General features: G+C 31.5%; 2 protein-coding genes across 2 annotated transcripts; both read right to left on the bottom strand.

Annotated features, from left to right (window-relative positions):
- Positions 1–3,296: 3,296 nt before the first annotated feature.
- Positions 3,297–38,129, bottom strand: LOC131849230 (BTB/POZ domain-containing protein Tiwaz-like). Its single transcript, XM_059199257.1, has 5 exons — positions 38,047–38,129; positions 9,147–9,318; positions 5,019–5,224; positions 3,974–4,125; positions 3,297–3,400 (listed from the first exon to the last, which is right to left on the bottom strand). The coding sequence occupies exons 2-4, from the start codon at positions 9,302–9,304 to the stop codon at positions 3,983–3,985; spliced, it is 507 nt and encodes a 168-aa protein (XP_059055240.1). The 5' UTR covers positions 9,305–9,318; positions 38,047–38,129; the 3' UTR covers positions 3,297–3,400; positions 3,974–3,982.
- Positions 38,130–49,551: 11,422 nt separating this feature from the next.
- Positions 49,552–56,014, bottom strand: LOC131849340 (uncharacterized). Its single transcript, XM_059199390.1, has 3 exons — positions 55,871–56,014; positions 51,217–51,383; positions 49,552–49,669 (listed from the first exon to the last, which is right to left on the bottom strand). Exons 1-3 carry the CDS (start codon positions 55,956–55,958, stop codon positions 49,664–49,666), a joined length of 261 nt encoding a protein of 86 aa, XP_059055373.1. The 5' UTR covers positions 55,959–56,014; the 3' UTR covers positions 49,552–49,663.
- Between the last annotated feature and the right edge of the window lie 16,075 nt (positions 56,015–72,089).

A 72,089-nucleotide genomic window follows, 5' to 3' on the forward strand; every position in this document is an offset into this window, starting at 1 on the left:
AATTAAATATTACGTTCGGTATAAATTAACCTGAATAATAAATAATTTAAATAAAAACACATTATTCAAGATAACTATTGCAAAATTTTAAATTGTGTTGACCTAATTTGTATGATGTATTTTAAAACTAAATAATATGTTCGGTATAAATTAAGGTGATTAATAAATAATTTAAATGAAAATACATTATTCAAGTTAACTATTGCAAAATTTTAAATTGTATTGACCTAATTCATATGATGTATTTGAAATTAAATATTATGTTCGGTATAAATTAACCCTGAATAATAAATAATTTAAATGAAAACACATTATTCAAGATATCTATTGCAAAATTTAAATTGTATTGATCTAATTTGTATGATGTATTTTAAATTAAATAATATGTTCGGTATAAATTAAGGTGATTAATAAATAATTTAAATGAAAATACATTATTCAAGATAACTATTGCAAAATTTTAAATTGTATTGACCTAATTCATATGATGTATTTGAAATTAAATATTATGTTCGGTATAAATTAACCCTGAATAGTAAATAATTTAAATGAAAATACATTATTCAAGATATCTATTGCAAAATTTAAATTGTATTGATCTAATTTGTATGATGTAGTTTAAATTAAATATGATGTTCGGTATAAATTAAGGTGAATAATAGATAATTTAAATGAAAATACATTATTCAAGATAACTATTGCAAAATATTAAATTGTATTGACCTAATTTATACGATGTATTTGAAATTAAATATTATGTTCGGTATAAATTAACGTGAATAATAAATAATTTAAATGAAAACACATTATTCAAGATATCTATTGCAAAATTTAAATTGTATTGATCTAATTTGTATGATGTATTTTAAATTAAATAATATGTTCGGTATAAATTAAGGTGAATAATAAATAATTTAAATTAAAACACCTTATTTAAGATAACTATTGCAAAATTTTAAATTGTATTGACCTAATTCATATGATGTATTTGAAATTAAGTATTATGTTCGGTATAAATTAATCCTGAATAATAAATAATTTAAATGAAAATACATTATTCAAGATATCTATTGCAAAATTTAAATTGTATTGATCTAATTTGTATGATGTAGTTTAAATTAAATATGATGTTCGGTATAAATTAAGGTGAATAATAGATAATTTAAATGAAAATACATTATTCAAGATAACTATTGCAAAATTTTAAATTGTATTGACCTAATTTATTATATGTATTTGAAATTAAATATTATGTTCGGTATAAATTAAAACGAATAATAAATAATTTAAATGAAAATACATTATTCAAGATAACTATTGCAAAATTTTAAATTGTATTGATCTAATTTGTATGATGTATTTTAAATTAAATAATATGTTCCGTATAAATTAAGGTGAATAATAAACAATTTAAATGAAAATACTTTGTTCAAGATAACTATTGCAAAATTTTAAATTGTATTGACCTAATTCATAGGATATATTTGAAATTAAATATTATGTTCGGTATAAATTAACCTGAATAATAAATAATTTAAATGAAAACAAGATATCTATTGCAAAATTTAAATTGTTTTGACCTAATTTATATGATGTATTTTAAATTAAATAATATGTTCGGTATAAATTAACGTGAATAATAAATAATTTAAAAGAAAACACATTATTTAAGATAACTATTGCAAAATTTTATATTGTATTGACCTAATTCATATGATGTATTTGAAATTAAATATTATGTTCGGTATAAATTAACCCTGAATAATAAATAATTTAAATGAAAACACATTATTCAAGATATCTATTGCAAAATTTAAATTGTATTGATCTAATTTGTATGATGTAGTTTAAATTAAATATGATGTTCGGTATAAATTAAGGTGAATAATAGATAATTTAAATGAAAATACATTATTCAAGATAACTATTGCAAAATTTTAAACTGTATTGACCTAATTTATATGATGTATTTTAAATTAAATAATAGGTTCCGTATAAGTTAACGTGATAATAAATAATTTAAATGAAAACACATTATTCAAGATATCTATTGCAAAATTTATATTGTATTGATCTAATTTGTATGATGTATTTTAAATTAAATAATATGTTCGGTATAAATTAAGGTGAATAATAAATAATTTAAATGAAATCACATTATTCAAGATAACTATTGCAAAATTTGAAATTGTTTTGACCTAATTTATGTGATGTATTATAAATAAAGTATGTAATATGTTCGGTATAATTTAATGTAAATAATAAATAGTTTAAATTAAAACACATTATTTAAGAAGACTATTGCAAAATTTTTAATTGTATTGATCTAATATATGTGCTGTATTATAAATGAAATATGTAATATGTTCGGTATAAATTAAGATGAATAATAAATAATTTAAATTAAAACACATTATTTAAGATAACTATTGCAAAATTTTTAATTGTATTGATCTAATATATGTGCTGTATTATAAATGAAATATGTAATATGTTCGGTATAAATTAAGATGAATAATAAATAATTTAAATTAAAACACATTATTCAAGATAACTGTTGCAAAATTTTAAATTGTAGTGATCTAATTTGTATGATGTATTTTAAATTAAATATTACGTTCGGTATAAATTAACCTGAATAATAAATAATTTAAATGAAAACACATTATTCAAGATATCTATTGCAAAATTTATATTGTTTTGATCTAATTTGTATGATGTATTTTAAATTAAATAAAATGGTACGTATAAATTAACGTGATAATAAATAATTTAAATGAAAACACATTATTCAAGATATCTATTGCAAAATTTATATTGTTTTGATCTAATTTGTATGATGTATTTTAAATTAAATAAAATGGTACGTATAAATTAACGTGATAATAAATCATTTAAATGGAAACACATTATTTAAGATAACTATTGCAAAATTTTAAATTGTGTTGATCTAATTTATATGGTGTATTTTAAATTAAATATGTAATATGTTCGGTATAAAATAAGGTGAGTAATAAATAATTTACATTCAAGGTAACTATTGCAAAATTTTAAATTGTATTGATCTAATTTATGTGATGTATTTTAAATTAAATAATAGTGGCATTTTATGTATAGTAAATTTATAATAATATGTTTAAATAAAATAAAGACAAATAATAACAGTGACAATAATAGTTTGCAAAAATAATGTTTGGATTAACACGTAGGCTGCTATTACATGCTAAAACACCGATTAATCTATATGATGTGAGCCAAAGATGTGTTGTTGTAGAGATATTAAGAAATATGTTAAGAAAAACGTGCAAGTGCAATGGTTGACGGGCGTTTACAGGTGACGCCTTTTCGCACCACTACACGACGGTCCGCCATCATCAGAACTGGAATCTGATGAATGGCCCTGAAAGTGAATGGAGTCATTAGCATTGATTGCTTGCCTATTTAGAATGTAGACATATGTGTCAGATACTGTATGTTCGAGTCTAACGTAACAGGGGTTAAAGTTAAACTTCTCGAAAACTCTGTTCTTTTTTTCAATATCGTACGTTTAAATACAATACTACCAATTAGGATCACTAAATCCTTCTTCCCCAGTAGGAATTAATAACCGCATTTGCTATCAATGTACTTTTAAGATGACATCCACAACATCCTAGTTCATTCTTACTGAATGAACTATCATTCAGTAAGAATTAACCAGGATCAAGGTCAAGATGTGACTTCATGGTCGTTCTATCCTCCACTGGCGCCCAGCCAGCATATACCGTTAGCGCAGGCAGGTGTAACAATGTAACATTTCATATTCATCTATAAAAATAATCAATACAGTTGTATTGTAATGTCTGTATGCATATTTTCCAAAAAATGAAACAAAACTTTAGAATTACAACTTTAGAGTCTATTTCCAAAAATTTGCTGGTATTCAATATATTATTAAGGGTGTAATATAATAATAACAATTTGTATATTTTACCTGTCCCATTCAGGACCACCGTTGCTCCAGCCTGTCTCTCTCCTGCAGAAGCAGCTCCGCCTCCTCCTTCAGCCTCTCGTTGTTCTGGTCGAACCATTCCTGCTTGATGCCATCACGTTCTGTCTTCAGCTTGTTCACAGCGAACGCCATATCTGAAATTATATATTACTAAATGACCCACGCAACATTAACTGCAACAAAAGCTCAAAAGCAATAAATTTTCAACGATTTTGCAACATTTTTCATTGATAGGTACACCACTTCTATTTGTCAATCTTAAAATAAAATAAATATGCAAACAAATAAGTAATGTCATACTTGTTTGTTTGCATATTTATTTTATTTTTATTTTATTAATATGCATCCATCATAGACATAGCAGGTAATCAAACAAAAACAACAAAAGTTTTTTTTTTATTCTCTATACTGAGCTTGTGCCATTTTATATTGCTGTCACCCATTTGCAGATATTCTACTCATATTCTATTGTATGTATTTGTCTAAATATACTTGTAATTAAACCTATAAGTATTTACTAGGGACATATATTTTTTATATTCGATTTAGATCTACCTACCTTAATAAACGAACCAACCAACATTAAACAAATTTCTTAATTCAAACTAGTAGTTCCTGAAAATAACGCGTTCAATAATATATACAGTCTTTATAATATTATAGTATAGACACTAATAATTATTTGGCAAACTTATTTTCTTTCTTATTCTTTTTCTGACGAGTCTGCGTTACGAATGACTAATAGAATAAAAAAATATTTGTTACATATATTGTAGTTGAATATATATCATTAAAAATATAGTAGATATAATATTTATTTCTATTTCTAATATAATATCCCATCAAACTACAACCACCGCTACATGCCATCAAAAAACCGATTTCAACCGCATTCAAAAACAAATGGTCATGTTGAAATTAACAACTAATTCTGTTCATGTACAAAAAGTTTTAAGATAAACAAAATAGAGTCGAATTTAGAAGGTTTTCTTTTTTATGGTTGATAAAAAGAAACCTAAATACTCACGCTCCAATTCAAAGAAAATTGCCTCATGAAGCAACAAGTCCAGGTTAGTAAAATCAGTCGGCAAGAGCAATTTCTTGTTGCGCAGGTAGTTCAAAATGTGGCGGAACATTTCGCCATCACGATCGATGAAGTAGTGTTGCTTCAGGGTGTCCAGGACTATGGGAATAGTCCCATTGAACATCCTACCGAGTCTTGACTCAGGAAAACTGGAAATATAATATGTTATTAATATTTATTTAAATATTGACGCCAGATTAATTATAGAGTAGGCATGGAAAATTGCGTATACTTGGATTCTCTCCTTACATTATTTAAGGAGTAAAAAACCCATAGAAAAGCATGTTAAGGTATACGACATTAGTGTATAGAAAAAATTGTGTTGCGTTATTTGCGCCCAACCTAAGAGCTAGCTCTTAGGTTTACAGGGCGTTACATTAAACAAAAAACTAATAAATATATCTTATTAAAAACAAGATTTTGAGATAAACACTATACAAGAGATAAGAAAATATTCAAAAATGATAGATACTTCTAATTTATGAGAGATAGTGAATGTGTTTGTGTGTGTGTGCACTTGTGTACATCCATGTTGATGTGTAGGTATGGTAACGTACATCTCCCTCATTTACATATGTCTTTTTATGTAATTGGAGTAGCAATTAAATTAACAGCCTACCTGATGGTCAGTTACAACTGTCACCTAAAGACATGTATACAGAGTACTTCTTCACGTTATCAGGTGATGCCCGTACTACTAATTTATTGTTTACTAATGTATTATTAACTGTTTGAAAGTAAATTATTCACTCTGGAGTAGCTTATGTTACTATGAATATTTAGCTATGAGTCTTGTCTTAATAGAGTGTATAATAATGTACCTTATTTATACAAGACTTATAGTTAGCTCTAGTTCTGAATACAACAATGGTATTCAAAACTAACTAACGCCAACGCAAGTATCTAACAAACAAGCTCACTTGCACAGTTGCAAAGTAGCAAGTAAGGCTTAAACGTGAGTGCTTTAACTAAAACTGACTTGACGTAACAGAATCTGTTCATGATAGTGATGATAGCAAACTTTCTGCTGCAGTACATTAACCAGAAATAATTTGACATATCCACGAAACTGCTACTTGACATAAATCAAACTAAAATACCTCCTTTATTCATGTACTAGCTCAGACAGCAACTTTCCTTCAGCAAAGTTGCGGGCTGAGCTAGTACATGAAGTAGATACTAGTATGAAGATATAGGAGCTAGGTTTCAAACTATGCGCAGTGGTTTTCAGTAAAATATATATAAATTTATAACTTTTTTCTGTTTGCAAACCGATTGGAATAAAATAAACACTTAAAATTAAGTGACTCCTACTGCAATGCAGTGGAAACTGCATTCGAATCGGTCATAACATTTCTGAGTTTAGAACGCACAAACGTAAAAACAAAAAATCTAAATAATAACATATTTTTATAGCCACCTGTTTTGATTTAAAAACCAAGCTTTCGATGAAATTTATATTGTTTAAGAATTTTCTAAATCTGTTAAGAATGTAGTTCGGGTATACATGACAAACATGTGGCATATATGTATGTACATTGTTATTAATGTTTTATATTCACCGTCAATATAATAAAGAATTAGTGTCATAATGTGTCTTTTTAGAATAAACATCCTAATTACCAGTTATGGAATATAATTTAATATATACAAATACGAATGAAGAACCTCCACTTTTTTTAAGTTGAGTAAAAATTGAAGCCTTCAGAATTATTATACAGTAACGGTTACGTCAGTCTTTCGGCGAGGTGTGCAATTGGCAAGATATTTACTTTCGTGCCCGCGAGTGAGTTGATTAAAAGAGCGGGATCCGGGGGTGGACCGAGTGGGTATAGGGTTGACAATTGCGTGAATACTATTGAATTATTAAATTTGTTTTTCTTCCATACTAGTGTTGACCATCACTTCGTGCGCTTGTACATATTTTATACTATATTTATAAAGGATTACAAAGACAACAATATATAAAGCATCTAATATTTCATTATAAAAAACAATCATAATAAAATTTGAGTATTGAAAATTTACATAAAATTAATTCTTGCCCTATATTGTATTTGTTGTATTTTTGTTATTGAAAAATACATCGTAATTCTTAAAACTATTTCTACATTAATACAAAAATTAAAATTTTTATAAATACATAAATAAAAAAGAACAGTGTCTATAGTAATGAAAAGTAAAACAAAACTAAACCAGTGAGCAACTCAATGGCAATCTGTCAATTCTGCCAACATTCCTGATACGTAACCTACACTTCTTGAAACTTTGTATTTAATAAAATAACTTACCCTGATAATTAATCGTCTGAATAGATCTTAAAAATTACACGTAAAAGACATATTATACTGCGGACATAACTACAAAAAGCAGGAATCGCTGCTTTTTAACCATTCTAAAGTACCCTTAAACATTAGATTTGATTTTCATAATTCTATAGACGGTACCTAATCCACTTGTACGAGTAAAGGCACAACTGAAATAGCAAATAAGCCGATTTATTGCATCCAATTAGCACGAAGTAGTCATTAGCCAAATTAATCCGCAGTAAGCTCACTGCACACTCCACAATTCACGTTAAATACAAATATATCTATCGAGAATTATTTCATCAACTGTTGCATTTACTGAGACGCCGATATTTCACGGTGTCTTTTCATACCCCGGGATTGCAGTTTGCTGTTTGTATTACTGTCTATTGGCAAAGTAAATAGATAAAAAAAATATTAGCAATCCTTTTACCCTAATAGGAATTTAAAAGGCTCGTTTATCTAATTCTGGTCTCCCGGCTATCCGTATTACAAAGCATCAGCTTCGCATATCAATATCTCATTTTCGCATTCTTTCTTTTCCAGTCAATCCGGTCTCATAATCCATTCTTATATTGTAAATTCTAAAGTGTCTATTTGCTTTCCACCAATAAAGCCTTCAACTGCTCTTAATAAAATTTGGCATGCAGATTGATTGTATCGTACATATCTTTATCTATCTTTAATATAATAAACCAGACGAATTGTAAGGCTGATCCTTACAATTCGTCTGGTTTTTCGATATTAAAGATATGTATTTTTCGTATCAGTACTGATATTGTATTTTTAAATAAAAATATGTAGTAAGCCCTACGTTGCGGCACCAGGAGGCCGCAGGGCTCGGGGCACCGCCGGCGGCCAGCAGCGCACTCCCGTCGAGAAATAACACGCTCAGCGCTGATAAAACAAGCTTATTTACAATCCGACCGATCCACCGTATAGCGCGCATTATGTAGCCTGCGACGAATAATCCGATATTTTAAATGATTTAACTCCGGATTCTACGCGTTAAAATGTCAAAGAACTATCGAAAACAACTAATTGAGACCACGATCTGAAATATAGCTTAATGTGGCTGTGAGATTGCAATTTGATTCTAAAGGAATGGAATAAACTTGAAACTTTCAAAATATTATGTTAGAAAAGGATGGAAATATAAAGTAAGAACGAAGCTTACAAAATTTTAAGAAAGTTTAAACGTTACAAAAGGTTAATGAAAGGTTAGGTTAAGAAACATTGAGATCCTGCGACACCTGCAATAGGCGCTTCGTCGGGATACCTGGGAGTTTTTAGTGAGTAGGAGTCTTACAGTAGGTACCCGCTTGCCTCCTCCGGGGCGGACGGGTCTCTATGAGGGATTTCCTCAAGTAAAAAAAGTTAGGTTAAGAAAAAGGACAGATCATAAACATCACTAAAAACGTATATCTATCAACCATTATTACTTCTTCTATCTACTTCATCAAGTGGGCTTTCAACTTGTTCACGTCTTCATTCCAATTACATCATTTTATTATATCTAGGTACAATATAATTCACACTGCTCCATATAGTTTCAAGGTAAGTAGAGCTTATATTATGGCTACTAAACAACTGTTACAAATACATAGACGTATTTTGTTAATACATTATACATATTCAACACCTAGACCTGTTTGTACTGAGGGAATCGAACCCGCGACCACCGGAGATAAACCGCTAAACCATCGAGATCGTTATCATCTACATCATATATACATTATATGTATAGAAATATTGTACGTACGCAGTCAGAGTTTCCAAGGACGAGGTGTAAATTGTCCCTCCCACGTCAATGTGCACTGGAGCGCTGAACTTGGTGGTGCCCCCTACACGGGGGATCCCCGCCATGGGCTTCTTCTCCATGCTGCTATCTGGTTGGGGACTTCCTGGTTTCACCGACATCAACCTGGCAGCTCCTGCGGGAAGTTTTTTTTTATTTGGGTAATGGAAAATAATAAATAAAAGTTTCTTGCCAGTTCTTCTCAATTGGATCTATATACTGAACTGGATGGTAGAGAAATAAATTGTAATAAAAATATAATAATATATATAAATATAAATATATATAAAAATATGAATAAATGTTTCTGAATTTAAATTTGTTTTTGAATTTGAATCTAATAGCCGATGTTATAACCGCAGAACACACCCAGACATCATACTCATTAATACAAATGTTTGTAGCTTGCGAAGGCGGTGTGCTAATAAGAGCTAGGAGAGTCACAAACTTCATATTTAAAAAAATATTTAATATGAAATTTTAATTATGAATATGTGAACTCTCACAAGGCTTAGAGATAAAATAATAAATTTATCTCCAACTAGATCCGCCGGTTAAGCTAAATAGAACAGCAGCCAAATAAATGCAATTATCAATAAAGATGTACATTAACATATGACATATCATCTTTGCATAGTATAAAATGAAGTCTGTTCCGCTAAATAAAAAAAATTAAAGAGTAATTGAAGTGGAAAGTACATGTATAGGTATAATACATGTAATGTGTGATGATGAGGCGGGTAGCTAGTAAAACATATGTTTCTATTACCACACGGAGATTAAAAAATACATAGTTTTCGAAAATAAACCACACCAAAATCAAATCGTACACAAATCTCATTTATTCACTGTAACAAAGTCGTCAAATATTAACAAACAAATTTCGTAACATAACCCTTTTTGAAGTGAATTCTAGATTATTTCTCACAGGGCTTGTGCTTTAAGGATAGTCCCTATTTAAATTTTGAATGTATAGTACAATATATTCAGAATTAACACTGTATGTTTCCACAATGCATAATATTTAGGCCTATTTAAATTTTGCATTCAAAATGCAAAATATCTTTATTCATGTAGGTCTATTACAGACTCTTATGATATGTCAAATCTACTGTCAATATATAGATAGTATATTCAAAATGAACTTTGTCTGTAGGTCTCTACAATGCATATTTAGACCGTTCTGGAAATACGCTGTCACCGTGAGAGTCTCTTGCAACTCTCGACCTCGTCGTGATGCACGCCGCGGCGTCGCCAGCGCTCTCATGGCACCCTTCAGCGAAAATTATACATTCATACGACCACAGCTTATGCCATAGAAAAGAAACAATACTCTGTGGTATTAGGCACATTGTTGTGGAATCTATGCATATAAATAAAATTGGAGTGTCTGTTTGTAATATTGAAATAACCGTTTTTTACTACATGCATATATAAATATGGTACATACACCAAAATAACATTTTTACAATTTCTGTCTGTCTCTTTGATCAGGCGAATCTCTGAAATATCTGGATCGATTTTGACGGGACTTTTTTTGGCAGGTAACTGATGTAATAAGTTAAGCTAAGTTACACTTAGGCTAATTTTATATTAGAAAAAATCTTTTATTTTAGAAAAATAAAGTTAAATTCCACGTCGTCAATTAAAAGTCGAGAGAAAAGCTAGTAAAAAATATAATCCAACACATTTAAAAGTGCATTCGTCAATTTATTAAAGTTTGCCTATATTTTTAAATTGGCTACTACAGTTTGACCCTATTAAAATTTTGAGTTAGATTAACTAGATATATTTTAATTAAAATTAAAACCTACTTAAAAACCTACATATCTATACATATACTAAAATTGTAGAGGTCCAATTCCGGTACATAGAAAAAAAAACTCTAAAAACCGACTCAGAGGGATGTTAGAGGGATCTTAAATAACCTCCACACTATAGTAACACGTAATCTTTACATAAATAATATACTAGTTGTATTGCGAATTTCTACTACTCATTATATCACTCACAAATATATTATATATATATATATATATATATATATATATATATATATCCATAGGTGAATAAATTATAAAATACCTTATCAGCTTTTTAAATTAATATTTATCATAAATAGGAAACAAATAACAAGTAATTCAAGTCATATATATAGCTGTATTGCTGTAACTTGGAAAGACTTCCCGTTCTAGACAGACTTCCGGTCTGGTAGTACGCTTCAGTGATCCAATTAATTACTTCTGACTACCTAATAAAGTACTTGGTACTTATATTTAATGAAATAAGTTCCCAACGTGATTAATCATAACTCTTATGTTGTACCAGTAGCGAAATTTATACTTATATATACGAAAACAAATTATTAATTTATATACTAGCTGGTAACTATGACTTCATCTGCACGTGCTTTCTCATGATACAATATATCTTCATGTTAAATTTCATTAAGATCCGTTCAGCCGTTTAGAAGTGAAAAGTTAAAAACAGACAGATTGACAGACACTTCTAAGACTTCGTTAAGCCACTCCTGATTCTATTAGACCTGAATATGCATATAAAATTCAATGAAAATCGATGAAGCCATTTCGGACGAGTATGATAACATACATACACACGTAATTTTTCTATATAAGATAAACAATGTTACCAGTCTTATTACGTCATAAAGTTATATTAACTTATAACTCTCATCCACTACGAATTTTAATCCCGTTTCACATAACTATAAATTGTTGACAGACGGATGATGGCTATGACAGAATATATCTATTAATATATTAATAGTCATCACTTAGTTGTAGAATGATTAATTAGCTTACCCTTTAAATTTTAGTATATCTAAAAGAAGCGAAAACTGCATTAAAACTTGTAAAATCCGTTTATATACATGAGACAAAACATCATTCATAAATTCTACGCACCATTTTTATTATGGTAGAATAAATTCTTGTTTTTCATTAAATAATAAATACACAAGCACTCCACTGTTACACATTTATTATACGTACTTGTACAATGTAATTTACGCGTCAGGCTGAAGTTGGCTATAAGCCTCTCAGTAAGTACTACTACTAGTTAGGAGTGCTTGCTGCACACGGCCTCGTTCCATCTAGTACAGTTGCAGATATTAAAGTTGTTAGGAAACAAAAATTAACTAGTTAGTTCGTATTTATTTTCTTAATTTTAATTTTAGTTATTTTAATTTTAAAATACTATTCTCCACTCTTTTATATAGAAAATAGAGTTCAATTTCGCAATCATCCGCGCAATTTTCGTATAAAGGGTCTTCTCCTCGTATTCAGTACGTCTTCACTAGAGAAAGGAAATGAGGGTAATTAGTAAAGTAGACGAGAGACCATTACTAATAGTATAATAAGTTAGTAAGTGTTGAAAGTGGTTCTCAAATCCTATCAAAGTAGTAACATATTTAGATGTCGATCCGGAAAATCCATCATGGTGAATTTCTCCCATCGTATAATCCACTACCCCTTTAGCAAATACCGTTAGCACAGGCGGGCAACCATTCCATTTTCATTAATTAAAAATATACGTATATACAAAAGTTACTCACAACTAGATAACTCAAAAGAACTAAGCTGGTTGTTTTACATTTCACATAATGGAGGTCTAACACGGCCGGACCTAGTCCGACTTTAATTATTTCTTATCTCCTGAATGCATCTCTGTTACAGTCGGCTGTGGACGACCTATCTCGTTGGTTTCACACTTTACCGTGTATTCAGGTCTAGCAAAAGAGAAATGTTTTTCTTTGTACACACTACTACAGTACTACCAGCATGAATATTTCAATGGGATTACTAATTTTTTTTTGTGTAATTCAAAACAAAATCTATTGTAGGCACATATGATAATTTGAATCTACCCTCAATTCAATACGTTGAACCACGAAGAAATAATTAATTTTTTTTATTCTTACTTTGTTTAATTGAGATTGTACTTGATTACATTAACGCATATTCATGTTCATAAAGAAAGAGAGATAGAATATGTTTATAGTATTTTAATATATGTATGTGATTTTTTTCTATAGATATAATAAACTAGCGGTGTCTGCGACTTCGTCCGCGTATTATAGTGACCTTGACCGAATATAGAAAAAATATTTCATAATCTAACCCAAAAAAGGCAAAGAAAAAAGATTCCTCATTATACTTTAAAAAATGACGATTTTCTATACAAACTTTTATCCCTTATTTTTTACCCCCTTAAAGATAAAATTTTACAAACTTAGTCATAGTATTTAATGAACAGCTTAAAAATTAAGTTACAAGATTCTAGTTTTAAAAATTACAATACTTCTATACAACCCTTCATCTCCCCTTTCAACCCCTTACAACCTTTCTCAGGGTCTAGACTATCTGTGTACCAAATTTCATTTAAATCTGTTTAGTAGTTTTGGCGTGAAAGCCAGACAGACAGACAGCCAGACAGAGTTAATTTCGCATTTATAATATTAGTAAGGATAAACAGGATATTCATAAAACCTTATCTAGTGGCACTATGGCATTATAAGACGTTGTATAAATTGTCTGGGTTGCCATATAGTCCCTAACTACGAACCAAAGGAGTGATTATAAAAATTATTTTCTCTATAAAAAGCTATATAATAAAGAGGGCGTTATAGTTTATTAAAAAAATATACGACCGACCCAAGTAAGTGCCAATTACTAGTACCTATTATTTAAACTTAACAAAAGAAAATCAATTCTTTATTAAACATTTACTGAGACGAAGAAGTTCCTCTGTTTTAATCGTACCGAGCCTGTGTCAAGAGTAATTAGAGTAACTAACTCTGCCTGCGACTTCGCTCTCTAGTGTGTTTATAAGTTTCAGTACCTTAATTAAGCACTAAGCCAATATTAAGTGCTTCATAGTTTTAAACCAATAATGTAAGGACAGTTTACTAATTTTACTGCAATCTCTTTGTTACATTATATATGTTGAATAAATTCCGCTCTGATTTCCCTAGATACATTTGTAATCAAAAGCAGTAACTTTTTCTAATACATGTGCTAGCAGAAATGGCTGATTTTAAAAGAATAATCAAAATCTGTTAATTGGCGTAATGGAAACTAGTAGACCTGTTGCTGACAAACTATCAAGTAGACAAATAGCTGCCAAGTAACTTCACTTCATCCCCATCTTACCAAACGGTATTCCTACCCCGCCAGCATATCTTTAGCATACACTATTTCGTTAGCATCCATACAAATTCTGAATGTATTCAATTTAGAGATATCATAGAATCATGAGCTGATATCATGTCATACACCGTGGAATTGAGAACCTTTTGGCAATGGGTTGAAAGAGTTGAAAATCAAATACGCACAACACAAAAGTTGGATGCTGTAGTTCAGCAGCGGACCGCTAGAGGGCGTTACTCTGCAACACACCACTCGAGCACTCTTACCTGCCTGGTTTCATTATAAATATGCCTCAGGCTGTTTGCTTATTCCGCGACAACCCAAATACCCCAGCTACCTAATCGCAGGATTTGAACACTGGGATACCATATGCAACCAACCTGGCCAGCTTATGACTAGTTTTATAACTCTAACTAAACTATGATAGTAGTATAATATCCGCAATAAATTGGCAACACTGTAACGTATAGGTGCTTGAAAGTACTGTACTGAAATAGACTTTACCAGAAACTTTCCAAACGTAGCGTGGTACCTATGGGTTCGTTGAAATTTACTAAATTCCTTCCGTAGCAAATAGTTTGTTATAAAATAATGTTATGCAGGAAACAGAGGACCGACATTTTTAAAATAATAGCATATATAATACAAAACGCCTGTTCCATTTTGTAATTAAAATGTTCAACGATTTTCTAAAAGAAGTATTTTCTTTTAGAAAATCGTTGAACACGTCTGGGTGTTTTCTATGTATATACAAAAAAATATCTAGAACTACACTAGCTCTGCTTAGCTTGGGACTAGATGGTATTGTGTGAATTGTCCAGGGTGTATTATTATTATTGTTTAATGCAATGTATTATATAATATTAATTCTATTAGATAAGTTGGTTCACCAATTAATAGAACAGTATTAATATACTTTGACGAATAATATATTCTCGGAATTATGCGTCAAAGGCAATCTCAGCTATTGACTAGACGTCAATAGCAAGACGAGAATGCAACGCTCATATTCAACAATAATCATGTGAGTGTATCGTTTGAATTGATGTGGTGTAGAGTGAGCTTAACGTCGGATTAATTTAGCTAAAGACTGCTTTATACTATTGGACGATATAAATCAGCTTATATGCTATTTTAGATGCATCTATACTCGAATAAGCGGATTTATATAATGTCTATGAATGCATTTAGTGCATCAATTTATTTATAACTCGCGACTTTGTATGCTTTCTTAGTATAAATACAGATAACATAGATAGGGTATACATTACATAGCATAAAGTATACCCTATGTCTGTCGAGAGGATTATATAAACACCTAATTAAATTGTATATTACATATATCCAACAAAACAGTGACTGTTTTTAGCAATCTCATTTTTGTATACCTCAGGTTTTGCGCTGAAAAACGCACTGTAGCAATGTAGCTAATAAATATAGCTAGTAAATATAGGGGGCAGATTACTGTATACTACGGTTTCTTATATATTTCATTATTTTACATAGTATAAAACAAAGTCGCTGTCGCTGTCTGTCCGTCCCTATGTAGGCTTAAATCTTTAAAACAACGGAACGGATTGTGAAGCGATTTTTTTAGTAGAGAGAGTGATTCAAGAGGAAGGTTTACCTATACATACAATATATGTACACCCGGGCGGAGCCGGGGCGAGTAGCTAGTAAATATATAAAGCTGAAAGTCCCTCTCCCCTTCTCTTCTTCCCACTGATTTCAATATGAAACAGTATGTAGTATCGAACTGATCTGCGTATCAATGATCTTACCTTTGCTCCCATTCACTCAGTAAACCTTGGGTTCGATTAAATAATAGTAAAAAGCGAAAACAATATCAATTTTTCATAAAATTCCAATACCTACAAGCATTGTTAATATCATATATTCAGTATTAGATACTGGCTTTTGTAATATCATATTCACCACTAATTAACAAACAAAAGCATTGCTCTTTATCATTTCAGTCTATCCAAATGCATTATTGAAATCAATTTGTTAATATATTAACGAACCAGTACAAAGCCGTTTGCAATAACATTAATGAATCCTGTATTAACATCATTGCAGGCTTTGTATTCATTACTATTATATTTTGACGGCAGAAATTAATTATCTAATATACGGAATCAGCAAATTGCGTGCGACGTACATTTTCTTTTTTAGTTGTGAACCGTTCAAAGAGTGGGTAAAGACCCAGCGGCATCGCCTACGGGCGGGACGGCCCTACTCTTCCAATTGTAATTACCGGCCTGGGGCTACTCGAACCACCCAAATACCAGGGTTGCCAGCTCATGGCAATTAAAAAAAACACTACAATCACAAATGCAAACTACCATTGCATAATAGCAACTAACTAACATAGCAATATTACGTCGGTTTTATTATTCTGTTTCTAAATTTCCCACACGATTCAATAAGTAAAAAATCTGTCAGCTAAATCTTTTAATAGGAAAAAATATCAGAAATACCGGACCGCTTATGTTTCAGTATTTTTGCCAGAGAGCAGTGCTCACATACCGAAAGGTTTCATGGAATACCGTGCACCTATCAACCCTGACAAGCTTCCAAAAGAAACTTTGTTCGACAGTGACGAGATACGCCTAATATTTCTATGTAAATGCAATACAATGTACTAGTTACATCTGTCATTTGATTGGAGTTCTATATATACAATCCTTTGAGGATCAGAATTATTTAAAGGTAACTTTAAATGATTAGATATATATATTATTATACATTATAAAAATTATACATATAACGAAACAGAACAGATTTAGATAAAGTGATTTTTAAAATAAATTCTCCTTTCATATATATTACCACGCAAAAAAAAAATAGTTCATAGTTTTATTCTTTTTTTTCCAATTCAGAAGAAGGAATAACCATATCCCTGTATGTTTTAAATTATATATATATTGTTAAAAAAATAGCGGGACATATCTATTTGGAAAAGGCAAGCGCAGAATTGCATTCGATGGTGAATCAAGGAGGCAAGGGAGGCCTATACTGGACAGTGGACAGCAAGACAACTTTTAAGTACCGGAGTCACGTAAATTAATAAGATTATGTTAAATACAGGCAGTTAAATACAAATTATTATTATTTTTAGTGCTAAACTTTAGCTTTAGGTATCCCGCAAAATCGTACTCGCTGTTAATAATAATAAGCCAGGACAATCCGTACACTTACATCCAGTCCAAAGCATGTGTTATAGATACTAAATTATTTTAATTCATACGTACATACAAATGTTTATACCGTGCGACGATCGAACCCGCGAGTATTGGAAGTAAATCAAAATCCTAAACCACTAGACCGCCGAAGTCGTCTACATAGCTGTCTATAAAATTGTTTAAAATCGTACTAGTATGGTTTGAATGTATTTAATAAAAAGATAAAAATAATACTATACTAATTTCTCTTTATAATATTAGTATAGATATTAGCTAAGTGTATACATATATATAGCTATGTACTCGCGTACATATCAAAACACAATGACGCGGGTTGAGGCACAATGAGTACCCTGCGGGCTCGCCGCTGGTGCCGCAGGCGGCCTTTCCATTTTATCAATAGTTTATGTTTGCGCCCCAGGACAAGCACGTCTAAAGACTTGGCTACACTCGACATTAAGAGCCAACTTGTAGGTGAGTTCTATAACCACCGTTATATCCATTACATTCTGGATAGTTAATATAATGCTCCAACAAGAACTATCGAAGAATAGCGATTTAGATACATATATTTTCCCTTTTTTATTGTTCTTTGTAAATTATTTTCCGATGTAATATTTGGTAATTTTGTACCTACTTGGAATGGTATCTTTATTAAATTAAAGTTTCTGTACTAAAATATTTCTGTTTCTCTGCCACAAGCCTTGATTTTAGTGCATGGATTGCTGTTAAAACATTTTGTCTATAATCATATAAAGTGTACAAATAAATAAATAAATAGTAAATAGATAGTAACTAAATATTTGTCACAATTTAAGTTACAAAAAACACTAATTAGTTTGAAGAAAACAAATGATAGGAAAATACAGAGTGTTATGTTTCAAGTTTTCATTTTGACTTAAATTTGTAAACATTGTTTAGATTAGTGGAAATCTTATATATAAAATTTTCTCATCACTATGTCAGTTACCATACTCCTCCGAAACGGACGACGGACGGAACCGCATATTTTGAATTGTGAATTTTTGATTTTGAATATTCAGTGGGTCTGAAAATCGGCTACTATCTATTTTTCATACCCCTAAAGGTAGTCCACGACTACCATTTATTTTTTTATTTCTTTATAGCGTGGCATTTAAAAATACGTCCAACTTTAAATTTTCACCCTTAGGTATACCACCAACCCCAAATTTTTTTTAATAACGGTTTTAATTTATATGGCAAACCAACGTTTACGGGATCAACTAGTGTTTTATAAATTTATCAAAAAATCCTTTGTGGTATCAGATAGTATTTTATAACATTATCAACTACAAACAAGCAATGTACAATCATTTAAATCATCCCTCTGTTTATAGTACGAGCAACACAAATGATCAAATGTCAATGTTTGGTTTTAATCAATACATTATACAATGGGGGAAGCTGATGAAAAGATATTTTCATTTACGTAACATGTCCAGTAATGAATAACGTTGACAGCAACAGTTTGCAAACGGACAGCCTTTGTGTAAGTACAGGATATTCATTTCCACAGTACAGGATATTTTCCGGTTATTTGTGAAATGTGTGATCAGACATTACACAATCAACAAACGCAGACTATCGGTAAATAAACACTGCATTTACCTGCCGAAATCCTAACAAAGCAAATCATTATTGGGTTTTAAACGTACCTAATAATTATCCATTTGTTAGGTACGTTAAATGTAATATATATTGCGTTATATGCTTTGAATTGTAGTTTATATAAATATATTGTGCATTGTGTACCTTATTATGTATTTTGGTATCGGAAATTAACTATGTTAAAGTTGATATCGATGCGAAATAAAAATACAGCGCTTTGTAGGAAGGTGTGTAATGGAATGAAATGATGGATGCAATTACAGAGATCGCAATATGCACGTAACATAAAAACTAGACGACGCGCGCCCCGCTCCCCGCCTCACCGCATCAGGAACCAGTTATTATTTATATTGTATTACGGTGAGGCGTTAACATACTGGGCCCCTTGAAAGCTGGTCTTTCAAGGACTCAAGTGTCGCATCTTGATTCTTCCAGGCAACATACTTTAGAAACGGCTCTTCTCAGGATGCCCTTTTTTGTGATTACATCAATCACTCTCGTAATGCCATCTGATCCAGGATAGAGTTTTACAACACGACCAAGCAGCCATTTCATAGGTGGAAGTTGTTCATCTTTAATTATAACCAAGTCATCTGGTTTTATTTCTTGACATTTTGTACGCCATTTCACTCGTTCTTGTAATTCAGACAGGAATTCCTTGGACCACCTTTGCCAGAAGTGATGTCGCAATTTTTCAATAAGCTGGTATCGTGTGACATTGTTCCTTTCTATAACTGGTGAAGGTAATGAAGTCAACGGACGACCAATTAGAAAATGCCCAGGAGTTAAAGGAGATAAATCTGATGGGTCCGATGATAGTGCAGTCAACGGACGAGAATTTAATATTGCCTCAATTTGCGCGAAAACGGTAGTAATTTCCTCAAAGGTTAAATTTGCATTGCCTATTACACGCTTTAGGTGAAATTTTGCCATTTTTACGCTGGACTCCCATATACCCCCAAAGTTAGGCGAGTAAGGCGGTGAAAATTTGAAATTAATGCCTTCTTTACATGAGAATTCGCTTACATCATTATTTGCCCTTGCTAAAAGTCTAACTAACTCTCCATTCGCTCCTACAAAATTTTTACCATTGTCGCAGTATATTGTATGTGGTTTTCCGCGACGTGATATAAATCGCCGCAAACAAAGTAAAAATGCCTGAGTGCTTAAGTCGGTAACAACTTCTAAATGCAAAGCTTTAGTGACGAAGCATACAAATATACACAAGTATCCCTTCGTAGTTTTTGCGCCTCTACCCTTGCGGTTCAATATATAAAATGGTCCTGCAAAATCTGTACCACAGGTTTCAAATGGGAGCGCTGGAGTAACTCGTGGGCTTGGTAAACTTCCCATGAGAGGCTGTAAGGATTGTGCCTTGAAGCGTTTACAAGTCATGCATTTATTTACTGTCTTTGTAGCTAATTTTCGTCCGCCTAACGGCCAAAATTGTTCGCGGATCGAGCTTAATAAAAGTTGAGGACCGCAATGAAGCAATCGAAGATGCTCCCTTTCAAAAAGTAACTTTGTAAATTGATGATGAGGGTCAATTAATATGGGGTGTCTTTTTCCGTAGGTACATTGTAACGCATTTTGTATCCGTCCACCGACACGTAAAATGCCGGAAGAATCCATAAAAGGATTTAACGAAATAATGTTGGACGTTTTTGAAAGTGTTTTATCTTTAGAAAGAATATTTATTTCATTAAAAAAGGAATCCTTTTGAGAGTGTTTGGCAATGGTAAGTAAAGATTCATATACTTCTTTATTAGTTAGTACCCCTGTCAACTTATTTTCAATATTTTTACAATTGTATAAAAATCTATGAATATATGCAACAACTCTCTGTAATTTGTATAACTTTGAAAATTTATTAAAAGGTATTATATTTTCGATAATTTCTCTATTTTGTACTAATAAAATTCTTTTTGTTTCAGGTACCGACGTGAGATTATTTGTACTATCTACTGGCCAATTTGTTTCAGGTTCATACAAGAATGAAGGACCCTCCCACCACAACGAAGATGTAATAAGCTGCTGTGGCGAGACTCCTCTAGAAGCTAAATCGGCGGGATTTAAATGGGTAGGTACATGCCTCCATGCATTTTGATCAGTAAGTTTTCTTATCTCTTCGATACGATTACAGACGTATGTTTTTAGTGTTTTAGGTGGCGATTTTAGCCAAATCAAAACAATAGTGGAGTCACACCAAAAAAATGACTTAGATATTTTTGCTTTCAGAGAACTTATAACTTTAGAATATAAACGTGCGCCTAGAAGAGCTCCTAGTAGTTCAAGCCGAGGGATAGTAAGTTCGGGTTTAATTGGAGCTACTTTAGCCTTAGCGCAAAGTAATTTGATATCAGTAATGCCAGTTGTATTATTGTGTGACTTTAAATATATGCAAGCACCGTATGATGTTTGTGACGCGTCAGTAAAACAATGAAGTGTAATGTTTGTGGGCTGCTCGCACATTACGTATCTTGGTATTTCAAAATCATAAAATGTTGACAAATTGTGAGAAAATTCTAACCATTTTTCTTTTATTTCGTCTGGAACAGGTTCATCCCACTCCAATTTCGAAAGCCATAACTTTTGTAAAAGTATTTTAGGTATTATTGTACATGCAGAAAGTAGACCTAAGGGATCAAAAACCTTACATGATGTAGATAAAATAGTTCGTTTAGTTACATTTGTATCAATATTTAACTGTGTATAAAATTTTAATTTGTCGGTGCTTGGTTGCCATTTTAATCCTAGTATGGAGCTTTCCTTACAAAAATCCTGTGTTTGATCAATTGGAGTAATTTCTTTTAATAAATCAGGGACATTGGACCGAAATTTGTGTAATGAGAAACAGCCCTCATTTAATTTTTGCACTACTGCCTGCACCGATTTAGCTAATATTGATTTTGATGAGCTTCCCGTAATCAAATCGTCGACATAAAAATCATGTTTTATAACATCGGCAACAACTGGGTCAGTGCATTCTTCAGCTAGCTGAAGTAAGCATCTGGTACTGAGAAATGACGCAGCGGCTGTTCCATATGTTACAGTATTAAGTTGTAAAGTTTTTAAAGGAATTCGATCATTATCTCTCCACAAAATTAATTGTAAATGTCGCTGCGAGTGGTCAATTTCGTTTTGACGATACATTTTTGTAATATCTGCCGTAACGACATATTTATTGTATCTAAATCGCAATAAAATAGACAGTAAGTCGTCTTGCACAACTGGACCTATCATCATTAAATCGTTTAGCGATTTACCTGTATCTGTTTTAAACGATGCATTAAATACTACTCTAAGTCGGGTTGTCTCACTGTTTTCACGTATAACCGCGTGATGGGGAATAAAATATCCGAACTTAGGTTGTTCTATCTGTGACAAGTGTCCCAAACTCTCATATTCCTGTATGAAGTTGGAATAGTCTATTTTGTGACCATTTCTTGCCAATCTTTTTTCTAAATTGTAAAAGCGTTTTTTAGCTATACTGTGTGATCCACCTAAAACGTTTTCGGGTGGTTCGCGAAAGGGAATTGTAACCGAGAACCTACCTGAAGGCAAACGTTTAGTATATTGTATAAAGTGGTTTTCACAATATTCTTCTTCCTTCGATAATATTTTTGTATTAGATTGTAATTCTTCTACTTCCCAGAATTTAGCTAAAGATTCTTTTATTTCTTTTGTAAAATGGCAATGAACTTTTGGAGTTGAAGAGTATGGATTACCACCAGTGGGGCCAGCAACAAGCCAACCAAATTTCGACTCCTGTAAAGTAGGATTATTTTTACCCAACTTAATTTGATTTGGCATAATTAAGTCCCAATAAATGTCTGCTCCTAATAAGAGGTCGATTTCAGATGGACAGAAAAATTTTGTGTCAGCTAATTGTATATTGGATGGCATATTTAGTTTAGCAACATCTACTAATACACTTGGCAATTTATTTGTAATATGTGGGATTGCTAAACAGTCTACTTTTACTTGAAATGAATTTACGCAAGATTTCAGAAGCAAGTTACAACATTCAACTGAGTTAGTCATGCAGTTGTTCACGCCTAAAATCGGTATATTAGTTTTTCTACAGAGAATATTAATTTTGTTTTTTATTTTTCAGATACGAAGGAAGACTGACTACCGCTGTCGAGGAGAGCCTTCACTAGGTGAGTTTTGTTATTTATCGTGTCTACTACCTCTATTTCAGCTGTGCATAATAACACCTGACCTGAAACAGAGGCAGAAAGAGAGACTTGCGACTCACGTGGCAAGAAGGAAGAACTAGTCGTTGATTCCGCAGGTAAGTTATCTTTGTTAGTATTTTCATTGCGATGTAATAATGAATTGTGTTTTCTGTTACAGATTTTGCAAGCACTTAAGCGGCAACGAGAATGGTGATGGCCAGGACGCAGACAGTTTTTACAGAGTTTGTATTTACTAATTGTAGTTGTTTTGCTATCCATAGACATATTTTTGAACTGTTCACACTCGTATAATAAATGATTACTATTGCAAACAACACAATTTCTTTTATTTGTAGCTACCGAGGACGTAACAAAGGACCTTGTAGGTTTGTTTTCTTTGTAAGTATTATGTCTTTCAAGTTTAATTGAATCAGTACGACCGTGTTGTATGGTTTCTAAAATATTAGCTCGACTACGTAAAAATTCAAAGAAATCGGCTAACGTAGGTGACAGATCCAATGAATTACGATGCTCCTCCCATTTGCGACCTGTGGCAGGATCCAGCTTCGAAGTCATAATATAGATAACCAAAGTATCCCAAAATTGAACAGGTTCTTTTAATTCCTCCAAGGATCTCAAGTTTTTTGTGTAATAATCTACCATATAACGTAGGGATTTGTGTGATTCTTTTCCTAATGCATCAAAACTAAATAAACATTTAATATGATTGTTTATTAATATAACTTTATTATTGAATCTATCACAAAGAATATTCCATGCTAAATCATAATTGCTAGAGGTGAAATTGATGGACTTAATAACAATACTTGCACTACCCTCTAGTGACGAACGCAAGTAATGAAATTTATTGATTTTCGGGATGGAATCGTTGTTGTGAATGAGAGATTCGAAGGTATCTCTGTATTCTAGCCATTTCAGGTTATTTCCGTCAAAGGAGGGTAGCTTGATGGTCGGAAGTCTAATATTACACATGCTGTACTCATTGTTAGTTTTTATAGAATTATCTGAGCCTTGAGAGGGAGGTCTATCGGATTTACAAGCTGACTCCAAGATGTCCTGTGCTATAGCGATTGATTTACAGAATGAGCTTTCGATAGTGTCGCGTTCCTCTAATTGAGGGGATATATTGTCAGACGTGAGAAGCTCAATTTTATTTTGTATGTCGTCAAAAGAAGAGAATAATTCCTGTAACCGAGATAATTTTAACTGAAGCTCGTTTATTTGTAGCTTTGCTAATGTTTTTGGATCGACAAGTTTTACAATGTCTATATATTTTTGAAATATAGTAATTCTAGCTTTTATATTACTTCGTAGTTGTGTAAATTCTTTTAACTCCTTGCCGTCTGCCATTATAAATTGTAAATTTAGCAGATTTGCAAAAAAAAATGGGCGATTGGAGAGTTAGCAAAACATAAACAAAAAAAAAAACAAATAATAATAAATGAATTTAAAAGAAAATAGATGTAAATTTCAAACCGTAAGTCACTAAGTATGAGTGGACTGGCAAATACTCAGATATGATGCAAGCGAAGTCAAACGGCCGCGTCAGCACTCAACCAACAGCGCGGCAGGTGGCGCAGGGAATTTGTCAACAATATCAGGTAGTTCGTCTTACTGCGCCCATACAATGATTGTCGCCGATTACAAAAACCTGGAATTTACCATAGTACTAGCTTATATAATTGTATTGAAATGTTTTGTATTTATTGTAAATTAATTTTAGTAAAAATTTACACTATATATATAGGTAATAAACCAATTACACACAAATCTTGTACATTGTAAGGCCTGTATGAGTAGGTATTTGCTTGATTTTAAGGTAGATTAATATTTATGTATTGTATTTACACAATAAATGATTATCGTTATTTATTTTACTAATATACCTATTGCTTATTACGTAGCAATATCCTATTTTAGTTATATTTCGCAATTTTGTAATGATATACTATAATTTTAATGAATTTTAATTGTAACTTTTGAAAATATAAATATGTATTTTAGAAATATATTCAATTGTACCCAAATAACACGATTGTTACTTAATTTTATCTTAAATAGTCACAAAGCTAAAAAAAATGTAGTTTTTAATGCTAAAATATGTGGGTGTTAATATTAACAAAATGGTGCAAGCGCGTTCGGTTTTACACTGTAGTGATATTAAATACAAATAACTAAGTACGTACCTATTGAGGCAATATTAACTTGTACTGAAATTTAAAACACTAATTATGTAATTATAAATACTCAAACTGGACATAACTTCCCTTTTGATGGCGTCGATAACCACAAATTTCGTTCAATGCACACAATAGGCCGGTAATTGCGTAGTTGATAATTGCAATTTCTTATTTTTCAAATCTCCGTCAGCTCGTCGCGTCGTAATTGTTTATTTAGATGCTTGATTGAATATTAAAACCTTCGTCAGCCTGCACCGAGTCCAGAATATCACGTCGGGGTCACCAAATGTTGAAGTTGATATCGATGCGAAATAAAAATACAGCGCTTTGTAGGAAGGTGTGTAATGGAATGAAATGATGGATGCAATTACAGAGATCGCAATATGCACGTAACATAAAAACTAGACGACGCGCGCCCCGCTCCCCGCCTCACCGCATCAGGAACCAGTTATTATTTATATTGTATTACGGTGAGGCGTTAACAACTATACATATAAATAAAATTTAAGTGTCTGTATGTATATTGAAATAACCGTTTTTTACTACATGCATATGAATATTAGTACGGTACATACACCAAAATAACATTTTTTACAATTTTTGTCTGTCTGTCTGTTTGTTGCGGCAAATCTCTGAAATGTTTGGACCGATTTTGACGGGACTTTTTTCGGCAGGTAGCTGATATAATAATGAGTAACATAGGCTACAAAAATTAATCACAAAAATTAAATTTATTTTAAAAAAATAAAGTTAAATTCCACGCGGACGAGGTCGCGAGAACAGCTGGTTATACATATAAATCCGTTCTATGTTCTTCTTCGGTTCAATTACAAATTTTAGTTAATTATTTCTATTTCATCCAAAAAACAGTGGTTCCATACTAACCAGCACTATATGGATCATGCCCATAAAGAATTGATAATTATGATATTTACAACTATAACAAAAATTTACTATCAAATTAAATCAAAATATAGTATAGACCTTTTTTGTTTATTTGCAGTGCAGCTAGTGCAGATTCTTCAAATATTTTTAAAATACTTCCTAATAATGGATTAAGACTTTTTCTTTATAATTAAAATTTTGCAATACATACAACAGGCAGAGATAATAAATACATAATTATTTTTCAGTTAAAAAATTCATTTAAAATTTATACATTCTTAACTTCATGATATATTTCAATAAAATCCGTTCAGTATTTTTTTAATTAACTTCCTTTTAATAAGCTTCTAAATTTGTGATTATATTTTGTTTTTACGTCAAATTTCTTTCGAATTTTATTTCAAATATTCCATAATGATCAATACAAAGAATAAAATTAGCGGAAAATCCTCTTAACGTAATTTTATCGAAAACAAATTGTTGAAGCTTCTTAAATATGACACGTATATCATTTATTTGCGCACATATAAAATGTACAATAACGATAAATAGAAAAATACATTATGTGAATAAAAAATAAAATTATATTAACGCAAAAAACAAAAAACAATCTGCAATCCAATCCGTCATACTCGTGAACGTGTGCTTGTAGGAACCAGTCTGATCTAACCACTCTAATCACTACGATTTAATCATATTGTATATTTAATGTTTTGACTCCACTAAATTAGTATTAGTTTGTATTCATACATTTCAACATAAAAATGCCAAGTGACAAAAATTACTTAAAACAGCAACACGCAAGTTTCTTGCTCGTTCTTTTCAGACAACATTTCAGACAAAAAAATAAGTATAGTATTATTATAGAAGTAAAAAATAAAGTTTATTTGAATAAAAAATTTTCTATTCTATTCTACAAATTATATTTTATTACGTGACAGTTGAACAAAGGTAGTCGTAAAATGAAAGCATTTTGTCAACCTTGCCGTGATGACTTTGTTTAATAAGACTGCACGTTCAGAACTACTCTACTATAATATTAAAAATAAAATTAAATAATGCATCGAAGTTTGCGGCGAATCACGAACCGCGAATCGCCATCGGCTTCCAATATATAACGTACTGAGGTCATAAATTATTATTTAGCCGCATTGGTTGTTGTAAAGCTCACTTGCAAATATGATTATTTTATAATAATATGTGGACGGGGCTGAGGAGGGGTGAGGGCGGAGCGCGAGCCGGCTTGCGCCCGGGGCGTCTCGGCGTGCCCCACGCCGCCGCAGGCGCCTCAGGGCTTTCCTTCTCCGACGATATTAAGGCACACCTAGCTTTTGATACCTCGGGCGAGTCACTGGAGGCGCTCATCTACAGATCTACAGAACAATCATTTCGAAAATTATTTCGTAACCGCCCGCAGCCGCCGACGCTGAGTCAACGCTTCAAATTCACCCGCGGCTGTGGGTGCGACGGTGAGATGGTAAAGCGCTGTTTACAGTCAAAATGAATTGTCATTAACCCAAAATAAATGGACGCCATATAATATTGTAGAGCTCCAAAAAATCTCCTTGATATAAAAAAGAGACTAGTCTTTTTTTGTAGTATAGAACACTAGCTGTGCCCCGCGGTTTCAACCGCGTTAAATTTCAATATAAAATATAGCCTGTATTATTCTGATGCATAAGCTATATTACTGTAAAGCTTCAACAAAATCCGTTCAGTAGTTTTTGCGTGAAAGACTAACAAACGTACTTACAAACTTTCGCATTTATAATACGTATTACGAATGTCCACTAACCCAAAAGAATTGGGCATAATATAATATAATAGTAATGTAATATAATAATATAATAGTACAGTACTCGAAAAAATCTCCTGAATATAAAAAATCGTAACTAATCGTATTTTTTTTGTCTTATATAATACTGGATGCGGATATCCAGAGTAATCTCAATTACCTGAGTAAGACGATGGTCCTACACTAGCCTAATCTACCGTGTACCAATAACGTAGTCGGCTATTTTTTTATAGCGAGCTTTAGGCTTTTTTACCTGTAGCATTGCACCTGCGTAGATCTGTTGTGCTCGCCCTTTTTCAAAGTTCGCTACCTAGATCCATCAAGGACAAGAATTAAAGGATATTCTTAGGAGTGATGGTTTTTATCAGGATATACTTTCCAAAGGAGATATTTCCTTTGTGCATGAGTGAGCTACAACAACCGTAGTCGCCTATGAAAATCATTGTGTTTCTGCTGAATAGTTTAAAATGGGCTGGCTGACTGATCATCTTTGTCTGATGACGAGCGTATACCGATAACGCAGAACGCAACATTCTATCATCATTAAAAATATGTGAAGATGCAAATCATCTTATATTCAGCCTACTTAGTATTAATACTCACATATCAAAACGACAAAATACATTTTACTGATTGATTGATTTCAATAGTTTCAATGAATTGGTTTCAATGAAACTTAGAAACGTTAACTAAGTTGAACCTCAAATTGAAGTCCAAAAATTGATTGATTCTTTCCACGATTTAGTAATACTATTTTCTATATGTATAACCTAACGAGTTCTCTTGATGGAAAGTATGAACACGGACACTGCTTAATGTACAGTAATTACTTGCATTGTCATTCCTGAGGGGAAATACAAAATGCAGATAATATATGCAAATGAATGAAATTTAAATCTGTTTGCAATTTACAATTAAACGCTCTTCACTAAATGCATATGAAGGCATATTACTGTATAAAATCATAGGATTGTTTTTTGTTAATTAATTGTTTGTCTGTTTTATTTCCGAAAACTCTGTAGATTGATTTTGACGGGACGTTCATTCGTAGATATCCAATATCATAAAGTGTAACTTAGGCTACACTTAATTTTAGAAATTTTATTTATTTTAACTAAAGTTTAATTGTACACAGACGAAGTTGCGATTAGCCTTAAATTAGTATCATAGTTAAAGCACTCCGATAAGTATATCATATTGGTTTTGGACTTATTATTTATATGTAAATATAAGGTAATTAATAGATAATATTATATATCCTCAAGTAAATCCATAATCCTGGTTTTCAAATAAGTTCAAGCGATTGGTTATGATTTTCTTGAATATTTAATTTAATATTATATAAATGGTATAATGTTATGTTTTATTTGCCTAATGGTTATTATATTGTCTATTCAAATATGGGAATCCCTTTTTATATATATATAACATATAGCATCATACATGTCTCGTTTCGTTCTTCTTTTGAAACTCCGTTCGGAATGAGGGTTATATTGAAAGATCGTAACTATTCAAAAGTACTTAAAATAGTAGTAAGTATATTTCTACTTTACTCTACCTCCATCGTTCAACAAGGAGTATGGTTATCCGTCACTATGTGCACATCATAGATAAACTTCACAAAGTTAATTAAACTCTAGGCCAATGTAACAGAATGCAATTTAGTCTACATAGATTATATGTGTATAGTAAAACCTTTTAGCCAGTGTATATTCTGCAAAGTTATTATGGGAACATGATATCCTCTAAGTCCATAAAGTCAGGATTCAATATTCTGAATTTTCGTAATTAGATTATGGAATAAACTACCCGCCAAGGTTTTCTCTTCGACTACAGTGTAGTGTTAAAGGTATTTTAATATTTCTTAAGGATTTTTTTGACATATAAAATAATATTAATTGTTGACATATTTTAATATATAAACATTTAATTACTTATTAGAAATATTTTAAAAATTAATTCAATTTATAAAAGCAGGCTGAATACATTGAACGAATATTCATATTGTAAGACCTACTTGTAACTTGTAACTTGACCTACAAATAAGTAAATAAATAAATAAGGCTACGTATACCATCAGATGATCCATATGTTTGTCTGTCGCCATTGTAGTATATATATAAAAAAAATGTTTGTAGGTACTCGATATGAACTATTTTATGATAGAGGAAAACAGTTACTTTTCCATTTATTAAAATAAAAAAAATGTGTTTTAAAGTTGCTATATCTGTACATACTCCATTACTTTTAAATGCTCCCAAGAACCTTACTAATACTAAATATTAAAAGTAGTAACTAAGTGACATATGTATAAAAAGTTCCTTTCGAAAGCATAAAAGATATCTCTGACATAGGTACTAAATTATAAGTGCTGAAAGTACGCGGGAAAGGATGATGTTTCTAACTAGCACAATTTTTTAATAATTTTCAACGGCCTATACTAACAAAATATATTAACACTGACCAATTATTACAATTAAGGCATAAAGCCTTATTTGTATTAAACCAGGAAAATCCCAATGACATTGATATTTAGTGACCATTTGTTGTAAATATATATTATAACCTAATTGATCATTTTTATAATCATTTCACATCCTCTTTTGATCGGAGTAGAATGTTTGATGTGAATTTGGGAGGATATAGGATATTCTTAAAAAAAATAAAGCCGCTGGTATTACTTACATAAAGCAGAATTACGAAGTATAAAAAAAAAAAGAAAAAAATAAATATATACCTATATTCCAATTTACAAGATATGTATTAGTAATAGTCAGTCCGGAGAAACAGAACGTCAGACTTCAAAAGCACCATCTCCTTTATTTAATTAAGGGTAGTTCAAGCGTGCCCTCCGTACCGTACCCATCGTATCGTGTAGTTCTCTATGCTTTATTGCAATATGTGCAATATGAAGCGACCGCTTTACTAGTGATGCCAGAATGAGAGTATCACCCCTACTTTAGGTAAACTTAATAGCGAAGGGGAAAATTTAGGCGAAGCAAATGATGGGAATATTTGTTATGGGATAAAAGTATAGGGGTTTTTAGCTTGTTAATAAATTAACAAGGATATGAAATTAGTCAGAAAAAAAATAAGATGTAGATTTTTTTAATTTTACGATAAAATAAAACCTTTTGTTATTACGGCGTTAGTTAAAAACTGTTACAGTAATATTCAGTAATAGTATTATATATTTCTTTACCTATATTAAAAATAGAAGTAATATTTTAATCTATTGTTTTATATAGGTACAATTCTGTCACTGCACTCTGCTAGTGAACGTCTAAAAGCATATCCCTTCTCCTATCATTATTATTACTAACATATAGGGAGAAACAAAACCACTATATGGCTACACCGTGTTTAATATGACAAGACATTCGATAGAAACTGCAGTCGACGTAACCTATCATCCACAAGTTTCCTTCAAGTTTGACTACAGCGGCGGAACGAAAACAATAGCACAGCGGGACGGCGGAGCGGCGTCCAGGTCCTAAGTCTGGCATCGACGATCCAGACAGACGCCATCTTGGGATTTGATACAACCTTATTAAAATTGTTTCTTCTGAACGAATAGGTATCTATAGTAATATATTTGTTTCTTATGTATAAAACAAATAATACAAGGTGGAATTTAACCTTTTAAATGGTACATTATTAGTTGTATAGTAGATAATATTCAAAAAGTACATCGCAGCTAGGATTCTGTTAGTAATTATATTAAGTGATGTTTGTACAATTTTAAGATGCATAACATCTTAGTCCTATTCGTCTCACGATTTTCACATGAGAATTGTCCGTTGAGCTATTCATGTACATTCGTACGACGATCTTTACCACTTATCAAGAAGTCTTCAAATTGTTTAAACTAGTTTCACTCTAAAACTCAGCTAAACTTTAAAATATTTTCACCCATAGTAAATTATGCATACCAAATTAATGCTTATAAAGTGCCTGCTTATAAAGGAAGCTATACTTTATTTACAAAAATCTTGAAATATTTGCTAAGATTGAATTCGAAAATTGTAATATTTACTATGATATGTTTGCAAATGGTAAAGTGGTAGTCACTGGCTAAGATCCGGCTCGAAGGACTAATATTCAGTATTGTACTGAAACTACAAAAAGAGACAGATACTACTCGTAAATAAAACTGTATATGTGAATATCTAATTAAAGGAGATAATGAATGATATTTGTGTAATTATATATAAAATTACTGTGAGATTGTTTTTCAAATATCACATTAATCTAGTACGCGTTTGAGCGACTTCCGTTTAGGTGCATCGTCTTGGCAGGCATTATGCATGCAAGTTCAACTTTGCTCGAAGATATGAACAATCTTCCAGACCGTGTTTGCTAAATAAACCACACGACTCAAGAGCGTCTATGCCTGATAGTAAAGTTATGGAACGCCAGCATAACAAATTTCAAAGTTATTTACCAAAGTTATGAGTTTAAATTTTGTGACAATGCGGGTATCATATGGCGACAGGTGATGTCCGTAGTACTGTTCACGTATAATTATTATAGGCAAGTGGTGCGTTTAGAAGCAGCTGACATATTTTACCATCAGTTGACATCATTTACTGTTAGTTGACATCATTTACTGTCAGTTGACATCATTTACTGTCAGTTGACATCATTTACTGTCAGTTGACAGTATTTACCACATTTGTCAGCATTTACCACCATTTGACAACATTTACCACCGTTTAACAGCATTTACCATCGTTCAACAGCATTTACCACCATTTGACAGCATTTAGCGTCAGTTGACAGTATTTCTCATCATTTGATATAATTGCTTGCTTATATTATTGCATGATTTACATTAATTGACAGTATTTGCCATCAGATGACAAAATTTACCATCAGTTGACAGAATTTACCAACAGTTGACAGCATTTATCATCAGTTGACATAATTTACCGCTTTTGATAAGATTTACCATCCGTTAACAACATTTAGCATTAATTGACAGTAGTTTATGTTTATGTATGTAAAGTGTATTGTATTTTTTATATATAGAACATTCTTATACGTACATATTTGTTTGTAGCATTGTTATGTTTTGAATATTAATAAAGATTTTATCTATTAATTTTTATCAGTTGATATTGTAATTACTTGAAAATTACAATTAATTACTAAAAAAAGTGTTCCGAAAACAGAACAATTCTTTCTTCCCGGTTAATTACTGAGCTTTTAATATAATAAAAAAAGAGCTTTTTAACTTGCAGTATGTATAATTTATTTATTTTGTAAATTATTTTATTTCAATCGGACCAATAAGCGATAAAAGTTAATATTAACGGGCTACAGCCATAAGTTGACTGTGTTTTTATAGTATTGTTGTTACAACAGGTACTCATATATTTATTTGTTTTCTGATTTAGGATATTTTTGTTATACAGCATGTTATAAAATCACTTTTAAACTGTATTAATAAAATATGAACGTAAATCCGTTTGGTTATCCAACGAGCTCAGTGGAATAGCTGTTTAGCTTTATTTCCGATGGTTGCGGAGTTGATGTCGTACATTAAAATGATTTGTATTCATGAGTATGTTTGTTTTCTATTTAAATAATGTATGTATTCATGAAAAAAATGTAAGTTTTTATATAATTTGTCTATAACACAAGTTTAGCTTAGCTTGGAACTAGATGGCGCTGTGTGAATTATCCAAGGATATAAAATCAAAATGTGTGAAGACGTGAGCAATATTGTTCTATAAAGTATTATGATTTCTCGTAAAGTGACTAGCGGTTTCCCACGTTTCCATCCGTGCGATCATCTACGATTCCGTGGGAAAGTCTGTCTTTTATGTCTACATAATTATATTTAACAGAGAATCTATTATACCCGCCCCATTCCATCTTAGTACGCCTAATTTATTATTTTTCTGCTAAAAGTGTTACAAGCTGATAACAATAATTTTGAAGTAGATTTTGTGAAGACATATACATTTTAAAATATTCTCCTTAATATAAATATAAATCCCCTTAGCATAACATTTTATTCATTTGTAATGATTTGATGAATTATGCGTCTTATAATGCATTTTGCAATTTATATAATGCACTTAACAAAGCATTAGTTTTATTTGAATACGTAATGTTCGTGGGCCTCTTGATGTAAAAAGGCGCCGCCGATTTCCAATTAGCCCCTTTGATCGTAAGTTTGTTACCCATTCTGTTTACGTAAAAAAACTCGTCAAACAATATTTTACTCTAACTGCGTTTCAGTTTTTATTCACAAATTCGAATTGTTACTTTTTCGAAAGTATAATAAATGTGTGGAATCCAAAATATCTCCGATTTATATACAAATGCAATGTAGAAATCTCTTTTAATCTACATTTTAACCAAACTTTATTATAAAGTTCTAATTAGGCGCTCCAGCTATTTATTTAATAAACAGTATTTCAGGTTCCCGTTTAGTTAGAATTTAAAAAAAAAAACCTATCTGTAGATTCGATTACTGTTATTGGAATTATTAATTCGTTTTATGGAAACTTCTCTAAAAAATAGCCTGCAGTACGGAGCAGTTTATTTTGTAATGTCCAAACAGTTTTTTTTAGAAAGTGCATACAATAAATGGACCTCGGGCGCTCCATTTCCGTACTTTAAACGGCGACGGCTATATCTGGTTCACATCCACTAGATATCGGATTTTTAAATATTTTAAAAATCCGATATCTAGTGGATGTGAATTCCCAGCGGATGCATAATCCAAATACCTGAATGAAAAATACAGTTTAGTTTTTAGATCTTTAAAATTCACGTAAATATTATAACTCGTTAGATATTGGATTTTAAAATTCCCCGAAATATTAAATATACATTCCCAGCGGATGTATAATCCAAATAACTGAATAAAAAATACAGTTTACTTTTTAGATCTTTAAAATTCACGTAAATATGATATCTCGTTAGATATTGGATTTTAAAATTCCCCGAAATTTTAAATATACATTCCCAGCGGATGTATAATCCCAATAACTGAATGAAAAATACAGTTTAGTTTTTAGATCTTTAAAATTCACGTAAATATGATATCTCGTTAGATATTGGATTTTAAAATTCCCCGAAATTTTAAATATACATTCCCAGCGGATGTATAATCCCAATAACTGAATGAAAATTATAGTTTAGTTTTTAGATCTTTAAAATTCACGTAAATATGATATCTCGTTAGATATTGGATTTTAAAATTCCCCGAAATTTTAAATATACATTCCCAGCGGATGTAAAATCCCAATAACTGAATGAAAATTACAGTTTAGTTTTTAGATCTTTAAAATTCACGTAAATATGATATCTCGTTAGATATTGGATTTTAAAATTCCCCGAAATATTAAATATACATTCCCAGCGGATGTATACAAAATTCATTGTTTGCATCCGCTACATATTTAGATTTTCATTTCTTATTTTTCCTAATTTTTAAATATACATACCTACCCAGCGGGTGCATACATAATGCAAATAACTAAAGAAAAATACAGTATTTTTGGTAGATTGTTAAATGATATCTCGTTCGCATCCGCTACGATATTGGGTTTTTTTTAATTTCCCGAATATTTAAATACACTTTACTAGCGGATGCATACTTAATCCAAATAACTGAATGAAAAATCATTTTTTTTTGTAGATATTTAAAATTCAAATTATGATATCTCGTTCGCATCCTCTATGATTTTGGGTTTTTTTATTTTCCGATTTTTTAAATATACATTCCCAGCGGATTCTTATATAATGCATTTAACTGAAGGAAAAATACAGTTCTTTTTCAGATCTTAACGATCTAACTCATGTTAATATGAATTTTGAACTTTGCTTTAAAAATTGATTAAAATAAATATGATGCAGTTTTTTATAGACAAATACAAACAGTTTTATCGAAGCATATCTAATAAACGAACGCCCATCGTTTTCATTTAGATATTTTTTAATATAAATTATTCCATGAGAACTTAACTGTTCTCATAGAAATATCTGTACAATACTAGTAAAATTACTAGTATTGTATAGATATTTAACATTTTACTGTTAAAAGGAAATTCCTTTTAACAGTAAAATGTTCAATAATCCTTTCTTAGCGGATCCTTACTTTGTATACGCATATAATTGAAGAGTTAAAACAGTTTGTCTATTAATAATTATACCGTGTCCAGTCTAATTATTAATCAATTCTTTGACTCAAAAAAAAATTACCAAATATGTCTACTAATAATATATAGTTTTATTAAAAACCCAACTACGCCCAGCATTTTCTTGTACGTAAAATACAATTGTAAATCATTCGATGAGAACTCACTATCAGAATAAAAAATAAAATAAAATAAATCTATATAAATAAAATCATAAATTTGATATTACAAATCCGTTGTATAATATATATTTTCAATTCCAAACGATTAATATGGAATGTCACCTTTTTCACGTTTATTTCTATTATTTCTATTCGAATTTTTCTATAAATAGTTTCGTATGACATGATCAAATTTTATATATTTCTTTTAACGAAACTTTTATAATAAAAATAAGAAAGATTTAAACAATTTTATTATCGAAAATAAATAAACGAAGGTGGAGCGGTCCCATTTACATAAATTATCCATCCCATGGGAACGCACTATCAGAATAAATATATATTCAGATTTTAATGACGCCCGTGCGATTTACGTACAAATCCGTTATGAATTATAGTTTTTTTATTCTAAACCGATAATATGGAACTTTTCATAACTAGTTTAATTTATTTGAACATTACGATGTATTAAATTATGTCAAAAATAAAATCAATCTAAAATGCAGATTTTATTGACATATTATTATAAATTAACGCCCAGCTTTTTACATAGTATTTATTAGTATATTCTATGTAAATAATTCCATGGGAACGTAATATTAAAATAAATATATATTCATAATCCCCAAATCTATTAGTGCACAGACAAATAATTTTCGAAATATTTTTTTACGTTCATAATTAATTATAGAAAATAAATGTTCTGATTCCATAAGAATTTACAAAAATCCTTTGTTAGAGTAAATATATGTTTTGCAAATAATTAAATGAATAGTCGAGTTTATTGACATTCATATCGACTGGAAACTAATTCTTATATTTTTTTGTATTAAAGTCGCCAAAACTAACATTTCTAGTAAACTGCATATTTTTTTAACATTTAAAGCTTATTATTTTCGAAAACATAATAACCGAACGCCCAGCGGTTAATATACGTAAAGTACGCAAATTATCCCTCGGGAACGCACTGTTAAAATAAATGTACGAGTATATCCAGTATCGCAAATAAGTGCGATCATCACAGTATACCATCATCATCTGCTTCTTACTTATCCCATTTATTTAGGCGGTCCTATTGTAGGGATAATCGTATAACGAAGTATAAAAATTATTACCCGTTTCGATGAAAATTTGTTCTTATAAGAAAATCCATTCTTAGTACAAATCTCAAGTGTTAATATAGTTTACTTGTAGATATACCATATATGATTGCAACACATATATTTAAGAAAAGTTCAAACAGTTAAAAATTTTAAAATATAACGGACGAACGCGCAGCTTCTTCAAATATTTTTCTTTGTAAATTATCCCACGGGAACGCACCATCAGAATAAATGTAGTATTCCTGTTAATTTTATTATACTAAACATTAAATCTGAAAAATTGATTATTAAAAAACTTATGTTATAAATTGAAGAGCAGAACAGCTTTTTCTTGATTCCTCTTTCTGCCTCTGCATCACCAGTCAGGATAAGCTATAATAAAATAAATAAAACCTCTTACCAACTATCCTCGGCTGCAATAGAACACGTACGCGGGTCTCTGGGTACGGAAGCTTGCACACGTCCGATCGAGACGGGGCGAGAACGAATACTCGACGCTTTGAACCAGCCGCCGAACCCTTAAACACTCGGTACGCTTGGAACTAGTGATGGGCGGTTTATCGAAAATATCGCTAAAAGTAACGATAGTTATTTAGTTAAACAACTTATTATTACACTCAATCGGATCATGATACGAATTGTTATATGGTAAATAAGATATTTCTTTCGACAATTAAAGTCATGTTAAGACCTTATATTAAAATGTATCGATAACAAAAATTTAAATCACCACAATTTTTCTATGTGTATTTTATATTGATATCACACATTAAGGTACCATAGAACTAAGATGGTGAAAAAAAAAATATCTAAAATGGCTACATTTTTAAACATTTTTTATCCTTGTAAAAAATGAAAGAATCTTCATTTAGCTGGTTCTCCGCCCGCCCCAGGGAGATAAGGGGTTCTCGATACCAAGATATCCCTCAACTAACTCCATGTGATAAAATATTTAATACCAAAATTAAATGAACTACTATTTTTAACTACTATCGTGTTTTCTCACTCTTTTTTACTTTGTTACTTAATATCTACCATAGTTTATATTCATACACATAAGTAAACTTCTTCAAAAGAGCGTCAGGTAATTTTTTTGTTCATTCTACGTAATCAAATCTGTGTTCCAAATTGGCTGGTAGAATCTGAAAATGACTATTCGAACTTGTTGAATAATAAGTTTATTTGATTATTTCTATTTATATTTACAGCTTGATAGACGGCAGTAGAATTCTTGCCTTTGACATTTTTATGAGTAATACAATAAAACGACAAGAAAATGGTCGCGGGTTCAATCCCTGCACAGTGCAAATATTTATATTCGTAAGTGTTCCTGTCTGGTAACAGCGAACACGTACTATAACAACGATCCAGTTTAATCCATTCTGATTGAAAAATGAACGCATTTTAACCGGGTATAAAGTAAAAATTCTTTCTGGTCTTGTGTCTTTGTCTTTATCTTGTATTGAATTGAAATTGAAACGTGACCAAGTTTAATTAAGGTTTAACTATGCTTCAATCATGTGTACTCATGTATATTAAGTTTGGAAATGGAAATAGATACAGTTTCAATTTATCTGACTGACGCCAAATCCCTTTTGAGCTACGCCGACAGAACTGAGTGCTATTAACGTCTCTCGTAACACAAAATTTATGCTTAATTCACATTCAAAACTTGCATACCGGTTGCATAGACTCCTGACTACTCCATTAGAAGGAATACGATCAATGTAATTATGATAGGTTGGTCCGGGCCTCCCTTGTATTCATCCCCTTTCGTATTATATAACTGTTTCACTAATCCTTTTGGCATACCAAAACCAACGTAGCATTCCTTTCCCATAATTACATTGAAGTGGAGGTATCTGATGAGTGAGAGGTATTGAGGGTTTTGTGAGGGAAAATATTAAAGCGAAATGCGACTAATATGACAGTAATATAGTGTAATAAAATGTTACAAAAGAAATATTAAAAAAATATATGATTGAAAAATAATACCCTATCAAACACTTCGCTACATTTACACCGACACTATTTTAGTCACATTTGCTAACGAATTTCTATATTTGGTAGGTGCTGGTAGAAATGCAGAAATAGAAATAATCGTTATTCATATGAACAGTTGGAATAGTCATAATTTTAGATTCTGCCACTCATTCTGAAAGCAGACTCATCACGAGAAACAACAAAGTTATTCTACAATAACTATAAAAAAAATTAAAAGCAAATTAATTAATTTTTTTTTTAAATATAATTAAATTTAATTAAAAATAATATTTTTTTGTTTGTTAAGTTGAGTGTTTGTTAATATTCGTTTTAATTATTGTTTTATTAAGTCACTAGCTTTCCCGGGCGGAAAGCTAGTGACTAGTGGCTTCGCCCGTGTGGACATGTGTAGAATAGAAATTATCGCCAGATAATTATAATAACACACTCGTATCAGGACAATTCACACAGCGTCATCTAGTCCCGACCTAAGTATAGCTTGTGTTATATGTACTAGATAACTAATACAAATGAATATAACTTTTATATATATACATATAAAACACCCAGACCGATGCAAATGATCATACTCATGATACTAATGTTTGTATCGTGCGAGGAATCGAATTACGGGGATACAGAATTTTAATTGAAATAAGTAAGATCTTAATTTCTTTTCAGTTCTTCTTAGATCGAAACTACAGTACGATACTAATGGTAGATTAGATTTGTCATAAGTTTCTATAACTTCTGTGATAGATATACAGATAAGATATCTATCTTGATTTGATTTGATATCCCGATTTATCCTGCCTTCAAGCTGTTATTGTCGACCTCTCCGATCTTGGAATCCGCTGAGAAATTAGTATATGAAACAGAAGGACAAAATCCTCCTGTCCAAAATTTACGAATTATGAGAGAGATATTGTACATGCATACAATATATATATATTGATCACAATCCCACGGGAACCTATTATCAGAATATGCATATTTAAATCACAAATGTGTACATTCATACTGACTAAAATTAAGCATACATTTGCATTCATGTGGTCTAAGATGCCTCACTATATAATTTTAGCACCTTAGCTCACCCTTAAATTAAAATATGTCTTGTAAGACAAGCTGCTTGGTGGCTGAAATAGGGGAGTCTGTGATAGGTGAGACTCACGCAGACGACTTTTAACAAAGCCTGGCTCGATAATTGATTTACAATTCGAAAATGTATATTTCATTTACTTTACATGTTTTATATTTTTTTAAGACAATTATAGATATTTTTAAAGTAATTTTTTTAAATAGAATGTATTTACATAAATATTATAACGATTTAAAATATTCATATCGGGATAATATGAAAAAGATTTAAAAAACATACTCAATTAAGAACTAGAACAAGAAGAAAATAGAACAAGAGACTCGGATTGCTGAAACAATTTTGTCGATCCATGTACCAAAGAGTCTGCATATCTAAACAAAAAAATATTAAATTTTCTTTTGTAAATTCTATTACATTTTATATTATGCTCATTCTGCTTGGGATGAGACAGCATTCCGAATAAGCGGTAAAAAGAATGATAACTATGACTATTCGAAAGGGTTTAAATTAAGTTTATTTGAATAAATGATTTTCTATTCCATATATAAGATACCTTCTGTATTAAACGTATATTGTCTTTCTTACCTTGATTAAAACGTTTGTTTTCTGAAATGGATTAAAAAAAACAATTCTTCAATTCTTGTCTAGGTAGCGAACTTTGAACAAAAGCGAGCACAATAGATCTATACAGGTCGCAGTATTACAGGTCTTAGCACCTGAAAATAACTCAAACCCAACGCAATAAATAATAATACAGACTAAGAATGTCATGCATCTGTTCATATAACTAGCTTTTACCCGCTGCTTCGCTCGCGTAAATTTAACCCCTTACGGGGTGGAATTTATCAAAATTCTTTCTTAGGGGATGGCTACATCTTAGTACCTTTATGCATGCAAAGTCTCAGCCCGATCGGTTTAAAATTGACAAAGTTTCATACAAATTTTCATCCCCTATTTTATCCCCTTGGGAGTAGAATTAATTAAAATCCTTTCTTAGCGGATGCCTACGTCATAAAATCTACCTGCATGCCAAATTTCAGCCCGATCCGTCCAGTTGTTTGGGCTGTGAGTCGATAGATCACTACGTCAGTCATCTTTGAGTTACCACCATCTATGTAGATTTCACTGCCTAATCACATTTCAAAGCAAGATACTTAGCGATTCATATTCATAATAAGCGAAGTCCCCATACAGGAAACATTTTAACGCCTAGCTCCGCAACATGATTTAATATGCATATTTTTGTCTGATTATGAATATGAAAAGTAGTGATTTTCAACTGACATATTTGCTCGTTTGTTCTGAAATACAATTGTGTTTTACACAATTAATTGTTTTGCATAATTGATTGAGGCAAACATTTTCCAAAAACAATTGCTTCGTGCAGTACAGCGTGCGTTCACATTACGTGTAAACTACATTTTATAAATTAACGCTTGTTTAACCAAAATGGTACGTTGAATTTATTTATGCGCAATAATATTTGTGACATAATTAAATTTATATATTTTAGGGTTCACGTATTCTCGTCTACTATCGAAAAGAGGTACCTATTTTAAACTGTCCAACAACGAGGCAGGACTGTCTACCGCTATCTTTCAGACTTTTTCATAGTAAACTTATACCCAACATACAGTGCCATTCCCGAGAAGTAAAATACGAGCTTCTTATACTATAATTTCACAGTCTTAATTTACACCACCCGAAACACACCACCACAGAACAAAGAAGTGAGAAGCTTCTCGTTTTTTAACAAAGCCAGCTGTTTGGCGGCTGAAATAACATTTATTTCAGCGGCCAAACAATTAGCATTGAAGCGGACACACTCACAGATGATTTGTCATTGTACAATTTATTATTTGAGATATCCTTTCAGGATACAACGATATTAAGTGTATTTTACTTTGCAACAAAGTGCTACAAACTGACTTTTGAATATAACTAGTAAATATTTGTTGTTATGGCTTCATATCAAAATGGATCTATAAATTGTGGGAAATATTAATAGTATAATACCTCATTTACTTATGTATAATATAATTTACATAAAAATGATCATTCGGTCACGGCATCACGCGAATACGGCGTTGGCTATTTTATTTTTGTTGTTGATTCTGGCGATGCTGCATCAGTTGCAAGGAACCAACGATTATAGTAAAAGGTAAAAAAGTTACGACACAGGGTTTTAACCAGTAGAAGTCCGGAAGTTCCTCTTTCTTCATTTGTAGAAAAAAAAATGTATACATATATTTATTTGCGAATGTTACAAAAGATAAATGCGTAGTATAAAAGAATTCCCCTCAAAGCGGTAGCTGATGCAGACTGGTTAATAATTGAAACCACTATTAATTTACAATTCGACAATATTTTAATTTCGCTGGACGAGTACGAGTAGTTTTTTCGACTGCCTTTGACGCAAACAGGCGGCGAAAATGTTTTGAAAAACCAGCCACAAATCTCGTTCTATTTTTATTTAGTGCAGTGTGTTTTGAAAGTGTTCATATCAATTTTCTTTGCTCGCATATGTATACTAATTAAGACAATATACTTTTTTGTAAATTTTGTTAGTAAACTTGTTATTTTTGCGAAACTCTTATAATGCTACAATACTTAATGGTCTCAAATTTAATTCATTGCACAGTAAAAACATTTGTATTAAATACGATTTTTTGTATTTACAAATTAAATATTTGTATCAGTTGTGTAATGAATTATTGTGTGTGAGGTATTCTGGGATTGTTATTATTATATCACTCATGCAGTTCTCCATACACATATCTCGAAACGAAACACATCTTAAAAGCATGCTTCCTCATTACTGAAATAGGTGATACAGAAGATTTCGTACAACATAAATACGAATATATTTTGATTATTATTTTAAACGAATATATCATGTTAGTATTCAAATATATAAACTGAATAATTCTACTAAAAGGTCAAACATGTAAAGCCACTGAAATATAGGTGAAAATGCATTTACCAATATTTTCCAGGAATTGATTGTTTTATGCGTCAGTGCTTTTTGAAATGTTAAGTACAAAGCTACTCGGATAGGTATTTAGTCTTTGTTTTTAAACAATTCGACATGCTTTGTTCTGTCATTCGCAGAACCAATCACTTCCCAGTTACACAAAAAGCTACAGAGGACTTCTGTGGAACTATGATGTTAAAATTTTGCTAGAAGTTTTATTCTAAAAAATAGAAGCGTAGTTGGGAAGTTAATTAATTACTTTTACCGTGTTGCAGCGGAACTCAAGAATCTCTGGTACCATTCTTTTGTATACCCAGAGATTAAGGAAACAAAATTAATAAAAAAAATGTATATTATTTATTAAATATTCATTATTCAACTGAAATGCTTTACAAATTTACACATGATTGTATGTAATTACATCTACATAACTTAAATAGCATCTCAAACATCACAAAATACTCTGTTTACTAATCTATTTACTCTTTACACTTTTTTAAACAATTAGTTATTTTCATATAATCTAATCGTATAATACTGGAAGAACTTACTGTACTATGGGAAACATGTATACATATACACCATATAACAAAATAAATATATATTTCGAACTAATAAACGAAATAACTATTATGTGGACCCAAAATAAAAATCCCTCTTGTTGTGGCTCCGTAATTCCAGAACACGTCTATTACCATCTCTAAGAGCATTGGGATTCTCGGCGTCGATATCTCAGTAGAGTTGAGTTCAGTAGGCAACTCGAAGAAAAGGCGAAGCTGGAGTCCAAAAAGCTGTGAGCGCGATAGAGCGAAGTGGTACTTCACTGCGGACCAGAGACTCCTATTATATAAGTCGCAGTTTCGGCCTCACATTGATACCTCATCTTCTGGCAGGACCTGGATACCAGCTTAGTCCTTTTAACTCAGAGACGTACTATAAGAATTCTCGATGATCCCAACCTCTCTGGCTATATCGAACCACTTATCGTTTACCACTTGACTTCGCCTTTTGTGTGTTGCACCAAATATACAACGGACTGTGTTCAGAATAATCGTTCGACATGATGCCTATGGCCTAACGTTTTACCATCGCACCGCTCGTCATCGACAGGGAATTCCCCATGCTGGAACCTAAGTGGTCTCAGACAATGCGGTTTCAGAGGAGCTTCTTCCCGCGTACACTTACATTGTGGAATGAACAAGAAGTTCGACGAGATTTTCTTATAAGAGTAGAGAATGGGGTTTTTCAAAAAGTGTATATTTATATAGGATTCTTATGGATCGGCAATGCGCACGTGACCTGTGATACTAGGGGTGGATACCCTGGTCTTAAAATATTTGCAACCACAATAGCGTATAAGAATATTAAAAATAATTATGTACACTACTGTACAGAGCAGAGGTGAGCAACGCGCGGCCCGTGAGCCGTTTGCGATCCATTAAACCTGTTTATACTTTTATAATATATTATATTTTTATAATAGAATTTATTTTCTCGCATTAGTATATTGTTATAAAATTAAATGTAATAAAGTAGTAGGACATACTAAATCAAACAATTTTTTGTGACGACTTACTTGTTACACTTGGCGGCGTGTTTGTATAGGAATACTTTACGTTTTAAAATTTTTGTGTCTATTATTCAAATTATTATGTGCGGCCCGCTAAAAATTGGTCCATTCATTAAAAAGGTTGTTTACCACTGGTATATAAGCATGTAGCAGCCCTGCTCTACAGGGTTGCTAACGACAACGGTAGGGAGACAGGGGGTGAGGGGGGACACCGCGGTTTTGCAATATACCTAGAATTGTAACTTAATACGCGGTATACACTAATTAAACGCAGTGCAGAACTGAAATCTAGATGCGAACTAGTAATAGTTTCGTGCAAAATTGTAATACGATACGATGGGGGAATAATCTACTCAAACCTATTATATATATATATATTCTAATCTATTCAAAATATTTATTCATGTTTATTAAAAATTCGCCAGTTAAATAGAAAAATAGCACTATACAAAATATACATTTTTACAAGGCAAGCATTTAAAGTTTTTAAATTTATTTAAATGATTATTTTTTCCTTTAAAGTTTCAACAAAAAATTGCACAGAAGTATTATATATCATTTTAAAAGTATTTCGATAATTATTAAGACGGCGTGGTTAATTTAATTGACTTATATAAAAGGAGGCAATCTAGATTCTAATTTTGAAATTTGAAATTTTTATTTATTTTTAAAATCATATTCTCAAAAAAAAATATCAAATTTACTAAGTACTTAATACATGGTAAGCAGAGCTTGTGTCATGGGTACTAGACAACTGATATAAATATATAGATCTTTCTTTTGTAAATGCATACATATTATACAAATATAACTTCAAGCTACTTGGTGGTAGAAATAGATGAGACTTCGTGCTTACCTTCGCAGGTGAGTTTTACAGTTTATCTCTGAAAGCATGATATCTTATGCTTTCTATCCTATATTGTCACACATTCCTATAGAATGGCAACGCATGAGTGGTATGTCAGAGGTACCATGATAACGCGATGTTTGTAGTACTGTTCATGTATATAGGCGACGGTTACCGTTTACCACCAGGTTACCCGTAATATGTTTGTTAATCTAAGAACAAAAAGAACTGAAGTAATGTATTTCATTTACAAGTTAGCCGTAATATGTTTTATGTTTTAAGAACATAAAAAAATCAAGTAATTAAACTAATTCTTTTAATATATATAAAAATAGACATTGTAATTTTATACAACATACCTTAGGTACAAAGTTTATTTAATCACGCAGTAAACACATTCTTACCTATTGAATATAGCTGATCGTACTAACATGACTCTACATGACCCGCGGTACGATTACACATTTGTATACCTAAACGAACCGATAGCGGATTGCAAGTTCATCAGATAACAGATAATTAAAAAGTATCATTATAATAAAATGCCATAAAGTATAAATTAAATCGTGTTTATAATTGAAATTGTTAATCAGTTAAAAATGTTGCAAAAACGGGGAATTACAGTTGCGTATGTTAGATAGGTAATATTATAATGATACTAGCTGTATCGGCAAACGTTGTGTTGCCATATAAATTAAAACCGCTATTAAAAAATGGGGGTTGATGCTAGAAGGGTGAAATTTAAGGTTGTATATATTTTTCTATCCTAAATAATAATAAAATGAAAATAAAATATTATGTCGAAAAAACTTAGGGGTATGAAAAATAGATAGTAGCCGATTCTCAGACCTACTGAATATGCATATAAAATTTCATAATAATCGATTAAGCCTTTTGATGGGAACAAACATTGTGACACGAGAATTTTATGTATAAGATTTTTTTAACATGCGTAAACTTAAAATATGCTGTATTTTAATAAAATATCTCAGCTATACAAAGCAACATTTCCTGCGCTATTGTTTCCAATTTAATTAGATTTCCATATAATAATGGCGCTAATGCGAATCGGGTGCGAAATATATAGAAACCTGGAGAAATTTTATAAAAAAGTGGGTAGATAGAGGGAGTCCCTCTATCTTACATATTTCGGTGTGTATTTCGGTGTGACAATATAGAACTAGGGATTTGGAAAAGTCACAAAACTTCTGTAAAAAACATGACATCTAGGACCCCTTTACAGAACTTTTAGGAGACAACATTTCAAAATCATCCTAAAATTAAAAAATTACTAGCTGTGCCCGCGGTTTCACCTGCGTGAAATTTATAACCTATTATTATATATACACTATTATTATATACTATAATTTATAACCAATATATAATATGTTATTCTAATGTATAGTTAAGTAAGTAAGTAAATATTACTGTAAATTTACATCAAAATCCGTTCAGTAGTTTTTACGTGAAAGAGCAAGAAACATCCATCCATACTCACAAAATTTCGCGCTTATAATATTAATAAGATAAAATTTAAAACGTTATCACCTATGACAGAGAGGAACTGGGGAGAAGGAGGGGGAAATAATGGAAAATGTAAGATATAATTAGCCCTCAACTACCTCGCTTATTTTTAACACTTTGCAACTTACTTTGTAAGTTGCCTTTACTGCAGCGAAATTACTGGACTAAAATGCTTGACACTTTAGAACTTGGTAATAACAACGCATATTAAAGGACATAGCTACCACGGGATCACAGTGTATTTTACGATGTCGGTGGCACAGTTTATGTCTAATGGTGATGTTAACAACGTTTCGGTTCATTTTATGATGATATACTTAAAATGTTTGCTTATTTGTAACTCCACTTTAAACTGCCTTATACTTTGTCCAAAGTCTTACCTGTTTCAACCGCTGAACTGCTTGCTTTGAACGCTATGTTACGGGAAGGGTCTGAAATTACTGGATATTAAGCAGAGCTTCTTAGTCCTTCGAAATGGCAACACATGAAGGGTTTTTTTGAAGAACACATGAAGGTTGATAATGGAATGGTGTACCCGCCCGCGCTAACGGTTTACGCTGGCGTAGCACCAGTGGAGGGTGATAAGATGAGCATGAGGTCAGGTCAGCTAGCCCATCGTGACAAATTCACCAAGAATTTAACACGATGGTTTCCAGGGGGAACCGCATGGAGGTCGACATGACATGGTACATTGTAGCAATGGGGTTATCAATCCACATTACTCACAATCCCCTTCCCCCTACACATGAAGGGTTACACGGGCGTTACGTTAGGATGTAATGCCTTATTTATATACATATTGTTAACTGGATCTTACCAAAAAATATTTTTGTGGTAAATAAAGGTTCTCTACGTCTCTAATAGCTGATAGGGTCAAACAGCAACAACAACCTCGACAACCACACAAATCTGCAATTGCCGATAATCTTCTGAACGCTGGACAATTTATTGGATTAAGATTCCATGCGCTTAAGGTCCTCTCTACTGATCATCACTGATATCAACTAATGATAAAATTGAAATTTTATAGAATCCCAATTTCAATCGAGAGGATGGCTCAAAAGAATCACCTGCGGAATCCAGTCATAAATAAATATAAACAAAGTTCGGTAGCATCAATAATCCATATGTGTACGGATACTGTGAGTGCTGTGTGCCGCGATCTTTCGTAATTCAATATAGTGACGGTACTAGAAAAAACCGCTGGCTCTAACGGACATTGACATCTCTGTTCGTGTCCACGGCTAGTCCAACCTAGTCATAATGTCGACAGAGGTAAATACCTTCATTTGAAATAAAATTATTAACAATATTCAAATATAGCCTATACCCATCAGCTTCTTTATTATTCCATTTATATAAAAAAAAAACCGATGACTAATTCTAGGAAATAATTGCAATATCTAATAAAATACCAATAAAAATACAGAACTCAATTGCGTATTGATAATTTACCTCGACACTGATATCCGAAGTTTCTAGAAAGTTTCGCAGCATAACGATTGTATGATTTATCAATAAATTAATGAGATGTTTACTTAATTCGTTATCAGTCGACTGTAAAGGCGTAATGTATAATGAGTTTATTCATTGTGATAAATATTACGCAAGTTTATCATCAACATAAACATGCTAAAATAGTTATTTTTTCTTCGCATTTCATAATCATCCTCATTGTTCATCGCATTCTGATAAGACTTTATTAGGTGGATAGCATTTTAGTTACTGTAGAGGAAGCGCGACTCTAGACTTATAAAAAGATATTATTTAAAAGTAGCATAATAAAACAAATAAAAATACGTTACTTTGGTATAGAAATACTTTTATAAACAAATGTTTAATTGTAAACAATAATAAACTTTACAGAGGTATTCTTAAAAAAATACATATTATTATATTTAAATTGATTCTTAAATAAATACTGCAATCTTAACATGGCTGGCTATCTTATGACTAATTAAGTTTTTATTTAAATTAAAGGCTTAGTCGGTAAGTACGCGAAATCGGGCGATGGTTTTCAACTCTGCAACAAAAAATATTTATTTATAAATTAAATCACATTAAATTAGTGATCCAGCCTAGATTCACACGGGTGTTATGGACTGTACTTTGGAAATCAAATATGTACAAATTTTCCCTGCTAATGTAACATTTATATGCGAAATATATTTTAATATCAACTAACTATTTTCGGAATTTAATATTAAAACTAATATTTACCTGTTACATAATTAGTTAAATGTGAAATTCAATTTAGTAGCAGATATCTTAATGTATTTCTGAAATTCGGGGTGCTCAGACGTACGAGTAGGTATGCCAGCTCCCACATGCTTATAGACATGAATGCATCATGAATGTCTGAAAATTAACTGAAATACCTGCTACCAAATATGAATACCTGTATCAGACAACAGCCACGTAAGTGCATGTCTACATAGCTTGTTTGCAAATACCACGTACTTAGTTTCATGTTAATATAATGGGGAATTTCTCCTGCAGACGCCTGCATTTCTGCAGGTTCTAGACATAGACGAACAATTTTGAACTATGTTGTTAATATTACCGTGCTTCCCAGTTTAATGTGGTTTATATTAATTTTGCAGTTTGTATTCACACGAAATCTCAAATATGTGATGCTTAATAACATTTACATTTTAATACGTGAAGCATAACTTTGTACCTATTGTTTGTTTTAGAAAAGTCCGCAGACGGTGGAGTATGCAATATCGAACTTTTGTAGTTTATATAGTGAATGAGTGCTTCTTTTTTTAAAATTAATTATTGGATAATACATTGAAAAAATTATAAAAATATAATGACTACCACCTATTAGACTGACACACGCATATACACTCTTTTGTTTATTGTTCAAGTTTGTGGTCAATTTAGAATAGATTATTATTGTTTGGACCGACGATCTGGTCAAGATCGCTGGAAGGCATTGGATGCGAGCAGCGCAGGACCGATCGTCGTGGAGATCTTTGGGGGAGGCCTATGTCCAGCAGTGGACGTCTTCCGGGCTGCGATGATGATGATGATGATGATGATTATTGTTTGTCTTTAATATTATTTGTCTATAGTCTTACTGAATGTTTAATTAATTATGGTTGAATTTCGACCACTGGCCACTACTAGTTTATTCATAAGAGCAACATGCACGTTTCTTGGTCGTACTTCTTGTGATGATTCAAAAATGCTATTAAGTTTACTTGAAGTAATATTATTTCAATTTCTAATGAGAACATCGCGGTTCCAAATGCTAGTTTGAATCTAGCAGATAATATGATCAATTGTTGTGCCACATTACATTTCTGATTGGCTCTCTGATAATGGAAATATCGATAAATAATTCAATTAATAAGCGTGACCGCGTTAGTATCGTCGTAATTTTATGAAAAGGTAGATGAAGGCGTCATATGATAATTGTTTAAGTTTTCTTTAGTTTTTTTAGATTTGTAATAATGACGTTAGAAATAATGGGGTCGGCATATTTGGTGACAAAATCCTCCAACTTTGTTAAGATAAAAAAAAGTCATACGAGCCTACGGCAAGTAAAAAAAATTAACTTACATAGCAGCACACGACGCCCTTGTGATGTTGGTTTGGGCAAAGGACGACTTGAACTCCCACCACATTCTCGGGGGCACAGTCCTCTACCCGCATGCAGATACCACCCTGCCGCACGCAGGATTCCTCCAGGGAGATCACTGACACCTCTGTCAGATTATACCGAGAACCTTTAAATTTAAGAATATGAAAAGATATTTGGAATTCACAACAACTTATTAGAATTGGAACTGATAGTTGGTTTATTTGTTATTTATTTATATTTAATTGAATTTTGTACAATACCTAACATTACAACCAGCTAATATTAGGAATGCAGAGAACACTCGAAAGCGGATTAGTTGTTTTAAATAAAAAATATAGTAAGTAGGTAGAAATATAAATTGTTTGTGTTTTTATGCTGTATAGTCTACATCTTAAGAAGTCAGAATTTCCGATTTCAACTACTATCACCTGGTCAAGTTATAAGTAGAGTCAATTCTATGCTCTCGACACGCTAGATGGTGGTCGTGACGAGCTCTTTCAAAAATGGAGTAATTACTGATTAAGTGTTCAAACTTCATCTGATTATTTTTTTATGTAAAAAAAATAGTCATTGATCAAACATATTAATCAATATATCTTCACGTATAGAATAAAGGGAATGAAGGAATTCATAAAAGGAATAACTAGCTCTTTTGTCCGCTGCTTCCTTCATCTTAACCACGCATTTTGTTACAGTTCTCATTTCACTATAATTTCGAGAATTTCATCCGGTAAGTAATATACAACCTCCATTACATTCACAACGTGCATATTCTACGACTTACTCTAAAGCCGCTTTGGGTAGGTAGTATGCAGAATATTAAACTCCACGAAAGAACCGAGTTGAAATTTTGTAGATTTTATAACTTTCTCAAGTAGATACGTACCTACTACTTGAAATATGTTACGAGAATAAGTTTGGTGTAGCAATGAACCACTGGAATACGAATTCTAGCATCTTTATGGCAAATAAAATAATATGCTCTGACGGTAAATGATAAAATTGCAAGTGGCATTTCAGGCTTTCATAGTTGCTTTCAAATGTTTATATAATATGTTGTCTTTAAAAATTCATTTCGTTGAGAAACAATTTTGTTTATTGTGACATGTTTATTAACGTTACTTTTTGTTTTTAGTTTTATTTCTTTTAATATAATAATAATATTTCCCACAAAAAACAAAGTATAAACTATATAAAACAAAATAAAATATTCCTAAGGGTATACAGATACAGATATAGTATCTATTTGCCATTTCATCTCAAATGCATAAAGCTCGCGCGATGTCCATTCTCCTTTGCTGGAAAAGCGGGTTTATATTGATAAAAATTTAATGAAATCTTTGTGTGTTATCGGGAGAATGTTCGCGGGAATGTCTATCCACTTTGTTGAAAAAACTTTTTTTTTATTCAATTGAAACCTAACCTACATTTCTCAGCTTGGAAAGTATTCGCCCCAGTTCTATCTACATTGATTGAAAATCGAGTTCTCTTATTTCAATTTCAGTTAGTTTTTTTTGTTACCTATTGAACGAGAACTCTATTATTATACAATCTAGGTCGTACAATTTATAACACAAAAATAGGTTCCGTTCCATTTTCCGTTACACATGTACCCTAATATTTATAATTAATACTAGTGGACGGAGTAATGAATTAATCTATGGACTGTAATCAAATGACAACAAAAAATAAAGTATTCTATATATATTATTTCCCCTCTAATATTTAAGTATATGTCTCGCTTCCTTTAGCCTACATGTTGAACAATATTTAATAGCAAATTATTTCAAAATTTAATCCTAATTCCTCCAGCTGTTTTTATGATTTAAGGCGAATTTTCACGATGTTTTCACGACGATATAGATAAAGAGGATAATAAAGATTAGTATTATATATAACGAGCCATTAAAGTATTTACACACGAAATTTGAACAGCCGTGATGTGGTAGAGAGCCGGTAGTCGGTTGGAGGGTACTACTGAAATTAAAAACTCGCGTCAAAATATTCGTCCGACAAATTCTGTTAGTACTTAAGAGGATAAATTCTATATTGTCGTGGATAGAGGCTGTAACAGAATAAGAAGAGTTTGTTCACGCAATAAAATTACGATGTAGGTATTCTTCTGTGATTGTTTTATCTCTATTCACATATATTTCGTGTTCTATCACCCAAGTGCGATAGTAGGTAATACTTTCAGTCGGAAATATTTACGTTCCGGTAAGTTTTACTCTATTATTAAAGTAAATTAAAAGGTACTTATTAATTATTCTAAATATTAATTTTAATTCCAATAACATGCAATCTTTAGTTACTGTAGTAAAATATTAACAGTATATTCACGATTTGTATTAGGGGTGTGTGGGATATGCAGCCTTAATTTTCGTGAATGAAGTTTCATCGATCAATGTAATTTGTTCAAACATCTTTTATATCTGCAAAATTAGATCTACTGAACCACAGCGACGCTAGGTCATAAGTATAAACGAAGTATTTTGTTGTATAATAAGAAACAATCATTTTGTTTACTCTTCTAACAAGTTCCTAGACAATTGGCTATTAAATAAATTAGAAATAAGAATTGAATTTCTATTTGATTACAAGCCAACTCCCGAAGGATTTATTGTTGAAAACGGTTGTTGTGACTTTAAAATGTTTGTTTACATTATGCGATACTGTAAAGAAACATTTTAAAGTGAGTAAGTACTGTAGCGGATCTTGGAATGGAGAAAATATAAAGTAATGCTATTTTTGCACTCCGAGAAAAATATTGTTAATTTAATCTACATTAACATATAATTACTTTAAATAAATGTATCTACATTATATACCGCTTTATTGTACAACAAAACATAATCACATAATAAGTACATATTGTACAGTCAATAAATATAACGAATTATTTATAAAGGTGATTAGATTGATATCATAGTTTAAAATTTTTCTGTTACAATATTTATTGCGCTGAAGGTTATTTTTAATTCAACAGTTCTTATAATTTACTTTTAACAAACATGTATATATATAATTGTATATGTATTTTATACGGGTATATTAGTATGTTTATATATTTGCATATAATAATATTATTTTTCTGTATTTATCCATATTTGTTTTTCTTTATATATTAATTGTTAAATTACACCGCCTTATTATTATCTCTGATCAATGCGACGGTTGACTGGTAGAGAATGCCAACTGTATACACTTTTGTGTGCAAAAGAATAAATAAATAAATATATATTAGACTTCAATATTTTTTCATTGCAATCAAAATTTTCTTATTGCAACATGAAGTGTAAGTAGTGTTTGTATTAACATATTTTCTGTACCATCCAATACAATCTATAGATTTAATTGAGAAGAACTGACAAGAAACTCAACTGATAATATTATATTTTGATTATCAAACTATATGCATATAGATAGTTTTCTATGTTCTTATTTAGTCCTAGTTCTATTTCCTAGATGTATGTATGTTATAGTTTCTACCTACAGAACAAGCTCGAATAGTATCTCTTCGCGACACAATTTTGGCTCCACTTTATCAGACATACAGATATATTCGATTAAAAAACATACTATTCGGCGTTGTATCTTGAATTATTGTTACTAACCACGTTTGTAAAAAAAATATTATCGAGCTTTATTGTAAATTAAACTATCCTAAAACCCAAAAATCGAAGGCATACTAAAATTATCTGCTTAAGAGTTCATTCACAAGTATACACATGGACATAAGAAATATATAAATATATGAATAAATATTTATTAAAGTTTTAATATTTAAGAAACTCTACATATAAGTAAATACATACATGATATTAGATTTCTATTTACTTTAATTTACTAAGAAATCTGTATAAATTTTTAAATAAAAGAACATTATTAGAAGTTATATTGCATCAAACAACGAAATAAAAAAAGCACAAAAATATAGTAAACATACAATTTAGGTAAGTAACACTCGGGCGGCCCTATAACTACCCAATTTATAGCATTAACTAAATGAAAGTAATTATAAAAAAAAATAGAATTTCCAACACCAAAATAATATATATTTTTATAAAGCTTTCAAACAACACTTATATTAACACGTTAAAGATCGCATCCCCACCGGAACGAAATGCAACGAAAGTAAATTTACACCCTGGGACCGAGTGATATCCCGTGGTCACTTTAGTTGAAAAAATCTAGGGGTTAAATAATGTGTACCTCAATTTATTATACACTAAAAACATATTTAAAAATAATATACGTAATTAACAATAAAAAAAACCCGATTCCTATGTGAGAAATAAGATTTCTTAATGTGGTCTTCAACGTGTTAATAATATTATAATTTTATAAAAATTACCTCTAGTATAAAACTGTTTTTGATAAATATTTAAAGTAATATGATGTACAATCATCACATAATTTTAGAAATTTACAGGTAGAATGCAATTAATTCGCCACAACACGCTACATTTATATGTAGCATTAATATAGTGTATTAATTTAAAATTACAATATAAATTGCTTTTGCATCAAATAAAAAATACGCCAGCTATTTACTATTTTTAATTTTATTAAATCAACACTAAACATTACCTATACTTATTTATCTAATCACAAACATATATATTAACTTACCTTGGAAACCAGGTCCTCTGGACTGCAGAGGAGTCGTTGCAACCATTATCAGCACCATTGCAAATACAAAAACTGTTTTAGAACTCATTTTTTTTAAGTTTTTTTATTTAACAAGCAAAATCGGGATAGCGTATGTTCCGTGGCGGTCAGGTTCGGCATATGGCCATGCCGGGCTCGTATCGCTTATATATACAGCTTGTGGATAAACAAAGTGTAGATTCCACATAACACGTTAATTATGTTATTAAAAGTCGCTAATCAGTTTGCTGAATATGTTTTAAACAACAAACGGTATTTCCAATGTAAATAGTTAGTAAATACATTTCTTGGTACGGGTATGTAGGTGTATGTTGATGGTCCATATAGTATATAGTATCATAGGACCATTCAAAAGGATGTCAAACCTCTGTACCCTTTAATTTTAATACCATTTCCCACCCTTCAACAACCTTATCCCTATATACATTTGACTGTTGTAGCGCTATATTTCAGAGACTCCTAATCAATGCCAAAATGACCTATAGGTCCACGAGCTGGTAAACATAAACTGTATACATGACCAGCACATAACGTTCAAGTTAAAGATAATTTGAATACAAAATTAGCTTTTTGGATTTATTTTACTAGCCTTACTGTATATAATATATGTAGAAGTAAGTATCTATTGTGTTCAGGTCATTAAAAAACCGACTTCAATCGCATAATGAAAGATAACTTAAATACGAAGGATCAGATAATGATCAAATGCTTATGAAACCACAAGGGAAAGTTTTAAAATGAAATATAATTGTCACAATCAGTTTACGTAGAAAAAAGTTCGGAGTTGAAACCTAAAAAAAAGAATACAAAAAATACGGTCAATTTGAGAACGTCCTTTTAAATCAAACTATGACAATAAAAAGCTTCAAGAATATAACAAAGTTGTCGTAATCAAATGTCGTAACCAATAAATCAGTTCAAACGATGTTATCATTTTATTAATAGAATACTAAATATATTCAGTCCATTTATATTATATTTTTTATTTTAGTACATGCAGTGATATAATTAATATTAAATTGTTATTACAGCGCCTAAATTATACTCTCCAAATTTATATTACTAAAAAAGTATAATATATATATATTTATTGATATCGGGAAATAAATATTTTAACTTGCAGATTAGTTGTTTAGTTTTCATATTCATGTGGTTCAATGTTCAACTCGATTCAACTTTATCTGCACATGTCAAATAGTTCATACATAATCGCCAAACTTTCAATTTCTATCTGTTTACTAGAAGTGTTGCCAGGTTTTCGAGTCTCATACAAGATTTAGGGTAAAAAATTATTAGTGCATGAATTGGGTAGTTTTTGGAGTTTGAATTTAATCAGGGTATCGTAAAGAAAGTACAATTTTTCTTAGAGTATTTTAGCGAAAATAATAAAGAGATCAATGCCTTTAAAAGTTTAATTATCTAATAGTTGACAACATAAATAAATACTTCATTATTCAACAACATATATCATATTTTAAAATAAAATTAACAAGTACTTTCACATATAAATAAGTACGTGATAGAGGTGATCAAAGTAACAGACTAACCTAGAAATCCCATTAGCTATTGACGAGCCTGGTCCTAATTACAAAAGTCTACGGGAACCTTAAAACGTCTGATAAATTAGGGAAACAAACACTTCTAATTACGTTAAAACACGTTAAAACAGAAAGTGTGTCAGAATCTGTTATGATGTAACCACTATTTTTACTAGTAAATTAATTGGCAGCGTACTTGACCTTATGAATTGTTTGTCATCGCGATTGTACTTGACTCTTGACCCTATATTCTCTCATGTGACAGTTGTAGTTTAGAGTACTGCGTTACTTATATTATAGATCCGATCTAATGCTACTGGCGCCGTTACATTTGAAGAATAAACATGTCTGTAAAAACGAATTTACTATTGCATTTGTAGTATATGTTTGTGGACTAACAGTAAATACATACGATACGTACAGAACCTAGTTATTTATTGTACAAGGTAAACACAAACACGAGTTCTATGATTTGTTACAATTTTTAATACTATCGTGCTTACGCGGCTTTGCTCGTATACGTGTACTTTAGAGATCTTGACTATTCGCATACATACATTACGATAATTCTATTATATAATCTAATGTAACTTTTTATAGTTGAAAGAGATTTTCAAATATATTTTCACTTCAATCAATTACAACAAACAATACTAGATAGCTAGCTGTGCTCGCGACTTCGTCCGCATGTTATGTGACCTTGATCTAAAAAAGAAAAAAGTTTCATCGCTCTATATTCAAAAGTTTAGATTTTCCATACAAACTTTCATCCACTATTTTATTTTACCACCTTAAGGGTAAAATATTTACAAACTTTGAATATCATATTTGTTTATATTTAATCAAAAAACCAAGTTTCATGCTTTTAACTTTAAAGAAGACGATACGCCCGTACTACCTTACATCTCCCATTTCACTGCTTGTAACCATTCACATTGAAAAGTAACCTATGTTCTAACTATCTGTCTAACAAACCATTTAAATCGGTTCACAAATTTAGACGTGAAAACGCGACAGACAGACACACAAAAATCTTGTGAATACGTACCTAATATTTAATATTAAGTTTTCAGAAGTAAAGTATTGTATAGCTTTACTTTACTTTTTCGAATGTAAACATAATTATTATCATTACATAGTCTATACATACATATAAATAAAATTGGAGTGTCTGTTTGTAATCATACTAATATTATAAAGAGGAAAAGTTTGTTTGTATTGAATAGACTCCGATAGTACTGGACCGATTTGAAAAATTCTTTCACCATTAGGAAGCTACACTATCCCTGAATGTCATAGGCTATATTATAGTTCCAAAAAAACCTAGGGATCGTTACGAAATATCCAATAATGTAACCCAAGGTGTGAAAAAATTAAACAAAAAATACCTAACACCGCATGCGCTGCGAAAACTATTCATGATAGAACAAAATTATGTACCACAACTTTGTAGAGCACATCATTATCTATAAAAAGTGTCGCGACGGCATGTCGTTACGTCACAATAAATGTTTTTTTTTGTTTATAAATTTAATTAAAGTGCCGTCGCTAGAAAAGTATCTTCCTTTTGTATCGTGGTATTAATCCTTATCAAAATAAATTACCTTATATTAACGACTGATTCAATACCTGTACATAACTTTTTGAATTATTCAATTCGGGTATTCCATTCGAAAGATATCACGTATTTAACAATGTAAGTATTAGAAAAAAACCTACTCCTCTGTTAGCTATCAACCAAATGCGATGTAGGGGCGTCACTGGGGTATGGGTACACAGGTAGGGAGATACTTGCTAAGATAATACAATCGGGGAAGATAGCGATAGCATTTGCATCCTCAGGAATTGCTGCAGCTCTCATAAAGGATGTAAAAACTGCTCATTCTACTTTTAAACCTCCGCTATCCGTAAATCTTGTGATTTCCCACAACAACTGCTCAAACTTGGGGAAGGAATTTTTCCCACTCCAAATTTAAACAGAAATTGTGATATCTTTCTGGATGAGTCCCTAGGTCAAATCATCCATAATTTAGACATTTTGAAATGCTGCATACCCTGACATCGAGAATTTGGCAATCTAGGGCAATAGTGTTACCTAACAATGATAATGTCAATGAAATAATCTGTATATTTAAAAAGTTCCCGGACAAATAAAAAATTACAAATCAAAGGACACCATAACTAACGAAACTAAAACAACGAAAACGCAGTTCATTATCCACAGGAATTTTTACTAAACCCTTCTGGACTGATCACAGCATGATCCAATCATGATTTTGAGAAATATAAACCCATCAGAGGCTGCTTACTAACGAATTGAAGGACAATTTAATTGTAGCGACCATTACCACCGGCACGGGCCACTAGTAGCAGGGGAACTAGCTCATATACTAAGAATACCGATGATCCCAACTGATCTGCAAATACCATTTAAATGGCTTCAATTTTCGGTTAAAATATCTTCTTTGTAATAGAACTATGTATGTTTTGATCTAAAAAACTACGCGGATTTTGATGCTTTTATTTAAAACATGGAATAGATAGATTGACTCAAGAGGAAGGTTTAGGATATATAACGTCCCACTACTGAACACGGATCTTTAACCGAGCGATAACCTATATATTCTATGTCCACGCGGGCGAAGCCGAGGGTGGATAGCTAGTATTGAAATAAACGTTTTTTACTACCTACATATGAATATAAATACGGTACATACACCAAAATAACATTTTTTACAATTTTTGTCTGTCTGTCTGTTTGTTTCGGCTAATCTCTGAACTAGCTGGACCGATTATGATGCTATTTTTTTTATAGTTAGCTGATGTAATGAGGTGTATCATAGGCTACTTTTATTTTAGAAATAAAGTTAAATTCCACGCTTACGAAGTCGCGGAAACAACTGGTATAAAATAAATTCGCTGTATCTATCTGTCCCTATGTATGTTTAAATCTTTAAAACTAAGCAACGGATTTTGAAGCGGTTTTTTTTAATAGATAGAGTGATTCTAGAGGACGGTTTATGTATATCATACATGAACATCCGTGTGAAGCCGGGGTGAATAGCTAGTTTTATAATACAACAGTCAACGTTTAAATAGATATGTAGATAATATAAGATTTATTACAAACTATTAATAACTATTACCTAATACCTATTAGGTAGTTCTACGTATATATTTGTGTAAACATGTATGTGACGTGAATATAAACATAAATCTCCGAACAATAACAATGTTATAAAACAATATGTACACCTGACAAATTCTATGTATTTTAAATAAATAAAAAATAAGAATAGTGCGTAATAATTAGGAATTTTTTTTTGTGAATGATAGTGGAATACTGCACCCGCCTGCGCTAACGGTTTACGCTGGCGGGGCACCAGTGGAGGATGACAAGATGAGCATGAGGTCAGGTCAGTTAGCCCATCGTGGTAAATCCGCCATGAATTAATCACGATGGTTTCCAGGGGGAACCGCGTGGAGGTCAACCTGACATAGTACATTGCTAGTAATGTGGAGTACATTACTAACAACCCCCCCCCCCCCTAATAATTAGGGATTATTACCCAAATATGTATTGATGTTTGTGTAGGGTTGCCATCCGTCTGGGTTAACCCGGACCTAGTTTAGGGGAGCATACGGGGTAACATTTTTTTTTTAGGTTTAATATAAAGGTATTATATATTAATAATTCGTGTTTTATTTTAAGGACAATTATCGCACTAATTATTAAAACAATTTGTAACAAACTGTAATAGGATTCTGTTTTGTTTGGTGCATTTAAAATGATGATTTAAAATTACTACATTTAATTTTAAGGTTTGAAATTAATAAAAAGGTGATTTATGACGTTCTTTAACTGTTTTTTATTACACTAAGTTTAATAAAATCTGCTGATATATTCTGGGTTCTAAACTATAAAATCCGGGGTTTTCACGCGTCTTGTCCTGGTTTTCAAATTTTAGAGATAGCAACCCTTTAATTGGATACTAATCCCTAATATTATGAACTAGCTGTTGCCTGCGACTTCGTCTGCGATTCCGTCGTTTTTTGTAAAATAAATAGCCTATGTTCCTCATGCTTCAGTGGTTTTGATGTGTTTTCCTAACATTTCCCTTCACTGCTCAGCTCCTATTGATCGTAGCGTGATGAAAATGACGTATACTATAACCTGCCCAGGAGTATGAAGAATAATTGTACCAAGTTTCGTTAAAATTCGTCGTGTAGTTTTTGTTTCTATAACGAACATACAGCACAAACAGGAACAGAGAGACAGACAAAAATTTTACTGATTTCATTTTTGACATCAGTATCGATCACTAATCACCCCTGATAGTTATTTTGGAAATATATTTCATATACAGAATTGACCTCTCTACAGATTTATTATTCCAAATATCACGTATTATACCTATTTTTTTTTATTTCAAGTCTGATATACTATTTATGAGCTATATTTTTTTCATAACAAATATAACAAACTCGACTAATATTAAAACCTCAGAGATAGAATTTTAGTTTGATTAGCAGTTTTATGTAGCTTCATGGACAGTTCAATCTCCGATATTAAATATGGTTGACCACACGAATGAATATTGGGAGATATTGTTATTTTCTGAAAATTCATTCTATGAAATATTTTTGTTTAACATTTTCATTTAACAGTCATAAAATATATACAGAAATAAAGAACGAAACACATTTATTGACAACCATTGCAATCACATATTCTTATTATATATATTCCTGCACGCTCCTCCATATGTATACAAGAGTACATATACACAAAAACATATTATGTATAAAAAATTCTGGTTAACAAGATGGCCGACACTCTATGCCGTGACAGCTAATAATAATAAATATATCTATAAACATAATTATTTTATTGTACCAATTCGAATCGAAGTACGCATTACATTACTCTTATTTTAATTATTCATGATGAATTATAAAGATAATATATGAGTTAAGCTTATACCGCAACTCCTTCGGTGTTGGCCCGCCCTATAGATGGTGTAGCCAAGGCCTCCTTCCGTCTGACTTAATAATACTCAATCATGGAAGCGTGTGGGTACACGCACACCCCTCCAGAATTCATTGATTAGGGTGCTGCCTCAAGGCAGTAGGGGTTATGGGGAAAGGGCGGTGGAGTTGAATACGTCCTTCTCGCCCCCTTCCACGAGATAACTTCTTCAGAGAAGGAGGTGAGTACCTACGCGGAGTACTTTATACAGTCTATATCTACTGGTAGATCTCTCATATTTAATTTATTTTTCATTGGATTTTTCATAATGAGTTTTATTAGAAATGTAGATAAACATTTTTGGAATATTCTAAAAAAAATTTAACATTTCTTACGATCTTTTAAGTGTATAAATCGAGTTTGTAATCTACTACAATATGACGTTTTCAAAAGTCTAATAGTATCTCTTAACAATCCACAAGGGCCATCTAGTCCCAAGCTAAGCAGAGCTAATATTAAAGGTACTAGACGACTAAAATAAATATACAAAAAAAATACATAATATACATAGAAAACACCCCGACCGATACAAAGAAACATGCTCATGAATACAATTGTTTGCACCGTGTGAGAATCGAATCCGTCACGATTAGAAGTAAGGCGGTATGTTATAGCTCATTGTATATATTAGCTACTAGCGGTGAATGGTGTGTATTCAATCAAATATTTTTTGATAATATTTAATTGCTATTACAATGTCTGACATGTTAAAATAAGAACATGTCATATATATGTGATACACCAATTTTAAATTAGGTACATTGATAGTATAGTGTAAACAAAAGCAGATAATATAAAGCTACGTAAGTACAATTGTACTTTATTTGGCACTAGCTGACCCCGCGACTTCGGATATGTATATATATTTGTTTGTAAACCAATTGAAGTACAATAAACGCGCCGCTTACTAACTTCTCAGTTTACCTTATGGTTGACTGGTAGAGAACGCCCTTACGTGTTAAGTTCGCCATATGTACATTTATATATTGTATTTGTGCATTAAAGTTTAAATAAATAAATAAATAAATAAACATTAAGTTTTTAAGTGAAGCTTCAGAACCCAAATGAGCTAAGGCGTTTCAGATATTACCTCGCACAACCTTATAGACAGACAAATATTGTAACAATAATGTTTTCTATTTTTTCATAAAGATGGAGGAGGTTGGGAGGACTCTCCTCCCAATATAACATTCTATTTTAGCCTGCTTTGTAGGCTGGTGCGAGAGTCTACGACAAAGATGTATGAGAAAAACTATTATTGGGGATGTGTGAATGTTATATTAGGAGCGAAATAGTGAGATGTAGCAACCAAATTACACGGTTACGTATTGTTAAGGGCCCGTCCATAAATCACGTGATCTTTTTTAAGCATTGTTTAATCCCTCCTCCCCTTTGGTGATACGTGTAGAGTATTATGACTACCCCCCCCCCCCCCCCCACTCAACATCACGTGTGTTTTTAGTGTCTCCAAAGAATCTTAAAATTTTTAGAATATTATCTTTAAATACAGAGCTTATACTTTAAAAAATGTCTAGACAGAAAGGTTGCAGATTGTTTTTGATTGGCATAAAATAAATACACGTGATGTCTTACTAGACCCCCCCCCCTTGTGATATCGTGGTGTTTGTCAAACCCCTGCCCCCTCCCTCCCTTTGAAACCTCACGTGATTGGCCCCTAAGTCAGTATTAGGAAACACCAATACATCACCATGTGCATCACCCCCTCCAACTGATCCCCGTACTCCCCGCGTTCGATCCCCTGTCCAATTCAAACGGGGATCGACATTACGTCGACCTGGACAGAGGTGAACCCCTAGCGGTGACCTCAGAAAAATTCGTATCCGTCAGGCGGGAACTGGCCTTCAGCCGCTCCATAAGTCCTACCGCGGGTTTAGAGTGACATGTGCACTCGCATTCTATAAAATAAAATATTTAGCGTGCCGCATGTAGCCGGTGGATGGTTTAGACAGTTCTGTGATAGACGATGCATGCCATCAAAACCAGACAATGTTTGATTTTTATGTTTTTACTTTTTTAGGTCTTTTACTTTTAACTGAAGTTCGATAATTATATTCTGCTAATATTTTATTTAAAATGCTAACGTCATTTTCCTGTACAGTTCACAACTTGACAAAATTTGTATCTACGACGCAAATGTGTTAACAATAGAGGTCAGTTTAATTTACAAGTGACCTATTTTCGTAATTACATAAACAATACTAAATGAAGTTCAAGTTGAACGGAGAGTAATTAATGGATTGATTTACATTGGAGATTATAACGCGTATGTACTTCCATTAAGGAAGATTGTTGAGCTCGATTCTAAGTGTCGTATTGTAAACTTATCTCATCGATAAAACACTGTGGTATAGAGGTTTAACTATCACGGGTTTGATCTCTGAATAGGTAATAATAATAACCTATTTTTTACAGCGCTACCTTGTCCCAAGTTTAGCAGAGCTTGTGTTATGGGAAATACACAACAGATAAATATACTTAATATTATTTTTCATAATTACATACAACAATACACAACCTCGCAGGGTGCAAACATTTATTTGCACGAAGATTCGAACCCATGACTATCGCAAGTAAAGCATGCCAAACCACTACACAACCTAGGCAGTTGAAACTATTGGGACTTGCATTAACAACTATTGTATTCATTAGTACATATATTTGTACCCGCCATTTCAGAGATTACCCGGAACAAACAGATAGACAAAAATTGTAAAAAATGTCTGTTTGTTCCGGGTAATCTAAAGCTGGACCGATTTTGACAGGCATATGCGTGTTGATGCATGTAGTAAAAAACGGTTATTTCAATATTACAAACTGACACTTCAATTTTATTTATATGTATAGTATTTTATTTATATACAATAGTAATAGTTTATAATTTGAGACAAGAGTAAAGATGATTATTATTGTTATTATTACGAACATGGCCAATTTACTTACTTAATACCCACAATGGTTTCTAAACCTACCAACTAGATACTTATGTACCTACTTACTTATGTCGATCAATATATACACTGCTAGCAATCTTACCATTTATTTTAATTCCTAACAATAGACGGAAGGGGATCTAGTAATATGGACTGATAAACCCGTCGCTAGAAATATAGGTCAGGTTGACCTTCACGCGGTTCCTCCTAGAAACCACTGATAAAGTTATGGTAATTTACTACGATTGGATAATTGACCTGGCCTCATGTTCATCTTATCATCCTCCACCCACATTCATCTTATCATACTGGTACCCCGCAAGCGAAACCTTTAACGGTTTATGCAAGCAGGGTAACAAGGTTCCAGACTGTACCATTTCATACTCATCCATTAAAAAACCCCTAACAATTCATCAATCAGTCCATTTGTATAGATATACTGAAAAAACTACATGCAAAATTTTGTCTATTACATTGTCTGTTTACTCCGGCACTAGATACCCCCCCGATCGATCCCCCGTCCAATTCAAACGGGGATCGATATTACGACGGCTTGAGCCGAAGTTCGGACCCCTAGTGGTGCCCTCAGACTAAAGTCGTAACCGTCAGGCAGGAGTTGGCCTTCAGCCGCTCCATAAGTCCTTCGGCGGGTTTGGAGTGCCATCTGCACTCGCCCCCTAACGTCCGGTGAAGCTGTAAAGGCCAGCTGCGGGCAACAGCATTAGAGTAGTCCGAAAAAAAAAAACTAGATAGCGTAGTCCGAGTTATTCAAGATTATTTACCCCTATACTTATATACGTAACCAAAAAACGAAAATCGTGAATCAAGTTCAAATTCTTTATTTTCGTTTGTACAAGTTATAATTTTAAAGGTACAGGCCTTTTAGGGTTTTTGAAAAACCTTTTTTAGAAAACATTTAATTCTATGACTAACGTATACAAAACTAAAATACAAACACTGGTGTGATGCGTGCATTATAGTGGAAAATTATATAAAGTTAAGACGCAGTATAATATTAGCATTATAATAGTATCATTAAGATTATGAAAAGGAAACGCAAGCCAAGTATTACATACAAAGCATGCGGTATGTACTTATATACTTTAAATTATTAAATTTGTTCACACAGTTATAGTTTTAAAAGTAACGAGCCATTTATGGACTATATCTAAATATATTAGGCTTTTTTTCACATTTTTCTAGAATATAACACATTATATAACGGGTTATCGTGGATCACAAGCAACATGTTCACAATACTGTCTGTAGTCATTGTAATATGCAGTGATCATAAAAATATCCGCTCATATAATGCATATATTTACATTATAAATTGCGCTCTTTGAGTGAACAAATAGAAAATATCGATGGTTCGTGAATAGACAAAAAACACACCAAATTACAAATAAAGGTACATGTAGATCGTAAGTATCGCAAAGTATTTTGCCGTCTATTGTTTTTCGTAAAAGCAAAATGTTTTGCTTTTCCTATCACTGCGAGAAAGCTAGGTGATAGCTGATTAAAAGCTAACTTATTACACTAATCTTAACTAACAAAGCGTCGACGTAAATGGAAAACTGAATAATTCAATTTATGTACTTATTGTGTTCATTTTTACTTCGTTAATTGCCAGATACTACACTTTGATGATATTGTGGACTGTATAGGAAAAGACTGGTTACCGAGAGAGAAAGAGGTTAAGGCAAAAACGAGACGAGAGAATATTGGAAAAAGATGGAGGAGGCTTTGACCCAAAGAGGAGTACATATCCACAAATAGTATAATTGTAATAAGTAGATCATAAGAAAAAAGAATATTAACATTTATTTTATTTTTTATCGTACAAACTTTTGGATGGATATGGAAATAAAAGACTTTATTATTATTATTATTAATTACCGGAAAATTATTTACTGTAATTATATTATAAAAACATATACTGTAATTTTAATTCATTTTATTGCAGTTAGTGATTGCAATAAAAATAATTGACTTATATAATTCTCCAATTACGGCGACAAATCATTATATAGAACACAGATTCAAACTGTTTACTTATGTCTATTAAAAGCATACATGTATAAGAAATTATAGCACTAATAGTAATAAGTTAATTCGGTCGATGTATTTAATATATATTAAATTACTAAATTTAAGTAAACTTGTTTGTTATTACTTATTACAATGTTTTACAAACATCAAATTTTACAATTAGTACAGTCAGTTTCACATAAAATGTTGTATCAGGAATGAACATCAGAAATGATTATTTGAGTGAATACAAATTCATTATGTACACTACTAGCACTATAATACTGTTAATACCACAGCGGTGGTAATCAAGCATACGGCCCGTCTGATTGTTAACGGTTACCGTAGCCTATGGACGCCAGAAACTATAATACTGTTACCATCCAATTATTTTAATAATATCTTCCTAACATATTCCAAAATTATTATAGTTTAAAGCCTTCCTCGATAAATGGATTATCTAACATGAAATGAATATTTAATTCGAACCAGTAATTCCTGTGATTAGAGCGTTCAAACAAACAAACTCTTCAAGTTATATTATTATTGGTATGGATTTCTCCTAACTTTTTTTAAACGATGGTTGTCAAACCAGATTTATAAGATTAATTAGTGTACAATAATTTGATTCCTATTGCTATTTTATATTTATGTAGAAAAAACAAATGGTTTTGTTATTTGTGCTTACCCATAAGAAATCTGTTAGTAAGATATTTGAAACTAACTTATCTGATAACATATAGATCACTCTGATGTAATACATTTATGAAGCCAACTGTACAGGTACATATAAATGAACTTAACTGGTACGATCATCATGACACTTACTAGATATGTAAGAATATTTATTATAATATAGCATAAGTTTGATAAGATAGACATTTCTATTCACTTAAATTAAAAAACAAATAATATATATACCTACTTAATTCCTTATAAACACGCGTTAAAAGTTTATATTTTTAAGTAGGCGACCACATTATACACAATTATGTATATTAAGTAGGTATTCAGAAATGAAAGGTCTTAAAACTAACAGGTATAAGTACTGAATATTAAATTAGTCTTGGATTACATGAATAAGTTTTCAGTTCTCGAATCAAATCATAATTTTAACATATAAAGCCAAAATTCCTACAAATTCTTTTAATACCCTATCTATTTTTATTATTACAATTAAATACTTATTTTCAAGTCCCTGGTCAATGAAATTATCACTTTTTTTTTTATAAAATTCGTAAAAAAAATTAAGCAATATAAGTACTATATCTACTGAAGATATATGCATTCTTCCTACCATTTATAATTCACATTACATCAATAAAACGTAATTTTATCCCCCTTATACGTACATAAAAACTAAAAGCTCCTACAAGCCCATTTATTTAAAGTGTTTTGTCACTTTAAGAATACAACTCGAAATATAAGTGCGAAGGAGTTTTTAACCTGAATAACTACCTAGAATACAATTAGACGAATGAAGATTTTATTAATAAACATATACGTTTTAGTGCCTCGTTTGATCGGTAGATAAATAGGCCGAGTATATGATTTACAGTGAAGAATAATCTAACATCTATAAAATTCTGCTGAGAGACACAAAAAGACCAAACTAAGTTGCATAAACGATATACCTATAATAAATCTATTCAAATTATAGCCATGCCTCAGTGAAAAGCAATCCATGAGAGGCATTACGGAGTCATCATATTGTTTTGTCTGCAGTGCTGTCCATGTATATATACATGGACCTCTAATATAGTTGAGTGCAATGATGGCTGGTTCATCCGTCATACTCATGAACGGGTGCTGCTTGTGAGGACTGGTCTGTTCGGGTTACGTACACTGATTAGACTATTTGCTTTAGCATATACTAGTGGTCACTCGTACTCCCAAATTTGAATTTAAAATGAATCTGTATTACGTAATATACAACATTTATTTGATAAGAATACAAGCCAAGTTTCTTGTCAGTTCTTTATCTCGAAATAATTCGGAACTGACGGTAGATTTGACATATCATAAGAGTCTGTAATATACCTACAGATGTAGGATAAAGATATTTTGAATTTTAATTGAAAAATTTGAATTTGGAATTTTGACCATAGCCACTTTTTTATCACTTTTTTTTTTATTTTATTTATTACCATATGGATAAGAAGTACATTAATATGAACCATAGTCATTGCAGATGTTACTGACCGTTAGTCTATGGTACTGTGTGGGTGCGTTGAAAGTTTACAAGTAATTCTTATTAATATTAGAGGCGTTGGTCTAATGTACCTTAACAACTACTATCGAAAATGGACCCACATGAATGTTAATTTATCATAGTAAATGAGGTCACCGATAAACCAGTGCTATATAGAGATGCACGTCACTATTATTGTGCTTTGTACTGACAATGTCGAGACAGCTCTATTGCCATCCTAATTTGTTTTCGTTATAGTAATATATTTTAACCTACTTTGTAACTTTTCCTGTTCATTTTTCAGTGATTTCTATCATTCAAACTTGACGGATCTGATGATAAAAAATCTGACAAATCAACTGTATCTATGTAGATTCCTTCATATTTTTTGTAATTTTGACAATCAATACAACCGCTGCATTAATTTAGCAACGTACTTAATAAATTTAGAATTAAACATTTTTTTAAGTCATGTTATTAAGCGATCAATATCTAATTCATAATTGTCTCTCATATCATAACCATTGCCTATTTTCGCATTTAAGTATAAATCCATACAATTACCTTACACAGTAATTAGACACTATATAAACCTATTTAGCCTTAATAAATCGGTAATTTTAATTTAGAATTTAATCTGTAAGTCCATAATTTGAATTTACAATTTAGTCCGTCACTAAACAGACAATACGTTAATTTTAATTTAGAATTTTCAATTTAGAAATACTTAGTAAGTCTATAATTTAAATTTAGAAATCTGTCACGAAACAGATTATATGCTAATTTTAATTTAGAATTCACTTAGTAAGTCTACGATATCAATTTAGAAATTAATTAGCATAATTTATATTTAAAAAATAATATGCCACGAAACAGATTCAATAAATCACTGTTCGGTGCCTCCGAGTCTACTAAACTAAAAAATACAAAAAAAAATAACAATACAAAATACTCTTCGCATGCGATGAAATAAATAAAGTGTAAATATAATAAAATTCAAATTAAATTATATAATTTATGATTAAAGTCCAAGTAAATAGATTAATACTTCGTATCGGATAAAGCTTTAAATATTCATATTGTAGAGTATATGTATGCATGGCAATTCTTATATATGCTACTACCGCATTATGATCAGAAGCGGTTTCTTATAAACCCATAAAGTAACTCTGGACTCATGATACAATTCCCCATAGCCAGTTTCAATCCCCACAAAATACAAACATTTGTATTAATGAGTACACATTTGTATTAAAGTGAGTGCTGTTCTAAAGTTATTATACATATACAAAAAAAAAGATATTTCAGTATTCTATTATTTGTGTAGACAAATAATAGAATACTGAAATATCTTTTTTTTTGTACTATTCATAGTACAAGCTCGGTTTAGTTTTAGACTAGGTGTTGCTGTAGCATGTATCCAGGGTCATTTATTAGATCGCCAGTAAGGTTTAAAGGCTGCGAGATAAATAAATACTTATCTAAACCTATCTTATGTAAATATGTTATTGAGAAAAATAGTAGATTCACTAGGAAGTGTAGGCACTGAAAAGTTTTAGTAATGACTAAGTAGGAATACGTTCATATTATAGCACACCGGTTACTACAGTTAGACACTGTCATCTTTATTAGGCACACTTCTAGTCTATGGTATGTAAACGGTATGTGCATTTTCGTATCAGTATAGAGACGCGTTTAGTTTAGTAAGAGAATCTGAACTCGCGTTACAATCATATTTCACAGTTCGCCCCATATTTCTAACATTAATTTTAAATTCCTGCCTCGCAAGCCAAAAATCTAAAGGCACCGACGAGACCCAACGGGAGGTGTGATTGAGAACTTCCAAATGTAAAGTGCAAATTTAAGTTAATAAAACAATATACATATATAAAAAATGTTGAGAAGTGTTTGACCCGTTTAGAGATCTTTTTGAGATGAATAAGATATGTCGTTTATTTATGGTTAGACATGGTTTCTCCGTTTAGGCTAGCTAACAAACAAAAGTTATTAACTCTAATTTGTATCCAAACGAGTCAGGATATTATTTACTACATGGGATATATCCCGACATTGCTCGTCTTCTCTGAAGTCTAATATCAATCCAATTCATATATATACTATTTTTTGTAATGCACTGAAGCCGAAACCGATATCAGTTACCTATATATATGATTGCGTAATGAATACGTTGCGAATACACAATTTAAGAGAACAAAAGCGCATCGGCGCAATGTTCTTTGATCGATATTTGCTTCCAATAACACCGGCCTTTTAAAGCTTACAACTTAGACCAATAAAGGCAAAAGGGAACACGATGTATAATAAAATAATAATAGTAAGTAGTAAGGTTGGTCTTACCGGTAGTGCCTTACATTCATCAGACCTTGGAGCTCTTTTTATTATACGTTGTTCATTATTGTTGTTGATATGATACATTTAT

This window comes from Achroia grisella, unplaced genomic scaffold, assembly GCF_030625045.1.
Source record: "Achroia grisella isolate CSIRO2021 unplaced genomic scaffold, CSIRO_AGI_Agris_v1 utg640, whole genome shotgun sequence".
In the NCBI taxonomy this organism is placed as follows: Eukaryota; Metazoa; Arthropoda; class Insecta; order Lepidoptera; family Pyralidae; genus Achroia; species Achroia grisella.

Bases quoted from the DNA above. Each gene is read 5' to 3' on its own strand.
- LOC131849230 (XM_059199257.1), bottom strand. From the start codon at position 9,304: ATGTCGGTGAAACCAGGAAGTCCCCAACCAGATAGCAGCATGGAGAAG. The intron at 5,225-9,146 runs GTACGTACAATA...TTATATTTCCAG, and splicing joins TCCTTGGAAACTCTGACTGC to TTTTCCTGAGTCAAGACTCG. The intron at 4,126-5,018 runs GTGAGTATTTAG...ATATAATTTCAG, and splicing joins AATTTTCTTTGAATTGGAGC to ATATGGCGTTCGCTGTGAAC.
- LOC131849340 (XM_059199390.1), bottom strand. From the start codon at position 55,958: ATGAGTTCTAAAACAGTTTTTGTATTTGCAATGGTGCTGATAATGGTT. The intron at 51,384-55,870 runs GTAAGTTAATAT...TTAAATTTAAAG, and splicing joins CAGAGGACCTGGTTTCCAAG to GTTCTCGGTATAATCTGACA.